The sequence below is a fragment of the Canis lupus genome, chromosome 15 (assembly GCF_003254725.2).
Source record: "Canis lupus dingo isolate Sandy chromosome 15, ASM325472v2, whole genome shotgun sequence".
Classification (NCBI taxonomy): domain Eukaryota; kingdom Metazoa; phylum Chordata; class Mammalia; order Carnivora; family Canidae; genus Canis; species Canis lupus.
In genome coordinates this window covers 6441188-6500388 of record NC_064257.1, presented here as the reverse complement: position 1 = coordinate 6500388, position 59201 = coordinate 6441188, and the positions used below count along the sequence as shown (strand labels likewise).

Below are 59201 nucleotides of genomic sequence, written 5' to 3'. Positions count from 1 at the left end.
TTGGAGAACTGAATGCTCCAACAAATAAGACCCCAGACCCTGGGCTGACTCTTTGGCTGCAGCCTTATGAGAGATTCCTACAGAAATTGTGAGATAACAAATGTGTATTATTTTACGTCCCTAAGTTGTGGGGTAATTTGTTATGCAGCAAGAGATACTTTATACAGATGAATTTTTGAGAAGCTAATTAATAAATCATCATACAAACCAATGTAAGACAGAAGGTCGGGTCTAGATTGGCACAGTGAGTCTCGGAAATCATATGCATGTACCTAACCCCATCTGTCAGAACCATCTGAGGAGCCTAACTCAGTCTTTTGCAGTCAGGGCACCCTTCAGGGAAGTGGTGGCTCTAGGGCAGGGTTGAGTAGGAGTGTGGTGGGGAGGGAGGGAGCATATGTATCCCTCACCATCGATGCCTACCGCCCCCTATCTTCAGGCCCAAAGGTGCCTTAGGACAAGGGTAATCCCATAAGGTGCTGTCAGGCTGAGGCCAAGTCTCCTCCGTCAGACTGAGAGGCCTCTGAGGAGAAACTCTTTGCCACCCCCATCAGCCACAGCAGGCTGGATTCCTCCTCCCCGGTGACTCCCCCCTCCATCGGTCTCCTCGCTCCCAGCCCAGAACCCTGCTTATAAGGGCAATTCAGATGGTGTCGAAAAGGGGCCACCAGGCACTGGGTGCAACAGAGACACAAACTCAAGAAATGCATTTCGCTGCCCCAGTTTATTCACCCTGGCTTGGCCCAGAGACCAGGTTCAACATGCAAGGGTGAGACACAGAAGTCCCCAGGACCATTGCTTCAGCCTCAGTCCCAATACCCTTCACCCCCCCCACACCTGTCAGGGATAGAACTCCTGAGAGGCAGGAAGAGTACCCGCATTTTGCAGACAGGGAGACTCAGCATCATGCCTCTGCTCATCTACCAGGATCCTGCATCCTCATGGCTCCCAAAAGCAAAGCAGAGCCCCCGGCTGCTTTAGTCCTTGGTTGTCCCCAGAATTCACCCACTCTCCGTTTCATGGGAACCTGTCAACCCCCGCTGAAAGGGCCATGCAGTGACCGAAGGGTGATGACCCAGTATCCTGAGAGTTTCCAGGGGCTGCGCTGCTGGCCCCCCTGTGCGCCCTGGAAGGCTGACCACGGCTCCTCTGGGCCCAGGCAGCCCGACCGCCGGAAAACAGGCCAACCGAATCTGACCTCCCGCGACGCTAAAGCCGGAGGGGGACAGCAAGTAGAGGCACAGAGACGAAAGGGAGCTTTCCTTCCCCGGCAGTCTTGGAACACCTTGTCCGGCCCTCGCAGGCGCGTCAGCACATTCGCTCTTATCAGAAGCTTCAATCTATATGACCTGCAACAGCTCCTTGGACGTGGAGAACATGGAGAAGCTGGTTTGTCTCCAGGTGGTAGTTTAGAATCCGCATTCTCCTAGTCCTCACAGGGTCTGCGGCTGTCATCTCCCCTCCCCATCTCCCCCCCCCATCTCCCCCGTGCCCTGAGGCAGAGTCCAAGGGGGACAGTCCTTTATCTTCTCTGATCCCCATCCCCCCGTCCCTGCCCCAGTGGCCATCACCACCCCCAGCGCCCCTCCCTCATTCTAAGTCTCTACCAGTTGCCAAAACTGTGGCCAAAAAGCCGTGGCAGGCCGGAGCAGCCCCCACACCTCCCACAGCGACTCTACTATCGGGGGACAATGGCCCTAGTAGAGCAAAGTCAGAGGGAGAGAGCAGGGGGTGGCCTGGGAAACCTCAGGGGCCTGGGTCATCCACACCCGCACATATGACTGCAGGCGCCCCTCCTCTGGACCGATGGGACCCTGTGGAGAAAAGAAGGCTGGGGTTGGTGATGGGAAACACAGGGTGGGGAGGCCCCAGAGAAGCAACTGAGTACGGATCTGTAGATACTTGCTTAGGAGTTGGCCTGCAAACACACATGCTCCAACTACACACTTCCTGGGCCTGGCCCTGCACACGCAAAGGCACTTTCACATACACCCACCACAAGCCCACACACTCAAACTCACTCATCTGCACACACACCTTTTGCATATATATCCTCGCTCACGTACACATATGCACAAGCATACCTGTTCACGCCTACATATACACACTCACGCCTTCCTACACGTGTGCTGTAAACACATGTGTATGCATTCACAAGTAGGCCTGCACCTAAGCTGGCTTTGTGGACACACGGTACACAGGTGCTGATTCACACAGGCCTGGCTGCACGTTAGCACATACGTCCTCACTTTTGCTTACCTGCACTCACGCCAGCCAAGGATTATGTACTTACTTGTGCGCAACCCCACACATGCCTGCAAATATATCCATGTACCCCTGCCCCCCTGTGGAGGCACACCCTTAGCCCTGATCCTGGGGCCCGGATGGGGCCACCCTCTGTTGGAGGCAGCGGATGAGCTCCTTCCGGTTGTCTAGGATGGTGTCGAAGCTCTCCTGCAGACGGGTCTGCTGGTCAACCAGCTGGTGCTGCAGGCCGCGGATCCACTGCAGCAGGGCCAGGCGACGGTACATCACCAAGTGCACGTGGTGCTTCTCCTTCTCCTGCTCTTTGTAGCGCTCCTGAGCCTGCAGCTGCCGCACCGCCTGGGCCACGGAGGGCAGAAGGGGATCCTGAGGGCCCGGGCCCCGAGGGGTGCCGCAAGCGGGCTCAGGACTGCTGCCGCGGCTGCTGGTGCTCAGGGAGCTGCTGGCGTAGCCATTGTCCTCCAGGGGGGAGCAGACGGTGCTGGCCCCACTCATCTTCTCGAGCTTGGCCCTAGGGATCTCCTCCCCTTCTGGTGGGCTGCGCACCTCCCCCTCGGCAAGTCCAGGGGCCTGGAAGGCCTGGTTGTCAGAGGGCAGCTTGGAAGAGCTCCTCATCAGCACGGGCTCCCCTTGGCCTGGCATCCCATGCCAATTCTCATTGGCGTCTTTGGCACTCGCCAAGAAGTTCAAGTTGCTGTCTGGCTGGAGCTCAGGCTGACATCCTCCAGGCGGGGCCCCAAGGAACTGGGCCCCCTCGGCTACCCCTGGCCGGATGGCAAACATCTGGTCTGCAAAGGGGAAGCAGGAGAATGAGTTAGAGTAGGACTGGGTCGGGGGTGGGGAATGGGGTGCCCCAAGTCGTGGCAACCTCGCTGCCGGGGTGCGGGGGCAAGGCCGCGGGTGGGGGCCAGAGGCTCCACTTCAGTCCCTTTCCCTCTGACAACACCTCCCCTTGTGGCTCTCCTCCCCTCCCCTCTCTCTGTTGGCTCCATCTCCAGCAGAGGCTCTTCTCAGCCCCCTGAGGCAGATTGTCTGCCCAGGACCTCATCTTCTTTTTTTTTTTTTTTTTTTTTTTTTAATTTTTATTTATTTATGATAGTCACAGAGAGAGAGAGAGAGGCAGAGACACAGGCAGAGGGAGAAGCAGGCTCCATGCACCGGGAGCCCGACGTGGGATTCGATCCCGGGTCTCCAGGATCGCGCCCCGGGCCAAAGGCAGGCGCCAAACCACTGCGCCACCCAGGGATCCCAGGACCTCATCTTCTGCTGGAGCTTTAAGCACCATCAGGTGTTGGCGACTCTCAGATGTGTCTCCAAGCCCCGATCCAACTGCTATCCGACTCTGCAACCAACCACAGGCTCCCCAAATTCTGCATGTCCCAACCAGCTCTCCCTCTCCAGTGTCCTCAGCAAAATGGCCCACCCTCCATTCAGTCACCCTAGCCAGAAACCTACGTGCATCCTGGGCTCCTCACTCAGCTGCCTTCCCCCATCTCGCTGGCCACCAAATGCTGACAATTCTTCCTCTAAAAACCTGTGTGTCATGGCCAACATGCACATGACAAAATGTGCCAGAGTGGCTTGGCATCAGGGAAATACACATCAAAACCACAACGAGATCCCACCCCACACCGGTGAGAATGGCTAGAATGAACAAGACAGGAAACCACAAATGTTGGAGAGGATGTGAAGAAGGGGGGACCCTCTTGCTCTGTTGGTGGGAATGGAACTGGTGCAGCCACTCTGGAAAACTGTGTGGAGGGTCCTCAAGAAGTTACAAATAGAGCCACCCTACGACCCAGCAATTGTACCACTGGGGTATTTACCCCAAAGAGACAGATGTAGCGAAATGATGGGACACCTGCACCCCAAAGTTCACAGCAGCAATGTCCACAGTAGCCACACTGTGGGAGGAGCCACGATGTCCATCAACAGACGATGGCTAAAGAAGACGCAGTATGCAGACGACGGAATATGGCTCAGCCATCAGAAAGGATGAATACCCGCCATTTACATCGACGTGGATGGAACTGGAGGATGTTGTGCTGAGTGACATAAGTCAACTGGAGAAAGACAATCATCATATGGTTTCACTCGTATGCAGGGACCATAAGGGAAGGGGGGGAGACTGAGTGGGGAAGATTTAGGGAGGGAGACAAGCCATGAGAGAGACTCCTGACCCTGGGAAACACACAAAGGGGTGCGGAAGGGGAGGTGGGGGGGCATGGGGTCACTGGGTGACGGGCACTTGATGGGATGAGCACTGGGTGTTATACTTTATGTTGGCAAACTGAATTTAAATAAAATAAAATAAACAAAAATAAAAAATTGTATGTGTTCGCAGAGATCAACCCTCACTTTCTCTTGGTTCAGGCCATTTCTTACCCGGACCTACTGATTGCCACAGCCTTTTCACTGATTTCTCTGCCTCCAGTGAAAAATGTAAACGTGGTTTGTCGTAGCTCCGAGCTATGCGCTCTCTAAACTGCTAACCGTCCAGGTGGCCTACGGGCTGCGCTTCTAGGCCCTTGCTCACCCCTCCAGACCAGCCCCTTCCACTCTGTCTCCCTCACCACCCAGACTGCTCCAAATATGCCGTGAATATGCCGTCATCCGCTTCGCAGGATTCCCTGGCCTCTGGTACCCCACCCTTCCCTTCCCCTGTAAGCTTCTCCCTTGTCCACCCAGCAAATTCCTTTCTGCACCTGAAAGCCCGGCCCTCCTCCCCGCCCCTCTCCAGGCTGTGGGGTCAGCCTCCCCCACCGCCCCAGCAAACAGAGACAAGCCCAGTTAGATCCCCCCCCCCCCCAGGGGTCCCTGCTGCACCTGAACACAGGGCTTGGTTTCGTGTCCCTGGAACATCGTTGATGGTCAGTAACTGCCTCTATTTAGTTGTCTCAGTTTTGGACAATCTGGAGCTAGCAGCCTGAGCGTGAGGCCCCTGGACTGGACACGTGGGTTCTTCTATGTGCCATTGTCCCAGGAGCCAGCGAAGCAGCACCAAGCAGGTGTCCTCGCACAGCTGCGGAGGGACTCAATGGGGGAGGAGGACTGCAGCCGGAAGAGGGAGCCAGCTGAGCAGGAGTCTCCAGCCCCCACCCCCATTGCCAAAAGCCTCTCTCCTGACCTTGTGCACATCCCTCCACCTCTACTATCTTGTGACCCCCCAGCTCGTCCCATCCCGAGGCCCCAGAGGGAGGGCATATCACCCCACTCTTTCCTCCCCAATAACCACTTTTACCAAAATTAGGGTTTCAATTGACAAGAGGTTTCTGTCCACCGCAAATTGGCTGAATTGGGGAGGATTAGAAAGCTAGAGGATGATGGGCAGCCCAGGGCCTGACCCGGGAGACCCGGGGTCGAGTCCCACGTCAGGCTCCCTGTGTGGAGCCTGCTTCTCCCTCTGCCTGTGTTTCTGCCTTTCTCTCTCTCTAAGAATGAATAAATAAAAAATTAAAAAGAAAAAAAAGAGGATGAGTGAGAATGAGGGCCAGTGTAAGTACAGCGGGCACTAGGAGGTCTATGTGGGTGGCAGGGCCCTCCTTACACCCTGGGGGTGTAGGATGGTGCCCCTGACCTATGCCCCCACCCCCAGCAGTCTTGGAGATCTTCCCCGCCCCAAGATTTTCTCTTTTCCTGGGCTGGGCAGGACCACGGGGGAGGCTGAGAGGCGGTGGCTGCGGTGCTAAGGCTCCCGGGGTTCTCAGAGATGGCAAGATGGGAACCCAAACACCCCAGGATCAGGCTTCCCTCCAAGCTAATCTGCCAGTCGTTGGGTGTGGGGGGGAGATAGGGGTGGGGGGACAGGCGCTGGGCTGGGGGAGGCCTCCCTTCCTGCCCTGCCCTGCGGAAGAGGGCCTCCCCGGGAGTCTGAGGACAGAGACCACCCTTCCCGAAGCTTCAGCGGGAGGCAGCCCTGGCGGAGGCTGCGACCCCGCCCCCTGGGGCTGGGCCCCCAGCCTCCCCTCCCCGCCCCTCTAACCCCCTCCCTTCCCCTCCCTCCCCTATCCCCCCTCCCGGAGCTGGGCCCCAGCCTCCCCTTCCCTCCCTGCCCCACCCACCCCGGGGCTGGACCCCCAGCCTCCCCTCCCCGCCCTCTCCCTCCCCACCCCGGGGCTGGACCCCCAGCTTCCCCTTCCCTCCCTGCCCCCCCCCACCCCGGGGCTGGACCCCCAGCCTCCCCTCCCTGCCCTCTCCCTCCCCACCCCGGGGCTGGGTCCCCAGCCTCCCCTCCCCGCCCCCGCCCTCCCCTCCTCCCTCCTCCCCTCTTCCTCCTCCCACTCCCTCTCCATCCCTCCTCTCCCCCCGCTCCCTCCATCCCCCTTCCCCCCACCCCGGGGCTGGGCCCCCAGTCTCCCCTCCCCTACCCTCCTCTCCCCTCCCCTCCCCCAGACTCACGGCCTGGACGCGCGGCCGGCGCTGCTGGCTGTGCTCCCCGGCCGGGCGGCGGAGCTCGTCCCTCGGGGCTGGGGGCGCGGCGGGGGGCGGGGGTCCTGGGTCGGACCTGGGGGGCCCGCGGGGCCGGGCGCGGGGTGCGGGGCTCCGGGGCGGCGCAGCGGCGGCCCAGGCCGGGGCTCGGGAGGCGGGGGGGGGAGGGGGGGCCGCGGGGGGCGGTGGCGTCAGCGCGGCGGGGCGGGGCGGCCCGGCCCACGTGGGCGGTTCGGGGTTCGGGGTTCGGCCGAGCAGCCCGCGCCCCGGAACCCACTCCCGCGCCGCCGCAGCCTGGCCGGGCCTCCCGCGCGGTGATGCATGGGCTGACTGCGCCCCCGGGCCCCTCCGTCGCTGGCGTCACCGCAGATACAGGGACATCTTTCAAAAGGACGATGGGGTCACGTCAGCAGCCTCCCGGCAAAGCCGGTCAGACTGGGTAAACCGAGGCGCAGCTCGGGTGGGCGGCAGGTGCGCGCCCGTTCCCTCTGCCTCGACCTCTCGTCCCCTCCCCACGTGCGCAGCCCTCTCCAGATAGACCCCTCTGACCTCCTGGGCCACAGCTTGGGCCTCCTGGACCTCCTTCCCTTTTTTTTTTTTTTTTTTTTTAATTTTTTAAGTTGGATTTTTTTTTTTTTTTAACATTTTACTTATTTATTCATGAGAGACACAGAGAGAGAGAGAGAGAGGCAGAGACACAGGCAGAGGGAGAAGCAGGCTCTGTGCCCTGAGCTCTTCCCCGCTTCCACCTGCTGAGGCCTGCACCCCCTCACTCCCCTCTTCCTAGGAGGCCACGGGAAGGGTTGGGACCTGGTTTCCAATCCGAGAGGATGGAGCTGGGTGGAGTCGGTGCTGACTCTAATGATGAGAAAGCACTAGCAGGTGTTGAGGAAGTTCCAGCTCCTCAAAATAAGTCCCGGGACACATTTCGGCCTCTGGGCATCCACGTGAGATTCTAGGGGGTCCCTTCCATACCCCACTTTACCAAGCAAAGCAAGCAACTGGCTACACCTCCTTCATGTCCTCCCCCATTAAAAACAAAATAAAACTAATATAGATTCATCTTTGAATCCTAATACCTCTTTTTTTTTTAAGATTTTATTTATTTATTCATGATAGTCACACAGAGAGAGAGAGGCAGAGACACAGGCAGAGGGAGAAGCAGGCTCCATGCACCGGGAGCCCGACGTGGGATTCAATCCCGGGTCTCCAGGATCACGCCCTGGGCCAAAGGCAGGCGCCAAACCGCTGCGCCACCCAGGGGTCCCTGAATCCTAATACCTTTTAAAATACTCTGGTCTTTCCCTCATCTCTATGACTCCCCCCCCCACCGCCCCTCCATCGTTTGCTATTTTTCAGACCTCAGCCCCATTTCTACATCAGGTGCTGAAGCCTAACTAGTCTTGTTTTTTCCCTCACTCACTGCAAGCTCCCCTTGCCTTTAACCAGGTGACCAAGGGGTCCTCGCTCTTTAGGACCTCGGCGGTCTGGAGTCATGTGGGTCTTCCCGCACCATACAGCTGTGTCAGATAGGTAGTTGTTCCGTGGGCCCAGAGCCACTCCCCCTGGCCTCTCCCGTGGACTCCATCTCTCCCAGATCTAACCGTGTGGCTCCAATGGAAGCCTGATGAGCCCAGGGATGGGACCCCCACTCCAGGTGGGTTAGTGTCCCTCTCTGGGACTTTCTGAAATAAAAGGAAGAAGAAGCAGGGAAGACATGAGGGCAGGGCTGCAGCAATCACAGTCCCTGCATGGGAGTCAGTGGGCAGTAGGAGAAAATGATGCTCGCACACGGAAGTGGAGACAAAAGGTGGAAGTCCTGGTGATGTTCCGGTCCCTGCTTCCTGAGGCCTTTCTATATATTCCCATAAGGTCCCTCTTTTGCCAAGCCTAACTTGAGTGGAATTTCCTTCACTTGGCAATCAAAGAATCCTGAGTAACACAAGAGCACACGGTGCTCAAGGGGGTGCCCCACTGGGTCCCTCTCATGGACCTCTCAGCCCTCATTCTAGGGTAGCCACTCTGCTTCCCTGTGGGAGCCCTTATCAACCCAGCTTACACTGGGACCTCCTTTGAAATGCAGTGGAATCATGGGGGTGTCCTATCCTTAGAGACATTTCCCCCAAGCCACTGAAACCTCCTGGTCTGTAGGGGCTACAATGGAGGAGGCAGGAAGCAAACTCTTGGAAAAAGTCATCAGGTACAACCACACGTACCTCTGCCTTTTCATACAGACTGGCTCCAGATGACCAAGAAGTCTATGCCGATTGTTGACGTAGAGTCTACTGTACTCTGTGGGGCAGCACACGGCCTGGCTCAGCTGACGCAGCCATTGGCCTTTGCGGTGTTCTAGAAAGCTACTCCTTCCTAGAGAACACGATCTCTGCACAGTCGGGTGAATTCCAAGGGCGTCGGATTGTGGTCTCTCTCCTTAGTCAAGGGTAAAGCTGTGGGACAGGCCAGCACCGTGTAGTTAGGGCCGCAGGTGCTCAGTGGTCCTGGGCAGTCCATCGTTTACAAAAGCCGGGAGCCTTGAGAACCAAAACCCCCAGGAAGGCAGGGCAGCCACGTCTGCGTGATCACAGACAAGCAGATGTACACGTGTGTGTGATTCATTCATCAGAAGATTCCACAGTCAGGATGCCGAGGCATCAGTCATTCGATGTTAAAAGCGAGCATCTGTGGCTGTGTCCCCCCCGGCTACATAGATGGCAGGGGGCTTGATGGGCAGGGACACAGAAATCCCCAGAGATGGCCAGCAGCGGCCCGAATAGGCCAGCCCTGGGCAGTGGGGACAGGTCCTGGACAGGCAGGCAGATGTCAGAGCCAAGAGAGGCTAGCAGGGGGTAAGTAGCCAGATCCAGGTTCGAAGGGCCTAGAGTGTCAGGCAAGGGTGGGGAGGAGTATTTCTACCCCCGGAAATAGGATGGCGTAAGAGCTCCTCCTGTGGAGGGTGAGGGTAGGATTAAAAGGTTTCAACCTCCTGGACTTCACTCCTCTTGTCCATTCACCCCCTGCAGCAGGGCTGTGCTGAGGGGGGACTGGGAGCAGAATCAGAACTGGCAGGTCCCCCCACAGCTCCAGGCAAAAGGAGGGAAGGAAAGGCTCCACAGAGGGCCTGCTTGAGCCAGGCTTTGAAGGATAAGCAGAAGCTCCCCAAGAGAGAGCGGCCAAGGCCCGGGAGACCACGTGGTGTGTATACCTGGAGTGTGGCCAGGGTGGCCCCGGTGGGAGGGATGTGGGGGGAGGACGTGAGGCTACAGTGGGCCCAGGTGTGAGGGGCCTGTCCCCCCCCCCCCATTCCTGCGGGCAGCAGGGGAATACCCCACAAGGCCGCAAGGCTTCGGCGGCCCAGCAAAGGACAGGCATCTGTGGGGCGGGAAGCTGTTGCTTCCTGCCTTGTCCTGTTTCCCTGGGCCCCCATCACCCCCTAGCACCCCGGGGATTCACCAAATCAAAGCATTTTCAACTTTGCAGATTAAATCAAGACGATGTGCCTTGGACACGGTAAAAGCACTGTGATTGTGAACATCGCCCCTTGCACTCCCGGTCTAGGCCCGGCCGGAGGACCTCTGAACCATCGATGTACCCGGCGGTCGGGCGGTTGGTCGGGAAGGCACATGAGAAGGAAGCTCTCAGTACCCCCAATTAGCTTGTCCTGGGACAGAGGCCCACAGCGCTGGTGACCTCGTTTTTCAAGCATCTCTCTGCTGCTTCTTAAAGCTACAGCGCTGCTCTTGTGTCAGGAAGCCGCTGTGTGATCACTTTAGGGAACTCGCTGCCACCTACCTAACAAGGCTGTTTTCTCAGCTGTCAAGTGAGGGGCAGGTACCTCAGATCTGAAGTCTTAGGGCGCTTTTTTTAAGCCTTGGAATCCACCTCACCCCCCCAGAAAATCTATGCAGCAAACCCAGACGGAGATCTTGTCCCCTCCCTGAACCTTCCACCCTAAATGGCTCCTGAGGAGGCTGCCTGAAAGCTTCTAAAGCTCCTGGGGGGCACAATTTCAGATGCCCGGCCCCACAGGAACCAGGAGACCTGGCGTTCACCACCCCTGCCTCCCCTGGGGCTGGGTAGTGGACACTCTCTTTTTAGGGCACCCCAGGGCTGACCGGCCTCTTGGGAACCCTGCTTCTGCGAGGGGGGGCGGGCGCGGGGGGCAGCCGGCTGCATCCGAGGGCCCCGCGGCTGTGGGAAATCCCAGAGCCCACGCAGAGGGGGCGAGCTGGAGAGGAGGGGAGGGCTGGGAGCGCTGGGAGGACGGGGTGTGCGCTCCATGCCTCCCAGCAGCTGCGCGGGGCCCTAACCCCGGGCCTCCCCCCATTCATCAGCCTCACCGCAGCCGGGTCTAGCAGGGCCTCTGGGAGGGTGGCGTGCAGCCACTTAGGCCCCTGAACAAAGGGCCTGGCTGGGTGCGCTGGGCGCCAGCGGCCTGCGGAGGGGGGTGCTCAGGATTGGGGAGGGCCCCCCCCCCCCCCCGGAAGCGCTCCGCTCCAGCTGCGCTCAATGCGGGAGCCAGAGTTAGGCGTGGGGCAGCGGCAGCTGCATCCCCCCTCCCCCGCCCCACAATGATTCATTCACGCTGAGAGCACACACCAGAGGACCTGCGGGGGTCGTGGCCCCGCTAGTCACGGAGTCGCGGCGCCCGCAGCAGCTCAGAGCGCCCCTCCGACTCCTCGCTTGGTGCTCCCGCCGGCCCCCCTCCGACTCCTCGCGCACTGCTCCTGCCGGCCCCCCTCCGACTCCTCCGGCAGTGCTCCCTCCAGCTCCTCGCGCTGTTCCCCCGCCGGCTCCTCGCGTCATGATCCCGCAGGCCCCCCTCCGACTCCTCGCGCAGTGCTCCCTCCAGCTCCTCGCACAATGCTCCCTCTGACTCCTCGCGCAGTGCTCCGGCCGGCCCTCCTCTTCCCCGCCCGCCGGCAGGTCCACGGCCCAGCGACCTCGAGAGGCCTGAGGTTTGGGGGCAAGCTCTTTGAATTGGCTCCACCCAATGTCAGCCGCTCTCCCTCTGAAACCGTCCTGGTCAGGTTTTGCTCAAACCCATTGCACAGGCAGAGAAACTGACGCAGAAAAATAAATAAATAAATAAATAAATAAATAAATAAATAAATAAATAAATAAATAAATAAATAAAAGGCGCGCAGCTTGACCGCAGGAGGACTGCCCCAGGGCAAGGGCTGGAGAAGAAGCCGGGCTTGGGGTTCAGCCTGGAGCCAGCTGACGGATGAGGGGCCGCCCAGCCGCCTGGGGTGAGCTAAGGGCCACTAACCAAAGGGGTCCTACTTGCTGTCCAAGCTGCTCCCCTTAGTGCCGTCCTCCAGCCACATCTGGCTGACTCCTGAAACGATCTGAGGGAGAAATCGGGGATCAGGGAGAGAATGAAGACAGCTAAGTAGAGGTGCTAAAACCACTAGGTTAAAAAACGTGTTGGGGGCTCCTGACCCAGGATAGAGCCCACAACCCTTGATCTTGGGGTCATGCATTCAAGTCCCACGTTGCGGGGGGGGGGGGGGGGATAGATTGTACTTAAAGAAAAAAAATCTTTAAAAAAATGGTGGGTGGGTCATTGGTTCTGAGAAGCTAAATTGTGCCAAGAATAAATTTGTTTTTGCCTTCTGGCCTCCACACCTCCTGTCGCCAAAGCCAGATCAAAAAAAAAAAAAAATCATAATAAATAAAACTAAAAATCAATAATGTTAGCAGAACAGGGAGAAGCAGATTGAAGTGACCATCCTCAGACGGCCCCGGGCCTCCTGGCCCCGAGCTCATAATTACCCTGTCACCCAGAAAACAAATCTATTGTGGGTGTTAAAAGTGGAGAGGCGGGGGTCCTGGGCGAGGAGCTGGCCCCGCTGGGAGGTGAAGGGAGTGGGTGGGAAAACAGGTTGGCCTTGGGTGCTGAGGGGGGACGGGGAGGGGGGACACTAACCAAAAGTAAGGCCTTGAAAGTTTCCGAAAGTTTTTTTCAGACGGGAGGGTAGACACATTGAGGGAGGTGATGCTGCCTGGTAGGGGACAATAGTGGTGGGAAAGCAGGGGGCAGGTCCCCAGCCCTCTCCCCGGCCCACAGGGCGGCCTGCTGTGCTGCTGCTGCCCCCTGGTGGGCCTGAGCCACAGCAGCAACCCCTCCAATGCCGGAAACCTGGAAACACCCGGGAAGTCTGTCCTTTCCCAGGCTGAGGCCTAGGCGGCCAGGACTAGCAGGCCCCAGGGAGCGGACGCTCGCTGAGAAGTGCCTTGGGGTCAGGGGGGCTCAGTCGCTTGTGTCCGACTTTTGATTCTGGCTCAGGTCAGGGTCTCAGGGTTGTGGGATCCAGCCCCACATGGGGCTCTGTGTCCAGAGCGGAGGCTTCTTGTCCCTCTCCTTATGCTCCTTCCTCCGCTCTTCTCTCAAATAAATAACATTTTAAAAAAGAGTGGGGGGGGGGGCAACCTGGGTGGCTCAGTGGTTTGGCACCACCTTTGACCTAGGGTGTGATCCTGGAGACCTGGGATTGAGTCCCAAGTCGGGCTAGCTGCAGGGAGCCTGCTTCTCCCTCTGCCTATGTCTCTGCCTCTCTCTTTCTGTGTCTCTCATGAATAAATAAATAAAATCTTAAAAAAAATAAATAGAAAATAAAAGAGATAGAGAGAGGGCCCTTGGGATCAACATTGGTGGAAGGGCCGGGAAAGAAGCTGAACAGCCATTCAGGGCCCCCGATAGCCTGGGCCAAGCCCTCCGGGAGCTCTGAAGTTGGACGGCCCCTCAGGATGGTCCCAGAAAGAGCGTACAGGGCCAGCCCTTCATCCCCCTGTCACTGGAGGGGAGGCCATGCTGCAAGGGCCCTGACCTCAGGCAAGGGGCTGCAGAGGCGGCACCCCCAGGGGCCCTGAAGTCTGTCTGCAGACGGTGCTCCCAGAAACTAGGCCAATGAGGTCTTCCTGGAAGGGCGACGGGGCAGCGCACCACACACAGCACCGATGCTCATTAAACACGTGCTAAATTAGCCGCCGGGTTAGACCGAGCGTCAAGCTCCCGGGCATAGCCTGCGAGTCCATGATTCAAGCAAGCGGCCTTGGGAAACGGTCACGGGAGCCTTGATGCTCGAGCCCATGGAGCCACTCGCTCAACCAACACTCGTGGGCTTTACGGCGTGCCAGGCCTGGAGGGAGGCGCTTTACCCACGTTTTTCTTATTTAATGCAACTGCGGGGCTACTATGAACTTAGATTATTCACATGAGATCAAGTTGTTCAGTGCCTTGCAAGGGGCAATGACACTTTCAAAAACGACACAATGGGGGACGCGTGGGTGGCTCCGCGGTTGAGCATCTGCGTTTGCCCAGGGCGTGACCCTGAGGTCCTGGGATCGAGTCCCACGTCGGGCTTCCTGCGTGGAGCCTGCTTCTCCCTCTGCCTGCGTCTCTGCCTCTGTGTGAGTGTATCTCATGAATAAATAAAATCTTTAAAAAAATAAATAAAAATAAATAAACGACACAATGGAACACGTGCTCTTGCTGCTGTCAAAGGTCCTTCAGACCACAAAGGAGTCTTGACTTTGTTGTGTGTGTGTGTGTGCGCGCGCGCGCGCAGAGAGGACTTCGCCTCCAGCCAGATGCTTCCTCCCCCACAGGCAAGAGTCACGCCTCCGTGGCTTCTTGCTCCAATTCCTTTCTTTCTTCTTCTTTTTTTTAATGGCAGAAAAGTTTATTTCTCATTTTTGACATGATCTAGTGTAGTTTGGGCAGCTAGCCTGGGCAGCTTTCCACTAAGCCAGGGGTTAACAACATCTTTTTGATTTAAGAATTTATGTATTTATTTATTTATTATATAAATTTTTTTTTATTAAAGTGCAATTTGCCAACATATAGTATTACTCCACTTCTTTTCTAAGCACCTTGCTGCTCCGGGGTCACAGGAGCACGGGCTTAAGCATTCCCAGTTGTAGCTGCCGAGATAGTGCCTTCCCTGGGTATGTATGTATGTGTGTATTTATTATTATTTATTTATTTATTTATCTTCCCTGAGTATTTAAAGAACACTCTTCACCCCCTGCTCTTCGGCCATCGGATCATTAGAAAGTCATGAAAGGATGAGTCCGCCCCTTGATGTCCAACGTCCCCATGTACATGGTCATCTGGGGATCACTTTGATGGGATGGGTGGCGGAGGTTTCTGCTCCAGAAACTTCTCTGCACCCCGTACCTCTCGCTAAGCCGGCTCTGTGGGAGGCGAGGGCTGGAGGGAGAGGGCAAGGCCCTGAGCCTGCTCTCTAACAGCCCTGCGGCCTTCTGTCCTTGGCCCGAGGCTCCCAGCTGCCAACATACACATGTTAGTTTTCTCATTTAGATTCCAGTCGTAAGGAACTTGAAGGAAAAAGAGTTGCGTGTGTGTGTGTGTGAAGGGGGAAGCTTGGATGTCATGGGGCAATCTCTGGGTCTGACCACAGTGCCCTCAATATTTCTCACCCCCCCACACACGCACACGCACGTGCACACACAGGCCTTTCCTCCTGGGCCCCCAGAACCTAATTTTTCACGTTTGGAAAACCCAGATGATTTTTGCCTGGGTCCATCTGGTTTTCCAAATAACCTGTCTTTTTGATAAATAACGTAAGTTAAATTAGACAAGACAGAGAGAGGGGTCGAGCAGTGTGCAGTTTCCCCTTCCATCAGCCTCAGAGAGCAAAACCTTGGCCGTGCCCCCGCCGCCAGGCCTGCCCCAGCGCTTGGCAGCCGTGGAGCGGGCCCAGGGGTCCCCCAGGCCGAGCAGGCCCCCCGCCAGCCACGGAGACTGCCCGGCGGGGCCGCTTGTCCCCAAGGAAGGGGGGCCAGGCGCTCCACCCGGGCTGTCCCCCTTCCCGGCCACAGCCAGCACCAGGCGCCGATCAATAAGCTGAAAATGAAACCGTTGAGGTGAGAGGAGAGGACCGAGGGGATGGGGACGCGCGACTCAGACGGACGTGGCCCTCCCGGGGACGGAGACCCAAAGGCGACCCAGCCTGCTCGAAGCCAGGCCCGCCCGCTCGGCCCCCAGGCCTGGCCCCCAGCCAGGCCGGGGTGGGGGAGAGCCCACTCCACGCGTGCCCCACACCGTACCTCTGATCCCAAGTGCAACCCTGTGAGCCAACCTCCTCCTTTCCCTCAGGGCTCCTTTTGGTGACAAAGTTCAGAGAGTGGCTTCTCCGAGGTCGTGCCACTTGTAGGCTGCAGAACGGGGACGGAAGGCTGCACACCGCTGCCGCTTCTATGTCCAGCCCACCCTGCAGAGCTTCCTCGTGGGCACTTCCACTCCAAGCTTTTTTCTTCTTTTAAAGATTTTATTTACTCATGAGACACACACACACACACACACACACACACACACACAGAGGCAGAGACACAGGCGGAGGGAGAAGCAGGCTCCCTGCGGGGACCCCGATGCGGGACTCGATCCTGGGACCCCAGGGTCACACCCTGGGCCGAAGGCAGACGCTCCACCGCTGAGCCACCTGGGCCCCCCAACTCCAAGCTTTTCACCATTAGCTCTTCCAGGTTTCAAATCAATCACTTCTTGCTCAGTAAGTATTTATTGATTCTATGTGCCAGCTATGCTGCTACCTATAGTTTTGTTTTATATTTTTAAAAATAAGACTATATTTTCATAATCTTATATTTTTTATATTTTAAAATATAATTTTATATTTTTATTTTTCTCTATATCCAACATGGGGCTCAAATTCACAACTCCAAGAGCCGCATGTTCTATGGACTGAGCCAGCCAGGCACCCCTTTATGTTTTTTTGTTTTTTTTTAACAAAACAGATATGGTCAGTGGATCCGCTGACTGCACCAGCCAGGCCCCTCCCAAGGAAGATCACATTTTTAAGATCACATTTTTAAGATGTTTTTAAGATCTCACATTTGAGACACATAGGAGAGTACGCGCCTTTTAAGGAGTTGTCCACAAAGCATGATACAGTTGGGACGGTGGCGACTTCTTACACTTGTGGAGCAGCACTTGACATAATGCATTCACGTTCATTTTCCAACTGAAGCCTCAAAGCAACCCCGAGACAGGCATGAATTACGGTCCTCATTTTATTTTTATTTATTTTTTTAAAGATTTTATTTATTTACTCATGAGAGACAGAGAGAGAGAGAGAGAGGCAGAGACACAGGCAGAGGGAGAAGCAGGCTCCATGCAGGGAGCCCGACCTGGGCCTCAATCCCAGCTCTCCAGGATCAGGCCCTGGGCTGAAGGTGGCACCAAACCGCTGAGCCACCCGGGCTGCCCAGGGTCCTCATTTTATAGCTATAAATGGAGGCTCGGAAAGGTGTGGTGTTATCCATTCAGTCTTCACTAGGCAACACTACCTTCCAGGCTGCCTATCAAGGAGTGAGGAGAGGGGGCACCTGACTGGCTCAATCGGTACAGCGTGCAACTCTTGATTTTGGGGTTGTAAGTTTGAGCCCCACAACAGGGCATAGAGAATACTTAAAAATAATATATATAAAAAAACAAGACAAATGGGTAGACTACAAGGCAGAAACAGAATGGCATCTCAAGTGTGCTATGATCGGATGGTATCATGACACTCCTCCCAGAAATGCGCTCTGCATCCTCGGGCGAACGAGTCTTACGACAGGAAGCTTCAAGAGTTATTAAACACGTGTAGGAGATAAAGAGCAAACATGCCCAGTGTGAAGCACGAGAGATTCTCAGAGGGTAAAGTTTGTGGAGAAGCAGTTGAGACGAGGGATTGCAAGGGACCTGAGCAGCTTGTCCCCACGGCTGCTTTGATGAACAGAACCTAATGCTTTATGCAACAGGCCGTAGGACGGTTTGTACAACTGTGGACTGAATTAATGAGATCAGAGACCTGTTCGTGTGAAGTAAATACATGTGTCCCTACCCCGCGGCGTGGAGCTAGGAGGGGGTGAAAGGGCTGGCACGGAGCAAATCTATCTCACAGGCCACGAGCTCTTACCCCTCCGGGTACATCGGTTCCAAGCTGGCAGAGCTGAGCCCTAGCAGGAGCCGCAGCAGCGGGCCCCGGGGCCTGTTTCATCAAAACGCAGCTGAAGCTGATGGCTCGACGTTTTGGGCACAGGCATCTGGGTCAGGAGGCGACTCTCCACGTCAGTCCTGTTAGCAAGGTCAAGGCTCAGCTTGCCGTCTGACAACTACACCGGCGAGGGGAAAAGTGACCCAGAGCTCAAGACCTAACTTCTCTTTCTCCAAAGACTGCTTTCTTTCCAGAGCCCAGAGCCTAGGACAGAAACCATTTGCTCCCTGGAATTTCTTTTGCATTGCATTTCTTTTTTTAAAAAGATTTTATTTATGAGAGACAAGAGGGAGAGAGGCAGAGACACAAGCAGAGGGAGAAGTAGGCTCCCTGCGGGGGGCCCAATGTGGACTCGATTCCTGAACCCTGGGGTCACGACCCGAGCCAAAGGCAGCCGCCTAACTGCTGAGCCACCAAGGCGTCCCCCTTGCACTGCTTTTCTTATCCTCAGTGGTCAATTCCAACCATCTTCTCCCTCTCTCCCCCCCAGAAGGGATATGGGAAAGCAAGAGGGGAGAAATATGTCACCCTCCTTCCCAGTTCTGTGTGGCAAAGGCTGCCCACCTGGGACACCGTTTAGAGGGCTCCGGGGGAGGGGCGAAGCCCTCACCTTGGACCCAAGGCTCCTGATCAAAGAGCTCTGACAAGAGGTACCGTTCATGTAAACTCCCCGCTGAGAGGCCAGGGAGGGACAACTGCAGCAGGGGGCTTCCCGGGGCGGGGGGGGCGGGGCGGGGCGTGCAGCCTGAACATGAGGCTCCTCAACGTCAGACAGGCAATGACCTAAGAATGAGCACCTGATCCGGACGGCAAACCCTGCCTTCAGGCCTGGAGATTTATTGAAACACTACATACATATTAAAACATCTTTATATACATTTTCCCCTTTCCAAGATTACAAATATACAAATCCAAAGCATCTTGTGTATTAGAAACAATTGTAGAGAACCTACACCCTAACTGCAGCAATTACACTGGCGTTCCCCGTCTGCCAATAAAAAGCTGGCATGATTCGCCCAATTTCTCAAGTCCAGCTCCTGACGGCGAAACCACAGGATTCACATGGAACGTGTTTCCAAAGCAGCAGTGACACTCCATTTGGGGCGTGGGGGGATGGAATCGGTCTAGAATTCTGAAAGCTTCATGATTGTTCGGAGAAAACTGGGACTGAGGGCAATTCTCTTCAACAATGTTTTGATCATCAACTCAATAGTGGTCTTCTTTCTAAATAAGTCACGAAGTATTGTGCTCAGACTGGTCAGGGCAATAGACCCAGGTGAATGCAATAAATAATGGTTATATTTCTGTCAGGAGGAGAAGGGAGTCCTTGAGCAACACTGCTGCACAGTGAGAATTTAGTTCCAGAAGAGAGCTCTCCCTGCGCCATGGAATATGTACTTTGGACAGGCACCGGTGGGTGTCTTTATCCTCATCGTCCAGAAAATCCGGGCCACAGTCTTTCTGCCTTGAGTACCAATGTAAGCCCTTACTCTCAGGGAAGCAAAGGTCAACCGGCAAGCTGCGGCTGCCTTGGGAAGAGGCAAACAGGGAAACAGAAGGGGCAAGACAAGTATAACGGCCTGTCTCTTGGTTCCGAGGTCCTCCAAGACGCTCTCTTCCACGGAATCCAGGTCACCGTGGGGCACATCTTCGGGTGTGAAGGATTCATTCCGGTATCGACATCCCTTGGGTTCTCTCATTTCCATAACACCACACTTTTTCCTCCTCCTCCTCCTCCAACCACCCCTTTCAAAAAAAGTCTATCAACCCAGGAGGCTGCTAGGATAAAATGTCAAATATATAACGGAGGACGTGAGCCTTCACTCAAGCATCTGTGCATTGATTTTGTAAACGCTGCAGAATTAAGGTTAGTGGCCAACCCGGGAAATAATACTAGGAAAGGAAAAAGATGTCCAGAGCCATGCAGTGGGAAGAGCTGGATGGAATCTCTGTCCGTAACCTTAATGCACGGACTATAAAGGAAGGGGAGGAGGGGAGATCAATCATCCCCACAGGCATCGATTCCAGCCTTCAACACCACAAACTTCTCAAAGTAGTCTCAACAGGTGCCAGCACCTTTGACGATGTTAACTTTCCAAGTATCTGAAGATGCTTTGCTTCAATCCTGAAGTGCTATCATCTGTCTTGAGGCGCTTAGGTGAAGGGGATGTCTTTAAAGATGGACCCCTTCTTCTTACCTGGAGAGCAGAGAAAGAGTCAGGACCAGCTCAAGACTCCCACACAAGTACTTAGGTTCAGTTAGCTCTTAAGGCACTCATAGTCAAATCACGGACATTTAGGAAAAAAAGAAATACGAACTTTTTAGGAAGCTTTCAACGCTGATGACCTCCTGGGGGTAGCAGTCCTCTGATATTTTATTGGGGAGTGCAAGAGTGAACACCACACCCTAAGCCTTTAAGCCAGAATCATCTATCTATCTATCTATCTATCTATCTATCTATCTATCTATCTATCTAATTTTTTAAAGATTTTATTTATTTATTCATGAGAGACACAGAGAGACAGAGACAGAGGGATAAACAGTCTCCATGAAGGGAACCCGATGTGGGACTTGATCCCAGGATGGCAGGATCACACCCTGAGCCAAAGACACACACTCAATCGCTGAGCCACCCAGGCGTCCCTAATTTTTTTTTTTTTGAAAATCAATCCATCAATCTTGCTGGGGACGGCCACATCAGTTCTCAAATTCCCTACCTGAGGTTTAGACGGTTCCTTCGCTGCCTCAGCCTTGACAGGAGAAAGTGTATGAAAGACAAAGTTTCTTAAATTTCGAGGTGCATTGGGGTTCGGGTCAGAGAGGGCAGCCAGTTTCTGAAGCACAGCTTTGGGCTGGTTTAGCAGGGAGCCTGTTTTCAGCTGAAGAGAGAAGAGTCATCAAATCCCAAGTGCCAAGGGAAGAATGAGAAGTCCGTCCCTCCCTGGCACCCCCAGATCCTGAGGGGACATATTCCTGCCCCACTCAAGCAGAAAGCAATAGCAGGTGCCCTTGACACCTACTGTCTCCTGTAGCCGCCTCCTCCCCCTAACGACAAAGTAACTCCTCCCTTAGCCTGACCTGGGCCGATGTAACATCGCAGATCCTGACATCAGGCTATCCATGTCCCCAACCAACCTGGTGGGCACTCTCTGGCCTGATGGCTTCAAAGGGATTTCTGAGTAAAGACTTTGGTTCTTGAATAACCACGGTGCGATTGGCTGAAAAGACAATAAAGGGAGGTTTGTTCTGGGCAGAGCTGGATAGAATTACCTTTAAATCTAAACAAGCTAAGAAGCCTCTAACTAAACCAATAAACTAAGGCTTAATAACCCGGATTATTTTATCATGGTGACTTGAAACTATAGTAAGGAGTGGCAGGAAGATAGACAACCAGCTTGAATGTTGACCGTTAACAGTAATAAGCAAAAGCAAGCGTGGTAGGCTGAACACAGATGGTGTCTAAGAGCCCCATTCTGGAATTAGCGCCGGGTTCAATATCCAGCTCTAACACAGTCTTGGGCAACCAAATAAAGAAGCTAAAATTCCTACTCTGAGTTGCCTTAGAACCATCTACGTCTACTCACAAGTACAACGTCCACTGCCCAAAAGTCTAAGATCCAAGAACACTGTCCTTTCCCATCTCGGAGGGTCCTCTTTAGCACAATGTGAGACCAAGGCCCCGGCCTACAGGGCAACAGTCCCTGAGGCTGGAGTCACTTCCGAGGCTCCTGCATGAACCATCCAGGAGACTGGGCCCAGAGGAGGACGAGAGCTCACCATTTTTCTGTAGTGCTTTGGCTGTAACTTTCTTGGCCAGCATCATAAACTGACTGTCTTCCCCGATGTCTTCTTCTTCAGCTGCAATTTTCCCCTGCTCTGCCTGAAAATAAAAATCAGACCGCATTAACATCAGTCTACTGCGCCCCCAAACGGTTAGCATGGCCTGGGTTGTAAAGCTAAGGTACCTGGGATAGCCTTGGTTTTCCCTTCTGCAACCTTTGTTGCTACAGACCAAAAAAAAGGATCTTGGACAAACAAACGTGAATGAACTGCCCGTCGTAATCTTCTCAGAACACAAAAGAAAATTCAAGGATTAAAAGGGACAGCAATATGCTGCCCAGGATCTTGAAACTATCCTGACAGGGGAGGTGAGTGGGTCCCCTCCTCCTCAGCAGCCAGGAACACAACAGAGGACTTCCTACCTGGTCCCGAAGCCACTGTTCTCGTTCAATTCGCTCCTTCCTCCAACGGGCTTCCGTCTCATCAAACTGCTCTTCCATCTGATCATCATCAGAGTCTCTGTGGAACAAGTCCATCTGGGAAGCATCATCTAAAGCAAAGAGTCAAGGCCATGAGCATTCTGCAGTCTCCCAGGAGAAGGCGCTCGGACAGATGCAAGGGACTCATCATTCATCACACACTGACACAAGCTTTTCCGTTCACTAACAGAAAGTCAGTTACAGCCAGGTCCTCCTCAGTAGCCTGCTGCGGTTTGGATTTCCACTCGTCGTCTTAGACGGGACACACACGTACACCATACCATCTGTTTCTGAAAGCAATGACCAAGATACCTATGTTTTTCCATCGGAATTTCCTCATTCGGCCAGGACCGTCACTATGCAGATCTCCATCGGCGAGGTACCTCTCTTGGTATAAACGTAGCTGTCGCTTATCATCATCCAACATCGTTTTCCTGCAGGAAAGATACAGGGTTCAAAGCCAGGACCACTCTGGCTGGTTGTGGAAACGTCCCATCACTCAGAAGGGCCTGCTGGGATACTGACATGTGTATTTTCTTGATTTGATTCTGTAGCTCCTCATCAGAAGGGAGTACTTCATCAATTTCGTCCTGTTCATATTCGTCGATATCTTCCCCATCATACTCATCTTCACTTCCCACATCACTCCCCGACACCTCTGCCTCATCCTCCAGGTACTTCTTCAATCTCCTAGGAAGGAATTTTGAAGATTAGAAACGCAACAATGAATACAGACACAGACTATGGATGCAGTGAGAAAAGCAGAACACGGAGCCACTTAAATTTTAATGATACACTTCAGTAATACTTAAAGTCTATCATTTAATACACACCGTATGCCAATACCTATGCTTCCCAGGCTTCATGGCATTATCTCAGGAGGGAGGACTATTATTGCCCTTCAATTTACAGTTGAATGACAGAGACTCAGAGAGTAAATAAATGACCCAAAATCACACAGCTAGGAGGTCGATTAGGTTCTCTAAAGCCAGAACTCTCAATCTCCTCTACATCTGGGACATACCTGCTGGAAGGTTCAGATTATTTTGTTCCGTATTTAAGCTCACCAGGATCGGGAGAGAGGTGAGAGATGGTATGGTAATGGAAGGTAATAGCCTGGGATTTCTTAGCAGCTGCCAAGTCTTGACCCTCAAGTTAGAGGCACACCTGAGGCTCAGAGTAACTGGTAGGTAAAACCACTACTTCCTAAGTTTTTGTGACCTCAGTTCCTACTGAGAACAAATCTGCTGTCACTTTGGGTTCAAAGTCCTGTCATCTATCATCACAAGTGGCAAAAGTTTGATGGCTTTCTGAAGGATGATTTTTATCAAAGACTTACATTATTTTTTAAAAAGCTGAGTTCCTCTAAATGCTAGGGATCCCAGGGAGTTCCTTAGAGGGCTAAAAGCCACTGAATTCTCTAATCTTTTCATTTACCCACTTGGAACAGCACAACTTTTAGCTGTCATTCTTTCTAAGATTTCTTTTGGACAAAGGATTCTCCAGTTAAGTAAGGTTTAAGAACCACTACCTTAGAAAAATCTATAGATGACCCCAAGCTGTAAGAGACAGTTAATTTGACAGGTGACAAATTAGAACCCCAAACTGATCTTAATAGAATGGAATGACAGGCTAGAAACAATAATATAAAGCTAATAGAGATCAATATGATATCTTATATGTGAATTCCAGAAGTCATCCGTGTACAATATAATAATGAATGCCTATTAAAATGGTCTTTATGAAACTTTTAATATCATGGGAAAATCATTATGGATATTCCAAGTGGGAAAAAAGCAAGACACAAAAATATATATACGAAAAAAAATTGCACAGATCTCAACTCTATGAAAACATATGCATAAAAGTGGTTATGGAGCAATCTACCATCCAAAGTTTCATTAGATACTTGGATGGTGAACACAGATGACTTTTTATTTGTAGCTTTGTCTTCTTTTAAATATTCTAAAATAAGTGGTTTACTTTCATGAGCAGAACAAAACATTAAAAAGGAATAAACGGGAGGTCATCTGCCTAAGACTAGGATGAGGAAAACCTGAAATGACAGTAATCCATAGGAAAAAAGACCCCATTCCTTAAAAAAGGAATTTTCATTGTCTACTAACTCCTCAAAATCTACAGCGACTCAGCTCTTAGGATCCCTGGTTACTTGACGAGTAGTATGCATCCAGAACAAGGACGTGGTTGTACCACCATATACAGCGGGAGGTGGACCACACCTGAGGATGAAGAGAATATCCGGTACGTGAGGAGTCAGGAAGCAACGCCGTGTGAGAAATAGCTGAAGGAACCGAGATATTTAGTACAGAACTCACCTAAGGAGTATATAATCATTTTTGAACACTCAAGAGATACCACGTGAAGGGGTGTATTGGATCTGTGTTGACCACGAAAAGCAAAGAACTGGCAGACTGAGGTAAACGGTGGCAAGCTACAACTCAACTGTGAGAACTTTCTCCAGCAATGGGAGGAATGGACATAACACCTACATTTGCCTTCTCAATTTCTCGGACTGCTTCAGGACCTCTTCCTCGTCATCATCTTCAGGGTCTTCCAATGCCAGATCTTCGTTATCAGAGTTACTGGGTTCATCCTGAAAAATCAGGGAGTATCACACACAAAGTTAAGCTGAACAAAACGTGTCCTCAACTAAGACAGGATTTATGAACTTCTGCCCAAACATCTCAATCTAGGAAATGGCTTCTGATAACATGCCAAACTCAGAATCCTCGCCCACTCAGATTCCACTCAGATTAGGAAAAAGACAAGACGGCAGCAGCAGTACCTGGAGTTCAGTTAGGATTACTTTGTTCCCTTCAAGACTCACCTCATCACTATCCAACTCGTTATCGTTTGGGACAAGCCGAAAGTCTCCAAATTCCTCCTCTTCACCTTCTTCTTCCCTAAAGTACAAATCAAACCAATAGGTTGCTGAAACAAACTACGGGGAGTCAGCCAACTTACAAATTGAAAATATTTTACTAGCACCAACCATCTCTTCAAGAGATAGGAAACAAGAGACCTTGCCTTTAGAAAAAAATAGTGATAAAATATACATAACACAATCATGTTGTGCAGCCAACCTCCAGAACTCTTCTCATCTTGCAAAACTTTTTATTTATTATTTATTTTTTTAAGGCAGGGAGGGGCAGAGAGAGCATCTTAAGTAGGCTCCATGCCCAGTGTGGAGCCCAACATAGGGCTTGATCTCACAACCCTGAAATCATGACTTGAGCTGAGATCAAGAGTCAGACACTTAACTGACTGAGCCACCCAGGTGCCCCAAAACTCTATACCCTTTATTTTTTATTTTTAAAAATATTTTATTTATTTATTCATGAGGGACACACAGAAAGAGAGAGAGAGAGGCAGAGACACAGGCAGAGGGAGAAGGAGGCTCCACGCAGGGAGCCCGATGCAGGACCCGATCCCGGGTCTCCAGGATCACACCCTGGGCCGAAGCTGGCGCTAAATCGCTGGGCCACCGGGGCTGCCCAACTCTGTACCCTTTAACCAACAATTCCCCACTTTTCCTTCCCCTCAGCTCCTGACAACTACCCTTCTACTTTCTCTATGAATTTGACTACTCTCAGTACCTCATCTAAGTAGAAAACTACAGTATTTGTATTTTGAGGACTGGCTTATTTCACCAAGCATAATGTCCTCAATGCTCATCCATGTTGTTGCATGTGTCAGAATTTTGTTCCTTTCTAAGGCTGAATAATCCATTTGTGTGTGTGTGTCCACCATATTTTGTTTATCTACTTGGGATGCTTCCACCTTTTGATTATTATGAATCATGCTACTATGAACATGGGTTTACAAATACCTGAAACTCTGTTATCACTTCTTTTGTGAATACGCTTGAATCATATCATATTGTTTTTAATTTTTTGAGGAATTGCCATTTCGATTTCTAGAGAAGCTTCCCACCAACAGTGGATAAGGGTTCCAATTTCTCCATATCCTCACAAAAACTTATTATTTTGTGTTTTTGTGGGTTTTTAAAAATTTTTTATAGTAGCCATCCTAATGGGTATGAGGTAGTATCTTACTGTGGTTTTGATTTGCATTTCTCTTGAACACTTTCATGTGCTTATTCTCTCCCTTAAAATAGAGAGAGAGAGAGAGAAATGTGTTTAATGGTGAAGCTTAGCACACTTTTAGCACCATATACGGCCTGAAGTTGAAGCAGCAGGGACAGGTAGGCGACTCCCATTAAGTCTCACATGGCAAAGAGGATGAGGAAGGCAACCAGCACACAGAAGAGCCCCGTGTCCTCAGGTCAAAGCCCAGAACGGCAGAGAAGAGCTGCTGCTTGAGAGACAGGTTCCTGGCACAGCCAATGATCAGGATGCCAAACACTATTCCAATGCCAGCCCCTGAACCAGCCACACCAATAAATGGGGCTGCTATGGCAATATCCCAGGAGACGACACTGGTCTGGAACTCCATCGGGCTACCTGGAGTTGGGGAGCTGCTCTAGGATGGCTGTGTAGATGGGATCACTGGCCTACTCAAGGAGGCAGACACAGGCCTGATTGGGCCTCTGGTACAACCTGAGATCAGAGCCAGAGGAATGAGCAGTGCCCAGTGGGCTGCACTGTCTGCCTCCCAGCTTTAGCTCTAGGTCTCTATTCTTGGCTTTTTTTCCTTTTTCTAAAAGAATTTATTTATTTGAGAGAGAGAGAGAGAAAGCACGAGTGGGGGCAGAGCAGAGGGAGCAGCCTCCCCACTGAGCAGGGAGCCCGACGTGGGGCTCGATCTCAGGACCCTGGGATCATGACGGACCCAAAGTCAGACACTTAACCGACTGAGCCACCCAGGCTCCCCATCTTCTTTCTTTCTTTAACCCTGTTTTCCACCGACTAAAGGAAAGCATTATAATTTCCTTACTTTGCAAACAAGACTCCAAAGTATCGCAAGACTCCCAGACAGGATATGAAGCCCTTAAAATGGGTCATTATTGTGGACCTCAGGATTTTATCAGAAGACGAGGCCTTCCTAAGTTCCCTTCAATCACTGAGACTTACCTGTCTGTGGGGAAAGATCCCGAGCAAAGAGCAAGTGCTTCTTCCATGGGATCACCCAAGCTGCTCTCTTTCTCCGGCTTATTTAACTCTGATGGAGCCAGAGTGGAGGCATCTATATCACAACAAAGAAAAAGATTTGTCACCAAGAAATAACAGCTTTATTCTCTCTCCCCAGCCATCTATAGACACTCCAGCTCAATACAGTTCTAAGGTAAGCTTGCCAAAAAGAGCTTACCATCCATTCATTCAACAAATCCTTATTTAGTGCTTACTATGTGCCAGGCACCAGGGATACAGTAGTGAGCAAAACAAAAATCCCAGCTCCCACAGAGCTGACATTCTAGCCATCAGGGAGACAGGAACATGCAGATGGAAATAAGTAGGCATTTATAGGAAATTTACTATTACAAGAGCACTCTTCTAAGCTCTGCATACATATTAACCATAAATGAGAAATCGCATGGCAAAAACTGAAGCTTAGGTTGACATTTTACCACCTTAAGAAAGCAAAGGCTCTAAACATCAGGAAGCTAAGAATTCAACCTACACACAAGAATATGTCACACCCTTGTTTTCTGTGAACTTTTCACCCAAGGGTAACAGGCTTCTTCTCAAGGACACTGACAAGATATTTGGTTGTGGCGAGCCTGACACTCTCTGTTGGCTATTTACCCTGAGAAGTGAATTTTCCTGAACAAAGATTCAGAAGTTCCTCCAGGTTTTCTTTCTTGTCGTTCTTCCTGGACAGAGTCTTTTCAGTTTGAGATGTGAACTTTCCAGTACATAGATCCAGTAGCTCATCCATGTTAGCATCCATGGCATTCTCATCCATACTGGCCAATGGCAATCCAGGCTTCAAAGCTTGGTACTGATTTCTGTGGTTTCTAACATTTAAGAACCTACAAATGCAATGAAGAATATAAGAAATTCTCTAGGAGAAACAACAAAGTAGTGGCTAAAACATTTTAAAGAGTTTTTTGTTTTTGTTTTTTTTTTTTTTTTTTTAAGAAAGAGTGGGGGAAGGGGCAGAGGGAGGAGAGAGAAAATCTTAGGCAGGCTCCACACCCAAGACAGAGCCGAAGGCAGGGCTCGATCTCATGACCCTAACATTATGACCTGAGCCAAAATCAAGAGTTGGACATTTAATTGACTGAGCCACCCAGGCACTCTGGTATTTCTAATAAAACCAAACTTAAAAGCTGAATCTCAGGGGCACCTGGGTGGTTCAGTTGGTGAGGCATCTGCCTTCAGCTCAGGTCACGATCTTGGAGTCCTGGGATTGGGCTACTTGCTTGGAGGGGAGTCTGCTTCTCCTTCTCCCTCTGCCCCTCCCCACTGCTCATATTCTCTCCCTCTCTCAAATAAATAAATAAAATCTTAAAAAAAAAAAAAAGGCTGAATCTCAAACCAGCAAAGGATCCAAACTGCAGCCTTGTGATAATCTAAAGAGGGAGGGAGTTTAATAAAAGAATAAGTGCTATTTGAAAGGTAAAGGGTAGAGGATCATTTCTGCTTTCAGACAGTGTCAGTGTTATGGCCGTGCAACGTGCCACGGGTCTGTCAATCCCCAATCCACACAACAAGCCTAACACAGCAGGACAGGTCATCCAATGCCCTTACACGAGCTGTGCATTTCAAGTAAAGCAGAGATCAAAGGATCAGAATGCCAGGAAAGACTATTTACGTTTTACTTTCTGGAGAGCTTTTGTTCAAACTTGCAGAATGTAATCCTAATGGTCTGTACACCTTCTCTTTCTCAGAAGAGAGAGCACAGATGGAGTAACAGAAGCTCACTTTATTTTTAAACAAAATTAAGCAGTACCCAGCACCATCCCACCCACAGAAACATAAAACTACCTACCCATCTGCATCCAACAGTTGGCTCTGAGTGTCATCTTCTAAACAGAACTGGAAGTCTCCTGCTCCTAGGAAAAGTGTCTTAGGCTCTGGGGAGGCGTTATACAGATCCTGGGAATCCTCTATGGGAAGTGAAGGCTCAGACAGCTTTCCTGAACTCTGGCACCAAAACAAAACCAAACAAAAACAAAACATTTTATAATTGTCATTCACTGTCATGACAACAACAGAAGTTGCTATTTCCAAGATTTTATCTACTCTCAGGCAATTGCAGCTGAGGAGGACAATGCATAGCCAAGAGAAGGATAAAGAAAAATATCTTCAGGAAAGTAAGAACACTGGATGAGGCTTGTTTTTAATACACAAAGGGGGTGGTTTCTTAAAACCGAGCACACATAACGTGGTGGGAGTTGGTTGGCTCAGATGCATTTTATTTAGCAGTGTGGGAAGTAAAAGGGGGAGGAGATTAGAAGACCATTACCATCTTACCTTCGAAGCTGAGCTGACCAAACTGGCTCGAAATAGCCCAGGGGAGGGAGATCTGAATCCTCCCGCTACAGGGAAAAAACCGGTCCCACGGCCTGTCTGTCTGTTGCAAGGCTGATAGGATGGAATCGTGGAGCCAATCAGCTCAAAGCTGCTATTGTGGCTGCTTTCCTTTGTTAACAACGAGCATGAATCATCTTCATCTAAAGAAAGAGAAATAACTTTTAAGTGTATGATTCCAGAAATAAGGTGGATCTGTTTAGGAAAAAGAATTGAGAATGCAACTATCAGGTAACATTCATAGGCAAACCCCTCAAGTTATGTGTCTAAAACATGAAGTTGAAGGTAAATTACAGTAGCAAGAGAGCATTATACAGTCAGGGTTTATCACTCTGAGCTACGTGACACCTGAAAGTTCCCAACTTTCTCTCACCCTGCCTAATGCCTATGATCACTCTCCCCATCATCCAATCATGTCTACATCTTCTTTTTATCTACTGTAACATAAATGTTCTCACGGCTCAGTTAATCAACACACACTACTAAGGACATATTTTTTTTTTTTTTTTTTTTTATGTATGATAGTCACAGAGAGAGAGAGAGAGAGAGAGAGGCAGAGACACAGGCAGAGGGAGAAGCAGGCTCCATGCACCGGAAGCCTGATGTGGGATTCGATCCCGGGTCTCCAGGATCACGCCCTGGGCCAAAGGCAGGTGCTAAACCGCTGCGCCACCCAGGGATCCCCTAAGGACATATTATATGTCCATGTTCAACTGTGAAGAAACGCAATACAAAATTTCAAAACCAGACCCGAGAAAAATCTTCTAATTCGTTAATTCCTTTCAGAAAAATTTTCTAACTCATAAATTCCTTTCATTGCCACAGGGAAGACGGAGAAAAGTCTACTGAGTTCAAAAAAATGCAAATCTTATGGAATTGTAGGCCTTCAGTACCAAAGCTAAAGGAGCTAAGAAAAGTCAAGTTCTGCATAAGAGTCATGACTTACCCAGTTTGCTAGACCTTTTGCCTGAGATTTCATCTGTTTCTGATTTTTCTTCATTAGGAAAGTAACTATGAAACAAGAAAGAAAATTGTTTACCTGTTTCTGCTACTTATTTATTTTTTTAAAGATTTATTTATTCGAGAGAGAGAGAGAAAGAGAGAGAGAATGCACACAAGTGAGGGAAGAGGCAGAGGAAGAGGAAGATTCTCAAACAGAATCTCCACTGAGTCTGGAGTGAGATGCAGGCCTCGATCTCACCACCCATGATGTCATGACCTGAGCTGCAGTCAAGAGTTGGACGCTTAACTGACTGAGCCACCCAGCCGCCCCATGTCTCTGCTTCTTATGAGAGAGGCAAACCCAAGGGAGTCTTATCTTTCCCTTGAGAGAATTACTTACCCCATCTTGGAAGAGTTGTCCTTAAATAGAAGCAAGGTAGAATCAGATGACAGAGGCTTGGGGACAGAGAGGCCAATGGACTTGCTAATGTCACTACTGCCATCACTATTGTCTTTATCCATTTCTTTCTCTTCTTTGGTTTCTATTTCTTCACCACTGAGAAGGAATTCTGCATTCTTCACCAATCACATTGCCCAAAAACAGAAAGTCAAAAAATTTAAAAGCAAATAGGCTGTTAGCCTGACATACGGCTGCTTGGTTACAGTTCACATCTTAAAGCTCAAACGGTAGACCTGAAGGAAGCTTGGTGTAATCATTGTCAGTAACATAATTTTCCCTGACACTCCAGGAGCTCTTTTGTACTTATTTTACCTTTTACCTCCTCAAATTGCTACGAGATTGTGAAAGAAGACCGGGTTATCACTTTACCAAGGCAATGAGAGGTTAAACAAGTAGCCTGAGATTGCAGGACAACTAGTGGCCTCAGACCAAAAACAGGCTGTGACATGCTGCCCAGTTCAGCCCCTGCTTTCTTGCTTTACCCAGGGATAAACGTGAACCAACTCTTACAGTGACTGCAGAGTTCCAACAAAGAGGCTTTTCTGTTCCATTATTATTATTTGTTTTTCTTGGTGGCTTTTTTCTTTTTATTAATACCCCAAACCCTACCATTATCTATCTTACCTAGGCAGAAAACAACACAATTGTAAAAGGGCAAGAGGCCCTTTTACAAATACTCTTCTCAGTGAAGAAAGAGACTCAGGAAGGTCTCAGCTTGCCTGAGAACTTATTCCAGACCTCAACCTGACCAAGGTTAAGACTGCTGTTCATTCTGAATAGAGAAAACTACATAAACAACGAAGATAAAAGTATCTATTAATATAAAACCACTTCCATTTTAGCCTTAGATTTCAGTAAGTAGACTAACAGGTAGAGCCAAAGGTAGGGCTCCGTGAACTGCAGGTAGCCAAAGGTGCTGATGGAACTGAATGCATTTGGACTTTGGTACATATGAGCTAGTTACGCAATCTCTGCCCCTGAAATCTCCTACACAATTGAACATACTACTCTACTCTAATTCAAATCTGATTTTCTCTTTCCCTTATCTACCTTGACCAAGTGACAAAATTAAATAATTGTCAGAACCTCCTGATTGCCTTCTTCCTCCTCTTCTTCCTCTAAATCTCCCTCTTCCTCCTTTTCTTCCTCTAAATCTCCATCTTCCTCCTCTTCTCCATCTTTCTCCGATTCATCTGTCATTTCTTCCTCCTCCTCCTCTTCTTCTTCAAATCCATCCTCATTATCTAATTTAAATAAGGCTTGGCGCTTTTGGCGTTCCTCATGCCTACGGAGTTTCATCGCTTCCTGCAGTTTGGCTTTCAGCACCTGAAGCTTTTCACCTGAACAAAAATATGAAGAAACACGTTAGACATAATGACCAATTATCTATTGCAATCATGGAAGTGTGCATTTCAGGGAACACCAGAAGTGTTGCAGTCACATCTTCAAAGGAAAATCAGAGACCTTAGTACTCTAAGCTTTTGTTATCTTAACAAATAAGATTATGAACTAAAGTGTAAAAGAGAACTTCCATAGTGATGTCCTATACCCTGGGTCAATAAACTGTACAGAAATTATAAAGTTATTAAAGAAGGAAAAAAAGGGGCGGAAGAATAGGACTCTGAAAATCTCTGGCTCAGAAGCCATGAAGGACAACAATGATAAACTTGCCTATATTAAAGAAAAGAAGAAACAATTCGAGAGTAAAATGGGCAAAGGGTATGTTCAAAGAAGAAACGAACATATGTGGTTAATAAACAAAAGTAATGCTTAACCTCATTTCTTTCTTAAGATTTTATTTTTAAGTAATCTTTATACCCAACATGGCACTTGAACTCACAACTGCAAGATCAAGAGTCACATGTTCCACCAACTGAGCCAGTTGGGCATCCCTCACCTCAGTTCTAATTAAAGAGATACAAATCAAAATAAGAGATCGCATTTTTTACATATCTGGCAAAAATTAGGTTTGATAATATCTCTTACTAAGAGGAAACTGGAACTCTTTTACACTGTGATTCAGCGGGTAAGTTGGTGCAGCTATTTTGGAGGACAATGGGATGCTATCTATCAAAATCTGACTCAATGATTCCACTGTAAGTAACTCTGCATCCACTACACCAACGTGTACCTGATACTGAGGTGCAACACTGTATGAAATGCCAAACACTGGAATAAACAAGATGCCCAGTAACAGCAGTATGGTCAAACAAATCCTGTTACAGGGGAATATTATGCGGCTGTTTTAAAAAAACCCTCAAAAGCAAAATAATGTGTATCTGAGCTCTGAAGTTAGGTACTATGGATGAGGCTGCTGGTTCTACTACTTATGAGCTGTTTAATCTTGAGCAAGTTGTTTAAATGCTTTGCCTATCAGTTTCCTCATATATAAATATATAAAATAAAGATACTAATATTATTTATAGTAAAGCACCTAGAGCAGTGCCTGGCAGAGAGTAAGTATCCAATGTCTATCCGTCTGTCTCTCTCTCTCTCTCTCTCACACACACACACACACACACAAAATGGTGTATGCATATTAATTTTCTTCCTAGGACACAAGAAATCGTTAACAGCTGCCTTTAGGAAGACTAATGTTCCATTTCATACATTTTCCTCAGTGTCTCAATTTTTTCTATGTGACCTATTTATTGTACTTTCAAAGTGGGAGTGGGGACAACAGACATTGTTAAAACAAAAAAGCAGATTAGAAAGCAGAATGCATAATATGATCAACATTATTGTTTGTTTCTAAAAACATATATAGGGCAGCCTGGTGGCTCAGTGGTTTAGCGCTGCCTTTGGCCCAGGGCGTGATCCTGGAGATCCGGGATCGAGTCCCATGTCGGGCTCCCTGCATGGAGCCTGCTTCTCCCTCTGCCTGTGTCTCTGCCTCTCTCTCTCTCTCTCTTTCATGAATAAATAAAATCTTTAAAAAATTAAAAAAATTTAAAAAAACATATATATACATACATGCAAAGTTTTTTTTAAAAGATTTTATTTATTTATTCATGAGAGACACAGAGAGAGAGAGAGAGAGAGAGGGAGAGGCAGAGACACGGGCAGAGGGAGAAGCAGGCTCCATGTAGGGAGCCCGACGTGGGACTCGATCCCAGGTCTCCACGATCACACCCTGGGCCAAAGGCAGGTGCTAAACCACTGAGCCACCGGGGATCCCCCAAGAGATCTTTTTTTTAAGACTTTATTTATTTATTCATGATAAACAGAGAGGCTGCCTGGGAGCCTGATGTGGGGACTCAATCCCGGGACCCTGGGATCATGACCTGAGTCAAAAGCAGACCCTCAACCACTGAGCCACCCAGGGGCCCTGCAGAAAGAGATTAAAAGGATACACAATAGGGATGCCTGGGTGGCTCAGTCGGTGAAGTGATAGACTCTTGATTTCAGCTCAGGTCATGATCTCACAATCGTGGGATCGAGCCCCGTGTGGGGCTCTGTGCTCAGCAGGAAGTCTGCTTGACATTCTCTCTCTCTGTCTCTGCCCCTCCCGCTACTTGCACCCATGCTCTCTCTCAAATAAACAAATAAATAAAATTAAAAAAAAAAAGGATACACAATTATAGGTGTCTGTGATAGAGGATAGTAGTTTTTTCTTTATTCTTTCTTTGTATTTTCTACAATGTTTATAGTTTTTTATCTTTTAATTTTTAAAAATTATTCATTTTTACTTATTTTTTTAACAATTTTATTTATTTGAGAGAGATAGAGTAAGCACAGAGGAAGAGTGAGAGGGAGAAGCAGGCTCCCCACAGAGCAGGGAGCCCGATGAGGGATTCGATCCCAGGACCCCAGGATCATGACCTGAGCTGAAGGCAGACGCTCAACCAATGAGCCACCCAGGGGTCCCCACTATAGTGTCTTCAGTAGCCACAAAGACCATCAGTGTACAAAGCATAAAGCAATCAAATAAACAAAAACAAGAACCCAAATACCTGGCTTTGTGCGGCTTGTTCCATCCAGCTTCTCAGACGCCAGAGTCACAGGCACCACGTCTGCCTTCAGCTCTTCCTTCCCATCCGTGCCCAAGCCTTTCACTATGATGTTCACATTCACCTTCTGACCAGCCCTGGGTTTGACTGCTGGATTCGCATGCTTCCAGAAACGCTGCTTCAAGGCTTCCAGTTCTAGATCCAAACACCAACCAGTATGTCAGTTTGCCACGCTTAAACTCTTTCCTTTAAGATTCCAGTTAAGACTCATAGGTTAAGTTTTTAAGATCAACAAAGTTGTAGGGGGAAAAAAACATCCAAAGACACCAAAAACTCCTTTGCTACTAACACCTCTGTCAAATTCATGTAAGTTAACCCAGACTAATGAAATGTTGCAACTGTTCTTCCTCAAAAATCATTTTAGGGTAGGAATTTATAACTGATGTTTCTAAATGTATGCAATTCTTTTTTTTTTTTTTTTTTTAAAGACTTTTAAGGGCAGCCCAGGTGGCTCAGCGGTTTAAGCAACGCCCAGGGCCTGATCCTGGAGACCTGGGATCGAGTCCCACATCAGGCTCCCTGCGTGGAGCCTGCCTCTCCCTCTGCCTGTGTCTCTGCCCCTCTCTCTCTGTCTCTCATGAATGAATGAATGAATGAATGAATGAATAAATAAATAAATCTTAAAAAAAAAAGACTTTTAATTATTTATTTGATATAGAGAGAGGGGGCGTGAGCATGCACAAGCAGTGGGGGAACGGCAGGCAGAAGGAGAGGGAGAAGCAGGCTTCCTGTAGAGCAGGGAGCTTGATGTGGGGCTCGATCCCAGGACTCCAAGATCATGATCTGAGCTGAAGGCAGATGCTTAACTGACTGAGCCACCCCAAGCACCCTAAATGTATGCAATTTTTGAAAAAATATATTAAACTGGTAGGACCATTAATAATACCATAATTATTAATCATCCAATGGCTTAATTTTTAGTAAGTTCCAGCCTTTTAAAAACAAATTCCCTATTCTGAACATTTCACTATTTATTAGCAATCTTACTAAACACAGGGAAGGTCAATTAAAAAAAAGGGGGGGGGGCAGCCCTGGTTGTGCAGCAGTTTAGCGCTGCCTGCAGCCCAGGGCATGATCCTGGAGTCCCGGGATCGAGTCCCATGTCAGGCTCTCTGCATGGAGACTGCTTCTCCCTCTACCAGTGTCTCTGCCTCTCTCTCTCTCTCTCTCTCTCTCTCTCTCTGCATCTCTATGAATAAATAAATAAAATCTTAAAAAAAAAAAGAATATATATCATATAAAAAAAAAGGAAAAAAATGACAATTCATCCAATGATGTAACCTAGCAACAGGACTAGAAAAGTCTGTTGGTGAGACTGTTAAACTTGTACAATCAATATAATCAGAAAGGAAATTCTATTTACAGGTGGCCTCTATACCACACTTATCTTACAGAGGGGACTATATATACTGGGAGCAGTAGGTTCAGTGGTCCAATGGCAATAGTGCCTCTCCTCACTTCCCCATTGCTGTAATAGCTCAGAATTTCTTTCTCCTTTCTCCCTCAGCTAGCTGCTATCTGGCACCATCACCTGCTGCCTCTGTGGGAGACATCATATCACTGTGGGCTGTTTTAAGAGAGCTGACAGTTACAAAGAGAAAAGATTCCTTTGGGGTCAAGGGATGCTGGATATTTTCACAAGCTTTCTCTTCTATATAAGATGTCCAGAACACTCCACGTTTGGTTCTTTTTCTAAAATGCACTCGAATTGTATTTTAGTGGTTTTACAGTTACCAGCTAGATGTGGTTCTTCCTTCCTTAAAAGGGAACAGAAGAAATGGAAGGAAACCTGTTCATTCTGAGTTCCTAGTATAATCAAGTAGCAAAAATCCAGCTCCAAAGGATGATATGTTTACCTAACAAACAAAAGTGTAAGGAGAGAAGATGTGAGTTTGCACCCGCATGGTGGTTCAGTGAGGCTGGAAGCAATGGCGGGATGAAAGTGGAAAGCCAACAGAAATAGGCAGGTCATTATTGGCACCAACAGATTAAAACAAATGGATGTGGAGCAAGATTTGCTTGGGACCTAAAGTAATAATGAGGCAGAGGAGTTGCCTTCATTCTTCTAGAGAAAGCCAGGGTCCTTAGAGCTCTTCCTCTCCAACATATCAGGACACCTGCTTTCCTTGCCCTTTACTACATGACTCAACCATCTTCCTCCTTGCCCTAGAAATCCTGCTCAGGTTTCTCTCTGTCCACCAGTCTTTTTCCAGGATCCTTTCATGTCCTAACTGAAGGGTCTCTGCTCCAGCTTAGGTTTCCACCAGCAGCATGAATCTAAAACTATGCTCATCCCCATTGTTCTTAGTCCAGAAAAACAGAGGAATTAAGGGCAGAGATGATCCTCTACACTATTGCAGGCAGCAGGAGTTACACATTTCTAGTACCCCGATGTTTAGATCTACATGCGTTTTCTCATGGAAACCCTACTCTATGCGAGGTTAAGGAAACTAAGCTGTTCCTACTACTTTTATTCTTAACTCCTTTCAATGTGTCCACCATACTTGCCACCAGATTGACCTCCCCAAAATGAGTATCTGATTGGGTCATTTCCTTTGCTAAAAGTTTTTCAGTGGCCCTCTACTAACAAAAGGCAAAAGTCCAAGCTCCTACCATGGCCTCAAAGCCCTGTATGATCTGGCCTCCAGTTACCCATCCTCAATGCCTTTGCAATCTTCACTCCAGCTCACCACAACACCCTGTATTTTCTCTGGTCATTGTTGGATCTTTTGTGGGTCTCTTCCCTCCGCCAAGAATGCCCTCCCTCACTTCTCTGCCTTGGTATCTCTACTAGGCTTTCAGGACTCAGCTCTGGTATCAGTTCCTTTCGGAAATGTTCCTGACTCCCCAAGAGACATTCCAAGTGAGGTACCCTTCCTCCAGGCTCAGAGAATAGACGCATTCACTATCCAGTCGTGTAATGAATGCCCTGTTTGCCTGTCTGTCACTACTACCAGGCTTTAACTTCCTTGAGAGCAGGGACTATGTCTTGTATACAAAGCATCCGACACCATGCTAAATAAAGGTTTATTGCACAGATAAATAAAAGTTGATCCTAACTTCATAAATATGGGACTGGCTGGTATGGAAATCCAACTTTGATGTCAAATACTATTTCTGAAGGAAAACATATTCCGACCCAAAAATAAATGCCTACTATGTGCCAGGCACTGTGCTAGTTCCCTATATAAGCCAAGTAATGTTGGAAAAATTACCCAGCCTCTCCAAGTCTCCATCTCTTCACTGCAAAATAATACCTGGGGCTACGAGAATTAATAACAATAATAGAGAATCTATCAGTGTCTAATGTAGTAGGTACTCATGAAAAAGGTTTCTTCCCTTTCCTGTCTCAGTCCAGAACTGTTTAGAGAGCTTCAAGTCCCAAATAAAAAAAAAAATCTCACAGTGTCTAGTATTGTTAAGTACTCAAAAAATGTTGCTTCCCCCTCTCTTACTCTGGAGCTGTTTAGATAACTCCCACACCACAAAACTTTCCCTCCGTGTTTCAGGCAACAGCTTATTTCCCTGCTTCTCTGCTAATGGAGCTACGTTAGTTTTTTTTTTTTTTTTTTTTAATTTATTTATGATAGTCACACAGAGAGAGAGAGAGGCAGAGACACAGGCAGAGGGAGAAGCAGGCTCCATGCACCGGGAGCCCGACGTGGGATTCGATCCCGGGTCTCCAGGATTGCGCCCTGGGCCAAAGGCAGGCGCCAAACCGCTGCGCCACCCAGGGAACCCATCTACGTTAGTTCTGTTACACAAACCTTTCACTCCATGTCCTGCTCTGGTTAAACTGACTCACACATCCTCCCAATATGCACCATGCAGAGCTCTTCTTGTCCCTTTCAAGAGTGTCCTTCTCTCCACTTCCAAAAAGCCCACTCATTCAATCAATAGAATCTCTGGGCATAATTTACACACCAGATACTGTTGATGACAGAGCACCTGCCAACCATAAGCTGTTATGGTTACGATGTAAATAATTTCACTAATAATAGAAATAGGAGCCACTATTTGAGTGCTTCTTTATGCATTTCTATGCCTTATTTCAACAAATCTTCACTATAGTCCTGTGAACTGGATTTTCTTTTTTCTTTCTTTCTTTCTTTTTTCCTTAAGGTGCCTCAGAGAGGTCAAATGGCACACTCAAGGTTAAACAATGAGTAGCACAGTCTAGATTCAAACCTTGGTCTTGCTACAGAGTCTAAGCTCTTATCACGCCAAATGGCCTCAATGCAGAGGAGGGAACACCCAATTCCGCCTACTAATCAGGAAGTCTACCTAATATGGTAATATTTAAACTCTGTCTTGAAGGAGCATTCATTCATTCACTCATCCAATATAAACGCCTATAATATGTCATCCACTGTGGAAGCACTGGTGATAGAGTAGGGAACAAGCTAGAAGATCCCTATTCAAAGTATAAAAGGAAAGGCAGTGAACAAGTAATTACACCCACCTACTCTTCAAGCCTTCTTCTACCCACCTATTGGAAGAAACTAATCCTTCCTCTAAACTGCCCCAGCACTTTATTCTAAATGTTTCTTTTGGCAAAGACTACTTTTCCCTTTTGTTCATTTAATTTTTCCAATTATCAGTGACACACGTTCATTATAGATGTCACTTTCCACCTTCTCTCTGGTATTACTGTTACTTGCATACTTATCTTCCGTACGAGAGCATAAGTAGCTTACATGTACAATAAATGTCAGATTTCTTTTGGTATGCTGCCCTACAACACCTTGCATGTTATGGATAATTTAATATTTGTTAAATAGTAGGGGAAAAATAAGCTTTTTACAAACAATTTACCAAACTAAAAGGTCTCCCTTTAATGGTGAAAACGATGAATAATGCTTTTTTGAATGTCATGCCATAACAAACAGCCAATGCATCTCTTTTGTGTACTAACCTATCAACAAGCTTCCTGTTTTAAACAAGGTTGAGAACATTCTGATGACAGGCCAGATTCATCTAAATAGAATTTTACCAATATCTGGTACAACTACAGCATAAGATCACGTGTGGTTATCATTTCCTCCTGGGTTCCCTAACCTCCACAGGAGCAAATACTAGACAGCTACCAGAATAAATTACTCTGGAGGCTCCCCCACAATTCAAAGGATTACCTCTGTTGGTTTCAGGTTCTTCAAGTATCACAAAGGAATCTTCATCAGCACCCAGCCGAGGTTTAATGGAAACATCTACTCCCAGTTGCTTAAGCCTATCCAGTGTGAACCTCCTCACTTTTTCGGGTTGCATAATTATGGATTTAGTTTGCTGCCTGGGCTCTTCCACCTTGTCATCTGCTTCTTCTGTTTTCTTCAGGCCTTCTTCTCTCTCCAGAGAATGAGGTTCAGGTGCCACAAGCCCTCCGGCCTGATACTCTTCATTGTCCTCATTCCCGAGGGAGCTGGATTCCTGCTGAGCCACGTAGCTGTCCTCAGGTGAAGGTCTGTCATCACTCTGCTTCTGTTTCTCCTGAATTTCTTGCTCTTCACTTCCCATCACATCCTTACTGCAAGACTCCTCTGATCCAGTAGTGATCTGGGCTTCATTTGAAGCTGCAGGGAGTGCATTAATGTCCATTTCATATCCCGCACCTCTTGTCTGCTCAGAATCTTTGCTTTGGTGGTCGTTATTCTTCTCGCTTGTATTTGCGGTGTCTATGGATTCTTTGTGATGGCTTGACTGATACTTAGATGACCTAGAGAAGGGAAAATGAGCTGACGTTGAAAATTATCCTAAGTGGGAAACTCTCATCTCAGTATATAATGATATTCAGCTAAATCAGTTTGATGAGTGAGGAATCTGAACTTTTTACACCAGATGTTTGTTACAAAACTGAGTATTTGCAAAAATTATAATCACAAGGAAAGAGAGTTCTTACTTCAGTAGTGCCATGGCATTCCCCTGGCAAGTGGGTCGGGGTTTACGTTTGAAGAAATCATGAATGGTTTTATTCTCAGGCATATGATATGGAAGATTAAGCGCAGACTCTATAAAATCAAACAAAAGAAGCAGCAAATACATTTACTGTATATTCTGAAATGTCACTTCATATCCAGTTAACTAAACAGTACAGTGAAAGCCATCACCAGAAATAGAAAACAATCCTGGCTTTAATAAAGACAGGATTTTTTTTTTTTAAGATTTTATTTATTTATTCATGAGAGACAGAGAGAGAGAGAGAGAGAAAGAGAGAGGCAGAGACACAGGCAGAGGGAGAAGCAGGCTCCATGCAGGGAGCCCGACATGGGACTCGATCCTGGATCTCCAGGATCACGCCCTGGGCCAAAGGCAGGCGCCAAACCGCTGAGCCACCAGGGCTGCCCTAATAAAGACAGGATCTAAGTACAAAAGAACTCCCTGAAGACCAGTGGCTTTTAAATCTGGTTGTGAAATCAAACTGATTGTGGGTGGCTCACTTGGTTAAGCATCTACCTTGGGCTCAGGTCATGATCTCAGGGTCCTGGGATCAAGCCCCGTGTTGGGCTCCCTGCTCAGTGGAGAGTCTGCTTCTCCCTCCACCCCAACTCCACCATTTGTGCACTCGCGCTCTAACAAAATCTTTAAAAAAATATTTTGCCACGGCCAAGTTGAGCCTACAAAGAAATATTGTGATTTGCCTCAAAGTTACTGTACTGGCTTACGTTACCTCGAATAAGGCGTTGAGTCTCACTATGCAGTTTTTTTAATGCTTCCTTACTTAATCGGGCTGCCTTCCTTTCCTTAAAGAAAACAAAAAATGAGACTACATTAATGCTATTATTCAGAAAGCTATTCATCCTTCAAGAGTTTGCTCTTTCCAAGAAAAAGGATGGAGAGGCAAAAGCAAGCACTAATAGATTCAGTACAATATAAACTCAAAGATATCATTTATTTGTAGATCACATAGAATTAATTCAACACAGTCCATATTTGTGTCCCTACCATGTACAAAGCAATATCTTGGGCACCAGGAAACTGTGACAGATTTGATAAAATATTTATCCCTCAGAAATTCACCATCTCCTGGAGAAAGAAAATCAACATGACAATTGTACAGAGCTCTATCTTACCTTCCTTATGGTGCCTTTGGATAACTCAGTCTCTTCTTCAAATGGATAGACTCCACTCTCCAAAGACAGTTCCTTTTCCTAAAAGAGAAGATTACAAGCTGAAAAATATGGACAAAAATTAAACCTAAGGGGCGCCTGGGTGGCTCAGTCGGTTAAGCGACCAAGTCATGATTTTAGCTCAGGTCATGATCTCGTGGGTTATGGGATTCAGCCTTTGTGGGGCTCTGTGTTGAGCAGGGAGTCTGCTTGGCATTCTCTCTCTGTCCCTCCCCCTACTCGCTCGCTCTCTCAAGGAAATAAATCTTTAAAAACATTATTAAAAAAGAATTAAGCTGAAATAAGAGGAAATTGCCTACTCAAAAGATTGCTTTTGTATCCCAACATCACATCATGCTACATTAATAACAAGTCAATAATTATTAAATATAAAGTTTTAAACATATAGCATCCCGGGTTACCTAGATGGCTCAGTGGTTGAGCATCTGCCATTAGCTCAGGTTGTGATCCTGAGGTCCTGGGATCAAGTCCCACATCAGGCTCTCCACAGGGAGCCTGCTTCTCCCTCTGCCTGTGTCTCTGCTTCTCTCGAGACATATTTAAATAAATTTATTTATTTATTTACTTATTATTACTTATTATTTATTTATTTATTTATTTATTTACGATAGACACAGAGAGAGAGAGGCAGAGACACAAGCAGAGGGAGAAGCAGGCTCCATGCCGGGAGCCCGATGTGGGACTCGATACCAGGTCTCCGGGATAGCGCCCTGGGCCAAAGGCAGGCGCCAAACCGCTGCACCACCCAGGGATCCCCATATTTAAAAATGTTTAAAAAAATAAACGTATAGCATCTCTATAAAGCTTAGAAAAAAAAAAAGCTTAGAAAAAACTTTGCTGCCTCAAATGGAGCTTGAGCTCTCATTTCTTACACGCCTTTATTATCTTTCCCAATAACTCCCAAGGAGCTAAAGATAATCTTAGCAAGAATAATTGCACTTCCAAACACTCAGGACAATGATGTTTCACTACTGATACCTTCCCAGAAACACTTTTTTTTTTTTTTAAGATTTTATTTATTTGAGCACACGAGAGAGAACATGTGTGCACAAGCAAGGGGAGAGGCAGAGGGAAAGGGAGAAGCAGACTCCCCACTGAGCAGGGAGGACCATGCGGGACTGGATCCCAGGACTCTGAGATGACCTAAGCCAAAGGCAGGCAGTTAACCGACTGAACCACCCAGACGCCCCACCAGAAACACTTTAGGTTCATTTCTTAGAGGCCACAGGAAAATAAAACTTGTATCTCTGCCCCATTCATACCTGTTTCTTATACAATATAAAGGCTCACTTTTTTCCCCCTGACATCCTATGAGGGTACTCAAAATACTAGCTTCCACACAAGTTAGCACATCTATCACTTGTACTGCCTGATTCCAAAATTAACAGCCAGAAAACTTAAATCAATTGCCACATGTTTTTCTTCAGTTAAAAAAAAAAAAAACTTCCAACAGTAAATCAGAAAATAAAGCAAAGGTTAGAAGCAGTGGGTTAGCTCTTACGCAATCATCTTTTACTTGCCTTGTGCTTTTTTACTTTGTTTTTCACAGCTGCCCTTATCGATTCCAAAGACTCTTCGTCTTCCAATGCAGAGTTAGTTTCCTCCTCCTCCAACCCAGTTTCAAAAAGGTCTTTATCCACGAGAAGACAGCCACTATCATTAAATGGCTGTTTCACATCATCTTCCTGGATAACACATAAAGAAAAAAGCTAAATCCAATCACTCAAACTCCAATATTCCACAATATAATAAGCTAATTTGGATCAGGACAATGAAAAGCCCATACATAGTACATCAACAGACAAATATATGGCATTTTAGAACAGTCTCCTGGGCCCCTACCCACAGTCATCCTTTGAGGTCCATGCTGTGATTTTACTGCCCAAAACCAACTTAATAAACAGTATATATATTTTTTGCAAAATCAATTAAATACTTATTAAGCAACTACTTTATAAAACTTGAAGATGGTTTCTCTAGTCAGCAAACCAGACTTGACGTATGGATGCCTAAAAAATTCTCCTCTGAAAGTTAATTTTCATCAAATCAGAAGCAGCAGTTATTCCATACGCTTGCAAAGAAAATCAGAAATCTACTTTATTTGGAAGTGTCCCCTATTTATCTAAAATGGAGAATGAGACCAGCAAGTTTTAAATTCCATTATCTCAATACTTGCAACGCAAAACAATCAACTCGAAGCTATATTCTGCGTGCAGAAACCTCAAGAACTAAAAGCAACTTGCTCTAAGATGTTAAGTTCATCCACCTTAGAAAGAACAAATTTGTTCTTTTAAACATACCTCACTTTTCGTTTCCTTCTTTTTTAGCCGCCTGATTTTTTCCATCTTTTTTTCCTCTTTCTCAAGTCTTCTCTTTGATTTTACTTTTGCTTTTCCTCCAATTCCTTCTTTATCACGTTTGGGTTTTTTGGAAATCTTTCTGTCGACTGTGAAGTCCACAGAGTTTTCAGATTGGAGACTCCGCTCTAAGCAAGGCATCACCTGGGTTTCAAGGTTTTCCTGATACAAAGACTCCTCGATGTCACTTTCAGCACTGTCTGCCAGAGTTTTGTAAATCCTTCTGACTTTTCCATTTTTTCCGGCATATAAGTTCTCTTTATTTTCCTCCTCAACACTGTCATAGGGAGTTTGCTCTGGGGAGGCATTTGTGTCCTCTCTCTCAGAATCACTGTCTTGTAGCACCTTCTTGCTTTTCAATTTCTTACTCGTGAATATCTCTTCATCTGAATCTGGAGGAAACAATTTTTTTTAGAGGTCTACTGTCATTCGGCCCTCCTCCTAGTCCCACTGGTCTTCAAAAATATCCAATTATTCAAGTGCTATGTCACCTCGTGAAATTATGTAGCTACCACTAAGAACTGATTGTAGCAAAGCAAATCTAAAAATAGGTTTTGAAAAACATTTTCCCTGGAAAAATGTCTCTTACTGAGAAATGTAATTATATATATTTACAAAGTGTAAAGTTGTTCTAATTCTTCTGGCAGATGTTAAAAATCCTTTTATTAAAGGATGAATGCATGCAACAAGGCAATGTGGTAGCTTCTAGACATTTTATACATTTAATAACATAATAGAAATAGCTAATGTCAAAAGGCTACAAGCACTATTATTTTGTTTATATAATAAGACAAATAATACGGTTAAGAATAATTTAACGAAACAAAAGGATAATGAAATTAATCCAGTCCACTTACAACCCAAGCTCCTACATTCTATTCTTAAAAATAAAATCACTATTACAAACCTCCATCACTCAAGGGCACAATTGTTTCACAGCTGCCTTGTCCACTGTCTGAAGGACTATTGGCTCCTTCCTGTGAAATGAGCTTTGGATCACTGATTTCTAGGTGAACCTAGAAAATGAGAACACACTTTGCATTAACCAGCTGATGACAAAAAGCTCTAAATATCTAATGATTCACAAATCATCATAGGACCATAAGACTCAAGTAAGGAAAACACCAATACAATGGTTCAAAGAGGGATCCCTGGATGGCGCAGCGGTTTGGCGCCTGCCTTTGGCCCAGGGCACGATCCTGGAGACCCGGGATCGAATCCCACGTCGGGCTCCCGGTGCATGGAGCCTGCTTCTCCCTCTGCCTGTGTCTCTGCCTCTCTCTCTCTCTCTCTGTGACTATCATAAATAAATAAAAAAATTAAAAAAAAAAAAAAACAAAAAACAATGGTTCAAAGAAGTGATGACATTAAGAATTACTGCACAAGGGGTGTCTGGCTGGTTTGGTTCAGTGGAACATATGACTCTCGATCTTGGAATTGTGGGTTCAATCCCAGGATGAGTGTAGAGATTACTTAAAAATAAAACCTTAGGGGCAGCCCGGGTGGCTCAGTGGTTTAGAGCCACCTTCAGCCCAGGGCGTGACCCCGGAGACCCAGGATCGAGTCCCACGTTGGGCTCCCTGCATGGAGCCTGCTTCTCCCTCTGCCTGTATCTCTGTGTCTCTATGAATAAATAAATAAAATCTTTTAAAAAATAAAATAAGGGGATCCCTGGGTGGCTCAACGGTTTGGCGCCTACCTTCAGCCCAGGGCATGATCCTGGAGTCCCGGGATCAAGGCCCACGTCGGGCTCCCTGCACGGAGCCTGCTTCTCCCTCTGCCTGTGTCTCTGCCTCTCTCTCTCTGTGTCTCTCATGAATAAATGAATGAATGAATAAATAAATAAATAAATCTTTAAAATAAATAAATAAAATCTTAAAAAAAAAGGAATCATTGGACAAAAAAATTCATTGTTCATCTTTGAAGAGTGCTACAGAATCAATGCTTTAAGGTACATAAACCAAAAGAATTAAGCATTTATTACACATTTTTTTTGGGAATGTTTCTCAGTATATCCAAATGACATGTTAAATAACATCACAGAGATGCAATCCAGATGTGAAAAGCTCTGTAGTACAAACTGTGGATTTCCTTAACAGTAAACTGCAAGAAAAAAAGACAAATGGGGAGATCTATATGGAGTTAAGATACACACACATCAACAATTGCAATATGCAGACTTTGGATCCTGATTCAAATAAACTGAAAGTATATGTATATGTGACTCAAAGAAATCTGAACACTAACTAGATATTTAGTATTAAACAACAATTGTGAATTTTTTAGGTGTAGTAATAATATTTGTGGTTATCTGTTTCGGGAAGTCCTTTATCGTAGAGATTAATAATGAAATATTTGTGGATGAAATGAGGTCTGAAATATGCTTCCAAATAATCCAGTGAGGGGGGAAAGTGGGTGAGACTATAAATGAAACAAGACTGGCATGATTTGATAACTTGAAGTTAGGTGATAGGTTCTTTTTACCAACTTTGCTGTGTTCATGTAGGTTTCAAATTTCCCAAATAAAACCATTTTAAAAGTCACAAATAAAAAACATGAGCAGGATGGTGTTAGGTGACTTGACTAGTTAGCAACCAGGCTGACCCTAGAGGCCAGATCTCCTACATCCTTGGCTTTCTTTTCTTTTCTTTTTTTTTTTTTAAGATTTTATTTATTTATTCGTGAGAGACAGAGAGAGAGAGAGAGAGAGAGAGAGAGGCAGAGATACTGGCAGAGAGAGAAGCAGGCTCCATGCAGGGAGCCTGACGTGGGACTTGATCCCAGGTCTCCAGGGTCTCGCCCTAGGCTGAAGGCAGGCGCTAAACCCATGAGCCACCAGGGCTACCCATCCTTGGCTTTCTTTTTTTTTTTTTTTTAATGTTTTAAAATTTTTTATTTATTTATGATAGTCACAGAGAGAGAGAGAGGCGCAGAGACACAGGCAGAGGGAGAAGCAGGCTCCATGCACCGGGAGCCCGATGTGGAATTCGATCCCGGGTCTCCAGGATTGTGCCCTGGGCCAAAGGCAGGCGCCAAACTGCTGCACCACCCAGGGATCCCCATCCTTGGCTTTCTTAGGGCTCTGAATCCAATTAAGGGGAGGGAGGGTGTGCATGTGTGTAAATATTAACATCTGTACTGTAGTCAGGCACTTCCCACCTTAATGATTTCTCAAAACAACTATTAAATTGATTTAAATGTTTGGTACAGTTATTTGAATAACAACCAGGGTAACAGGCACTGAGGAGCCCCAGAGGATCATCACGCATGTTCTGATGGTTCTCCCAACAACCTAAACAGTTAAGATTCTTTGTGGGTGCAGAAACTGAGTTTGGGGAACCACATGACTCAGCACATAGTGATGCTCCTCATCACCGAATTCCGGGCAGTTTGTACCAATATCAGCAACAGCCACCGCCAGGAACAGGGTGAGGACAAAGTCCAGTCTCAAAACCTCGGTCATCAAGATTAATACCTTAGTGCAATATTTTTTTTGTTTTTATTTATTTATTTTACAACACTTTTTTCTAAAAATAAATGGAACTGGCAAAGCTATGGCTCACGAGGTCAGCCAACCACTTTTGCTAACAATTTTTTTTTTTTTTGCTAATAAAATTTTTATTGAAACCAGGGCCAGGATTTAGGGGGAGGTGCAGAGGTGCAGAAGCGCAAGCGCAGGCAGGGGCTGGCTGGCTTGCTTGCTGTATCTAAAAATTCAAAATACTGGATTAAAACACTATCTCGATTACGGAGTTTTGGGTAGCCCTCTTAAAGGTGCCCCCAAGGCTGGTGCCTCCCCTGGTCCCGGCCACACGACCTCAGAGCCCCCGCGCAGACCCCGCCTCCCGGAGGCCCCGCCTCCCATTTCCGGGGAACCGCCCCCCTGCCCAGCAGCCCAGGTGCTTCTGCGCCTGCGCCGTCCTCTGTTGGGGGAGGGGAGCCAGACGAGGAAGAGCCCCCGCGGCAGGAAACCCGCCGCAGGGGCGGCCGGGCGGCCGGAGGAGCTGCGGGGAGGCCGGCTGCGCGCGCCGCAGGAGTCAGGAGCGACGCGGCCAGCCCGGCGCCCGGCGGGAGCGGAGAGCCGCGAGCCCGCGGGGCCGTGGGAGCCTCCCAGCAGCCTGAGCGCGCGCCGCCGCCGCCGGGCACGCCGGGAGCTGTAGTCCTCTCCGCCTCCGCGCCCCGCTCGGGCCGCTCGACCCTTTCCCATCCCCGCCCCTGGGCGCCGGGCCTCGGCAGCCGCGGACGGCGGCCTGTGCACTAACTCACCTCAGAAACCACTTCGCCGGGCATGACTCCGGCCTCTCCCGCGCTTCGCTGTGACGGGGCAGGTCTCGCGTTCCCGTAGCGCGGGCGCAGCGGCTCCCGCGGTCTCCAGTCCCGCAACGCTGTTTGAGCTTTCGCGCCCAGCCAGCGCGGAGGCCCCGCCCCAACGACCTGCACCAATCCGGAGGCGGCTTTCTGCGCGAGGCCACGCCCCCGCGCTGTCCTACCAATCAGGAAGCGGCGCCGGCCAGACTCGCAAATAGAACCCGGGTCGGCTTGGCGGGTCCCGGCTGCTCCAGTCCCTGCGAGCTCAGGGCGGCTGGTGCCCCGTCTGCGGGACGGTCGGGCCCTCTGGCCTTGCAAGGCCCTACCTGGGGAGCGGTGGCTTTGACCTTTGGCCCTTGCTGCAGCGCATGTTGAGGAGTAAGCCCTTCAAGCGGGAAGATCCCTGGGCCACTTCTAGAAGACACCTGCGGGGGTTTTCTCCGGGACCTCCATCCCAGGAGCAGCTGCGTCCCACCTGCTCCTTGTACACGGAGCATTCACGCCCCTGAGCATTGACGAAAGTTCTATGGGCTTCTCAGATACCAAAGAATATCCTTGGATGGCCTTTACAATTTTATTTATTTTTTATTATTTTTTAAAAGATTTTATTTATTTATTTATTTATTTATTTATTTATTTATTTATTTATTTATTCATGAAAGACACAGAGAGAGAGAGAGAGGCAGAGACCCAGGCAGAGGGAGAAGCAGGATCCATGCAGGGAGCCCGATGTGGGACTCAATCCCGGGTCTCTAGGATCATGCCCTGGGCCAAAGGCAGGTGCTAAACCGCTGAGCCACACAGGGATCCCCTATAATTTTATTTAAAGTTAATTTGAGGATGTAGGAAAATACCTACCCATCCACTCCTCAACTCCTCAGACAAGGCAGGAATGAAGAATAAAAGGTCCGGAGTCAGACTAATCCCAGACGATTCTAATTCCTTGTGACTATGCTGGTTACTGTCTTTTTGCCCCTCCAGGTCTATTCTCATTCCTTATCCTGCTCTGCCCAGGGCAGGCTGACCACTCCCGGCTGTACTACCCAAGCCCCCTTGCCCTCTGGCTTCCGGTTGAGTCAAGTTCCTGGAAGGGACTTTACAAGATGACTGTAAGCAGGAAGTCAGAGGGCACCAAGAAGGGAAGGCCGCAGTAGTTACCATCCTTCCCTACTTCACTCTCATGATCTTATCCATTGATAGGTGACCAACTCATCTGAATTTTCCCACGACTTTTCCAGTTTATTTTTTTTAAGATTTTATTTATTTATTCATGAGAAACACACAGAGAGAGGCAGAGACACAGGCAAAGGGAGAAGCAGGCTCCATGCAGGGAGCCCGACGTGGGACTCGGTCCTGGGACTCCAGGATCACGCCCTGAGCCAAAGGTAGACGCTCAACCACTGAGTCACCCAGGCATCCCACTTTCCCAGTTTTAGCATTGAGAGTCCATCTCCCGAGAATCTCAGTCCCAGGCAAACCAGGATAGTTACCTTAACCCCTGGCTTCCTCTATCCAAGTTTCCAGCTTTAGCTGGATTCAGATAAAAATTCTCTTTCCTCATCTTTATTTCTTTACCTCCCCACCACTTCTCAACCCACTTTTTCTCCCCACATCAAGACCCCGCTGTACATCCTCTTCTCTCCCATCCATCTAGCCACATTTTCACCCACTTTGCTAGTTCTACACTGATGATTTCCAAATATACATTTATAGCGCTTCTCCTTCATATCTACAGGGCTAACATTTATCGGAGGCTTACCCTGCGACAGAAACAGTTGCAAGAATTTTGCAAACATCTTATTTAGTCTTCAGAATAAATTTGTAAGGTAATACTACTGTCTCTACTTTAGCGGGACATAAACCTTTAAAAGGCTAGTAACTGATGGAGCCAATATTCACACCCTGCTCAATCTGACTCCAGAGCTCATACTCTTCAGAGAGGCCTTGCCTGAGCCCCACTCTCCACTATCTCTCCATCCCCTGCTCTGTTTTCCCCAATAACAAGTCTGCCTGAAATTTTATTTTTATCTATTTGTATATTGTTGCTACAGGAGGTCAAGTACTTTCCTTTACCACCATATCCTCACTATCTAGAATAGTTGGAGCATGATAAGAATGATCTGAAGAGCTGGTAACAAGGTTACTGAACCCCACTCACTCCCAGAGTTTCTGATTTAGTATGTCTGATGTGAGGCTCAAGAATTTTCTTTTTTTTTTAATATTTTATTTATTTATTCATAAGAGACAGAGAGAGGGAGAGAGAGGCAGAGACACAGGTAGAGGGAGAAGCAGGCTCCATGCAGGGAGCCCGACGTGGGACTCGATCCCAGGTCTCCAGGATGGTGCCCTGGGCTGAAGGCGGCGCTAAACCGCTAAGACACCGGGGCTGCCCGAATTTTCTTTTTTTAAAAGATTTTTTAAAAAATGTATTCATATCATAAATAAATAAATAAATAAATAAATAAATAAATAAATAAATAAATAAAAGGGATCCCTGGGTGGCGCCGCGGTTTGGCGCCTGCCTTTGGCCCAGGGTGCGATCCTGAAGACCCGGGATCGAATCCCACGTCGGGTTCCCGGTGCATGGAGCCTGCTTCTCCCTCTGCCTGTGTCTCTGCCTCTCTCTCTCTCTCTCTCTCTCTGTGACTATCATAAATAAATAAAAATTAAAAAAAAATAAAAAAATAAAAATGTATTCATTTGAGAGAGAGAGCAAGAGAGCACAAGCTGCCGGGAAGGAGCAGAGGGAGAAGCAGGCTCCCTGGTGAGCAGGGATTTCCCCTATGCAGGGCTGGATCCCAGCACCCCAGGATCATGACCTGAACCCAAGGCAGGTTCTCAACCGACTGAGCCACTCAGGTGCCCCCAACGCCCGAGAATTTCCATTTCCAACAAGTTTCCAGATGATGCTTATACAGCTGGTATGGAGACCACACTTTGAGAACCAAGGGCTTAGAACATACCTGGTTCATGATAGGGAAATCAATATTTCTTTTTTTTTTTTTTAAGATTTATTTATTTATTTATTTATTTATTTATTTATTTATGACAGAGAGAGAAAGAGAGGCAGACACAGGAGGAAGGAGAAGCAGGCTCCATGCCGGGAGCCCGACGTGGGACTCAATCCCGGGACTCCAGGATCACGCCCTGGGCCAAAGGCAGGCGCTAAACCACTGAGCCACCCAGGGATCCCCAAAATCAATATTTCTTGAACTAATTTGGTCTCGATAACTATATTATTCTTGAACACCCTTTGGAAGTGAGACAAGACTCTTGATATTAGCATTTTCAGAAGTAATTAGCATTTTTCGCTTTGAAGAACACCTATTCAGTCACCAGAAAAACAAAGAAAGAGAGCTCTGATTTGGATAATGAGCAGAATGCTGAATTGGGAAGGGGAAATTTTTTATCCTGTATATTAACTTGCGCTAATCTAAAGCGAGTCTGTATTTGGACTTAGTGATCTTTATTCTCAATTTTGATCTTTGGCACCATAATCCATCACTCACCAATTTAGAAACCTGGGAGTCACATTGACTCCTCTCTGTCTCTTGACTCTCAAGGTGAGTCATCCAGCAAACTCCGTTTATGAAGCTGATGGCAGTAAGAGAAATCTCTGCAGTGTTCACTTCGCGGAGATTAGCCTGAACCTGTCCAATAAAGGGTTTTGTAAACTTAGACAAGTCGTTTAGTTTCTCAGAGCCTTGTTTTTATTATTTATAAGTAGAAAACACTGGCTCCAGTCCAATCAGATAAGATGGATTCTCAAGTGGGCTTAATTGGCAGATCACCTGGACACTCGGTACAGGAAATATTTTGCAGTACTGACCACGCCTAATCTGGTCATAGGAATTAGGAAACGTTTTTGCCACTAAAATCTATCCTTATGTCACACAAAATCAATATTTAAAAAAAAAGGAATTCTGAGATTACATGTCTATGAAAAAATGCCACAGGATTTAACATTCCAAAGTTGTATTTATTTGCTCACTGGAAGACAAAAGCAGACTCCAAAGGCATATGAAAGTTTGGAGAGAGAAAGTTAATTAAATAAATGTATTTTATTTTCACGTTTTCTACAAATTGAGAAAGCCTCCCATGTTAAAGTTTTAGTACTACTATTCCTCTGGAGTGTGAGAAATGGCTTGCTTTTCTTAAGTCCTGGGCGGCTGAATCTTTATTCCTGGAGAAGCACTGCCACCAAGTGGCAGGCCTTCATCGTGTCATTCCATCTATTGCCTGCAGCCACTCTATTAAAAAAAAAAACTTTTTTTTCATTTTGAAATTATTCAAAGAGTTGTTTAAATTTTTTTTTGGTGCAGTGAAATAATTACATCTCCCAGAATCTGCTTTCAAAAATAATTTCATCCTGAAATTCCATACAGTTTAACCTTCTCCTGGGGAGGGCTGTGCTGTAAGGCCAGGGCTGTTTTTCTGGCTTAATTTAAGTACCCCCCTGACCCTGAGAAAGGGCACAGGACCTGACACATGATGGGTGCTTACTAAATAATTGTTGAATGAATGATTAAAATACTGTGGCCTAAAAAACAACAACAACAACAAAAAAACCTATCAGGGCATTTTCCCAAGGCATGACAGCATACACACCATCAGCTATTTTGCATGCAGTGGCTCCTTGAATGCAACTTTTGGCAAGCTCAAGTGTCTAGCAAATATTCATCTGCTCCTTGAACAGACCTTGAGCATCTATTTTGAGTCTATCCTAAACACAGATAATATAAAAATAAATAAAATACAGTCTTGTTCTCAGAGAACTTCCCATTGTTGGTTGGAGGCAGGCAAATAAACACACATGTGTAGTTGTAGAAGTGCGTGAGAGAGGGATGCCTGGGTGACACAGCGGTTGAGCATCTGTCTACAGCCCAGGATGTGATCCTGGAGCCTGGGATCGAGTCCCACCCACATTGGGCTCCCGGTGAGGAACCTGCTTCTCCATCTATCTCTCTGCCTTTCTCTGTGTGTCTCTCATAAATCAATAAAAATCTTTTTTTTTTTTTAAGTAGTGTGTATGAGTAGCTGTGGGGCCCAGAGAAAGGCCCCTGACTTCGCAGGGGTAAACCAGGGGGAGTTGACTACTGGACTGAGTTTCAAAGATGGATTGGGGTTCTCTAGGCTGGCATAGGGAGGAGAAGGCATTTCAGGTATGCGTAGGGGCTTGATAAAGCATGTTGTGTTTGGGGAACTGAAAGTAGGTCAGTATGACTAGAGCCCAGGGTATGTGCTAAGGGGGCGGGGGAATGGCCAGGATGAAGGCTGAGAGTTAAACAGGGAACAAAAAAATCTGGAATGCTATGCTCCCAATTCAGTTTTTAGACAATATAAACTGGGCATCTGGGGGTGGGGGTGAGGGTTGCAAAGAAGGAGAGCAATGTGGTTAGATATATGTTTGAGAAAGATTATTCTGGCAGGGTATGAAGGCTGGATTGGAAGGGGATTAGAGGCAGGGAGACCAGTTGTCTAGGTGGGAGATTATAGAGGCCTGAAGTAGGTCAATGATAGTAACAACGGAGAGGAGATGGATTGGGAAAGAAGAGGCAATTAGGAGGAGGGCTTGTTGGATGATTCACTTTGAGGGGCGAGGGACAGTAGAATCAATATGCTCCACATGACTCCCAGGTTTTCAGATAGGTGGGTGACCAATTACGGGGCCATTCATCAAAAGTAAAAATATACATAACTAATTCCAAATAGAGGCTCACTTTACCTTGACCCCAAAGCTTGGTTAATATGTAGAGCAAAAGGTTTCCCCCTCTGTCCACACATCGTCCCAATTGGAGCTCTCTCTCTTAGCTTTCCTGGTGACTGAAGAAGTGCTCCCCAGGCACAGGTCCATCTCTCTGCTCCATTTTCAAATTGCTCTCCATGCACTACCCAGAACCTCAGCTCAGCAGCTTTTTGTTTCCTGCTCATATATTTTCTCTTTAATTTTCTTTCCTTTCTGGGGGGAATGTGTAAGAAAAATTCCTCTGCTCTGCCTTATTATCCTTTTTCCTCAGGCTTTTGGCCTCCATTTTTGTAAAAACCAAATGTTTTCATGCCCCAACCCTTCCCTAAAGCCCTATAGACACTTAATGACTTGGTGGTATGAAGCGTTTATTGAGACATCAGTATCCTCAGCACTTGGTCAATTATATCTCAATCACATATTCCTCAACCAGCCTAGGGAGACTCTGCCCATATATGTATGTCCAGGGAAGGGGATTCCATGACAGAAGGACAGAGAGGATCTGCTCCACTCCTGCTTTCTTTAAACTTGAGCACCTGCTTACGGGTAGGCAAATGCCAACTGCAGACATGTCAGATAATTTGACTACACCTAGGAATGTAGTAACTTATAGGAATGTAGTAACTCCTTCAAGCACAATATAGTTGGGGAAGAAACACTTCCTAAGACAGGAGGTGGTACTGGACAGACAAACAACATCGTTCCCACTATAGGCCCAAAGGAATGGTTTTATTAGTGGCTAAATGTCAGTGAGAAACCCCAAAATGAGCATAGAGGAAAATTATTTTATTTTATTTTTAAAAATATTTTATTTTTAGATAATCTGTACACCCAACATGGGGATCAAACTTACAACCCTGAGAGCAAGACTCTCATGCTTTACTAAGCCAGCCAGGTGCCCTGAAGGAGAATATTTTCGACAGGGAAGATGGAATGGGTAAGGGTGCTGAGATAGAAATGATGGTAAGATTTCCAGGGAATTGTTCCACCAGTGACTTCATGATGATGGAATGGAAGGTAGGGGGACACCTGGGTGGTTCAGGGGTTGAGCGTCTGGCTTCTGCTCAGGGCCTGATCCCCGTCAGGGGATCAAGTCCCATATCGGGTATCCTGTGGGGGAGACTGCTTCTCCCTCTACCTGTGTCTCAGCCTCTCTCTCTCTCTCTGTGTCTCTCATGAATAAATAAATAAAATCTTAAAAAAAAAAAAAAAGGAATGGAAGGTAGGGAATAGGATGAGATTGTTGAATTAAATTCAACTCAAGGGGATCGCTGGGTGACTCAGCAGTTTGGCGCCTCCCTTTGGCCCGGGTGAAGTCCTGGAGACCCAGGTGGAGTCCCTGCTTGGAGCTTGCTTCTCCCTCTGCCTGTGTCTCTGCCTCTCTCTCCCTCTGTGTCTCTCATAAATAAGTGAATAAAATCTACATAAATAAATAAACAAATAAATAAATTCAACTCAAGAAGGATCTACAGAGTGTCTTTTTGGAGTCTGAATATCTGCAGGAAATATATGGACAGAATGAGACAAGGTAATTTCCTTTGAGGATAAAGCACACAGAGCAGACTGTGATGAGTGCTGCAGGAAAGATAGGAAATCTGTGCCCCGGGAAGTGCCATCACAGGAGACCCCGAATATGAAGCATGGAACTTTAGACAGTCGTTGATTCATTCCACAAACCTTTACTGAGCATTGGGATGGATTGCTAGAATAATCACATCTCTTTGTGTCCTCTCCCTTCCCCAGTGTGATTTTGCTATCCCTCCCACCTAATTCCTTTTTTTTTTTTTTCCTCCCACCTAATTCTTGGTCTCTTAAATCTGGGCTGTCCTTGTTACCTACAGTGATGAACAAAATACAGTGACAGTAACACGGTATATATAGCTTCTGAGGCTAAGCTTTAAAGAACTTTGCAGCTTTTATTTCCATAATCTTAGAACCCTGTGGCTACCATTTAAGAAACTTAAGGTATCTGGGCACCTGGGTGGCTCAGTGGTTGAGCATCTGCCTTCGGACCAGGTCGTGATCCTGGGGTCCTAGGACTGGGTCTTGAATCGGGCTCCTTACAGGGAGCCTGCTTCTCCCTCTGCCTGTGTCTCTGCCTCTCTCTCTGAGTCTTTCATGAATAAATAGTCTTTAAAAAAAAAACCCCAAACTCCTAAAAGAAAATACAGGTGGTAAACTCCTTGACACTGTTCTTGAAGATTTTTTGGATCAGACACCAAAACCAAAGGCAACAAAGGAAAAAATAAAGAAGAGGGACTACATCAAGCTAAAAACCTTCTGCATAGTAAAGGAAACCATCAACAAAATGAAAAGGCATTCTACTGACTGGGAGAAAATATTTACAAATCATATATCTATAAGTGGCTAGTATCCAAAATATATAAATATTTCATACAACTCAATATAAAGGCAAAACAAAAAATCCGATTAAGAAATGAGCAGAGGGGCACCTGGGTGGCTCAGTTGGTTGAGTGTCCAACTCTTGATTTTGGCCCAGGTCATGGTTTCAGAGTGGTGGGACCGAGCTCTGCGACAGGCTCTGCTCTCAGTGAGGACTCTGCTTGAGATTCTCTCTCTCTCTCTCTTTCCCTCTGCCCCTTCCCCTGCTTATGCTCAATTAATTAATTAATTAAATCTTTTTTTAAAAATGAAAGAGGTTTCTACCTTTCTTTGTGTGTCTCTCGTGAATAAATAAGTAAAATCTTTTAAAAAATAAATAAAATAAAATAAAATAAAATAAAATAAAATAAAAGAAAAGAAAAGAAAAGAAAAGAAAAGAAAAGAAAAGAAAAGAAAAGAAAAGAAAGAGGTGCCCCTGGCTGGCTTAGTCATTGGAGCATGCAACTTTTGATCTCTGGGCTGTGAGTTTGAGCCCCACATGAAGTATAGAGATTACTTTTAAAATAAATTAAAGATTTTCAAAAATGAGCAGAGAATCTGAATTGACATTCTTCCAGAGAAGACATATAGATGGCCAACAGGTACACGAAAAGGTGCTCAACATCACTCATCATCAGGGAAATGCAAATCAAAACCACAATGAGATAAAACATCACACCTATTAAAATGGCTTTCGTCAGAAAGATAAGAAATAACAAGTGCTTGTGAGGATGTGGAGAAAAAGGAAACTGTGCACTGTTGGTGCAGCCACTTCCTCAAAAAATTAAAAATAGAACTACCATAATAGAACTAGCAATTCTACTTCTGGGTATTTATCTGAAGAGAATGAAAGCACTGACTTGAAAAGATATATGCACCCCCAAGTTCATGGCAGCATTATTTAGAATAGCCAAGACATGGAAACTAAGTATTCACTGATGGATGGATTTTAAAAATGTGATACACACACACACACACACAGGGAATTATTTGGCCATAAAAAAAAAAGAATGAAATGTTGCCATTTGCAACACAGGTGGATCTACAGGGCAATATCCCAGGTGAAAAAAGTCATACAGAGAAAAGCAAATACCATATTATCTCAGTTTTATGTGGATCTAAAAAACAAATTCACAGATCTCATAGATACAGGGAATATATTGGTGTTTGTCTGAGGCGGGGATGGGAGAGTGGAGAGTGTGTAAAATAGGAGAAGAAAGTCAAAAAGTACAAACTTCCAGTTATAAAATAAACTTAGGGATATAATGTGCATCATTGCGAGTGCATCACAGTGAGGGTATTTGCTAATCCTGTATTGCATAATTGAGAGCTGCTAAGAGAGTAGATCTTAAAAGTTCTCACCACAAGAAAAAAAAAAGTAACTATGCATAGTGACAGACTGTGGTGATCATTTCAAAATATATGGTTGCTCCCTAACCATGCGGGGGATTAAGGGCACTGACCTCCCCATGCAGTCGAAAATCCATGTATGACTTTTGACTCCCCCCAAACTTAACTACAAATAGTACTATTGACCAAAAGCCTCAGCAATTACATAAACAGTACATTAACACATATGTTGTATGGATTATATACTGTATTCTTCGAGATTTAATTAATGTATCTATTTGAGGGAGAAAGAGAGATCAAGCAGGGAGAAGGGCAGAGGGAGAGACTCTCGAGCAGGCTCTGCACTGAGCGTGGAGCTGGAGCCTGTATATACTGTATTCTTCCAATAAAGCTAAAGAAAAGAAAATGTTACCAAGAAAATCATTAAAGATAATACATTTACAGTACTCTAGTGTAAAAAATGCACGTATAGGTGGACCCACACTGTTCAAACTCATGTTGTTCAAGGGTCAACTGTATACAAATATTGAATCATAACACTCTACCCCTGAAACAAATATAATGTTAAATGTCAGTTATATCTCAGTTTTTAAAAGTTTATTAAAAAGAAGAAGTTAGAGCATGACAGGTGCTGTTGGGGGGGGATAAGGAGGAGAGCTGCTATTTTAGAAAAAATAAATCCTCTGTTTTTGGGTTTGTTTTTTTGAGAAAAAGGGGGGGTGAGGGGAGAGAGGGGCCGAGGGAGAGGGAGAGAGGGAATCTTAAGCAGGCTCCACGCAGGGCATTGTCAACACGGAGCTTGATCTCACGATCCTGAGATCATGAATTGAGTTGAAGTCAAGTCAGGTGCTTGACTGACTGAGCCACCCAGACACCCCAGAAAAATAAATCCTTTAAAGAAAATCTGAGAATGTTCTAGAAAAGAGGCTTTCATGCTGATGATCCTCTACCAACTATCAGTAGTCTTTTCATGATCCTAACCCAGATCCTTACAACTGCATTAAATTCCACTTAATAGATTCATGGAAGAAACATTAGAAGTCAGTTCATCCTCTCTCCTCATGTAAGTAAACTGAGCCCTAGAGGAGGTG

The 59201-nt window shown here is 47.1% G+C and overlaps 2 protein-coding genes and 1 pseudogene across 5 annotated transcripts; all 3 read right to left on the bottom strand.

The window, feature by feature from the left end:
• Positions 1-705: 705 nt before the first annotated feature.
• Positions 706-6804, bottom strand: C15H1orf216 (chromosome 15 C1orf216 homolog). 4 transcript variants are annotated; one of them, XM_025419954.3, is made up of 3 exons: positions 6664-6804; positions 2360-3053; positions 706-1814 (listed from the first exon to the last, which is right to left on the bottom strand). In XM_025419954.3, the coding sequence occupies exon 2, from the start codon at positions 3046-3048 to the stop codon at positions 2362-2364; it is 687 nt and encodes a 228-aa protein (XP_025275739.1). In that variant the 5' UTR covers positions 3049-3053; positions 6664-6804; the 3' UTR covers positions 706-1814; positions 2360-2361. The 4 variants fall into 4 exon arrangements, with proteins under 4 accessions (XP_025275739.1, XP_048950328.1, XP_025275737.1 ...); XM_049094371.1 differs by lacking the exon at positions 6664-6804 and adding exons at positions 4092-4328; positions 5092-5398 and having other exon boundaries at positions 706-3053; XM_025419952.3 differs by having other exon boundaries at positions 706-3053.
• Positions 6805-18518: 11714 nt separating this feature from the next.
• Positions 18519-48749, bottom strand: CLSPN (claspin). Its single transcript, XM_035698765.2, has 25 exons — positions 48591-48749; positions 45232-45340; positions 44268-44716; positions 43488-43652; positions 41911-41988; positions 41508-41580; positions 40740-40848; positions 39979-40556; positions 34790-34981; positions 31923-32176; positions 30777-30952; positions 30381-30445; positions 29378-29577; positions 28893-29047; positions 27704-27930; positions 27032-27143; positions 24826-24901; positions 24488-24591; positions 22503-22667; positions 22290-22411; positions 21921-22048; positions 21496-21598; positions 20854-20936; positions 20436-20597; positions 18519-19915 (listed from the first exon to the last, which is right to left on the bottom strand). Exons 1-25 carry the CDS (start codon positions 48612-48614, stop codon positions 19805-19807), a joined length of 4020 nt encoding a protein of 1339 aa, XP_035554658.1. The 5' UTR covers positions 48615-48749; the 3' UTR covers positions 18519-19804.
• Positions 25527-26962, bottom strand: LOC112643729 (ATP synthase F(0) complex subunit C1, mitochondrial-like; annotated as a pseudogene).
• Positions 48750-59201: the final 10452 nt, after the last annotated feature.

What these genes read in the sequence shown, in the direction of transcription:
- C15H1orf216 (XM_025419952.3), bottom strand. Translation starts at nt 3,048, where the DNA reads ATGTTTGCCATCCGGCCAGGGGTAGCCGAGGGGGCCCAGTTCCTTGGG.
- CLSPN (XM_035698765.2), bottom strand. Translation starts at nt 48,614, where the DNA reads ATGCCCGGCGAAGTGGTTTCTGAG. An exon ending in GAGAAATTGAGAAGGCAAAT is followed by an intron (nt 22,668 to 24,487) that starts GTAGGTGTTATG and finishes ATTCCTTCCTAG; the next exon opens with GAGATTGAAGAAGTACCTGG. An exon ending in CAAATCAAGAAAATACACAT is followed by an intron (nt 22,412 to 22,502) that starts GTCAGTATCCCA and finishes TCTTTCCTGCAG; the next exon opens with GAAAACGATGTTGGATGATG.